Genomic DNA, 72,089 nt, shown 5'->3' with positions numbered 1-72,089 from the left:
TCGAAAAGCGCGTTGATGAACGGGGTTTCTTTAAAACTTTGTTTATTGGCTCATTTATTATACCGCTCCTGCTCCGCTTTTCTAAATCAGCTGTAAGTTCATCGTCCTTGAGAACATCCTTTTCTGTGTTCGGAGTGATTTGTTGCTCTGTAAGTTGGCTGGCACTGGACATCATTAAAGATTCTGCAGTGTTCCTTTTTTCACAAACCAAAATTGTGAAGTTTCTATGAACTAATTTTCTTACCAATCTCAGCTGGAAAACTATTGCAAATCCTGACCAGCTCCAAAGTTATCTGGAAATGTCTGCGTACCTCCTGTTTGGCACCTTCTGCAGATACCCCAGGGATCACCAGGCTCTTTAAATAAAGGAAACAAGGAAATAGTTAACTTTGGCCTAACTTTTATTGGAAGTCTTAAAAATTACTTTTATGGTGTGTCATGCCATTGCTGGTGTGAAACAAAAGCTCACAGAAAATAGTTTTCGAACATTTCACAATTGTTGTAATGAAATGTAAAGAAAAGACACATAACACAAGCGATATCTGTGGCATTTTAAACTGAATTCTTGAGATGTTTATGCATTAAAATTGATCAGATTGCCACAGACATTACTTGATACTACTTTAGAAAAACACAGCACCTCAACTGCTATAGTGGGATGAATTGAATTCTCAACTCCAATAATAAACTTTTAAAATTAATTTCTGTGAAAGCAATCAACCATTTATTTCATATAGTTGTCTCAGAGCAACTATTGTGGCACCTCACTTCATCCTGAATAATTATTAATATTTGTCTTCAGCTACTTGTGAATGGCATAATGATGCCGCTCTTAGATCACTTGTACCTAGTGTCCTATAGGTCAAAATGTATGTATTTTGATATAATCATGTCACTTGAAATCTAACATAGTCTTCTATTGCATATACTAAATGCACAACATTGTAAAGTACATGCTTTGAATATTTTCTCAAATTCTGAGCCAGATTTCAGAAGCAAAGCTCAATTAAAAAAGCTCACTTTGCACGCTGAACACTAGAATTGCTACCCCAGAATTTTACCTGAAAGATCTTTAGTCCTTAACAGAACATGATCTTGAGAGAAGAAGTCAGTGATCTTGAAAAAAGCCTGTTATATTGGATTAGGTTATAATCTTACCCATTCCCTCTTTCTCAATTTTGATCGTCTTGCTACGAATATTACAGGGCACTGGGTTATTCTCCGAAGACCACATGACCTTAAAAGAAAGGTACACGCATTCCTAGAAATGTCATTTTCAAACATTCATGGCTTAGTAGTTGGAGATCATGAAGGAGGTCATCTGTCTACCTGAATACAGCCTAGCAACCACAGTAAAAGCTGGAGGAACACACAATTTGGACAAAGATTGCTAATGAGCATGTTAAATTTTTCATTTATGATACTCCTCACCCCCTCATCACCCTTCCCCCCCCATCAACTCATTCTAACCGAAAATTAAATGTCATTGCACTTTGTATATTAAAGAGTTCCCAAATTTAAAGCAGAAAATTAAAATAAACTCTGGGAGAAAAACTGGAAAGTTGGCACAACACACTCAGCAACAGGTACGTTCAATGACTGCTAAGTATTTCCAGATTTTTTAAATTTCAGGTTTCCAGCATCTGCTGCATTTTAGCCTTTTGATGGGTGATAGCAGACTGACAGCTCCCATGCACCAATTAACTGCAACGGAAAACATAATTGGGCAAGGCTTGCTGGTTGAATGTTACCTACAGTATGTTGTGGACATGCTAAATCGAATTGTCTTTCAAAGCAGTTGACTTTCAAAGCAATCAGAGACTATAATAATCTAAGAAACAGGAGTAGGAGTGAGCCAGTGAAGAAGGGTCTCGACCCGAAACGTCACCCATTCCTTCTCTCCAGAGATGTTGCCTGTACCGCTGAGTTACTCCAGCATCTTGTGTCTACCTTCGATTTAAACTAGCATCTGCAGTTCTTTCTTACACGTAGGAGTGAGCAATGCGGTTTCATGAACCTATTCCACATTCCAAAACGCCATGGCATATCTTTGGCTTCAACCTCCCTTTTCTGCTCAATGCCACTGACCTCAGTTCCAATGGGGTCCAAAACGGCTCCGACAGCCTATATAGTTAATGACTCAGTATCTACTTCTCTCAGTATAGAATCTCAAAGTAGGGAATTCCTGCTCATCTCATTGATAAGGGATTCATCCCTTACCCTACGCCCATGATGACTAGAGTTCCCCCATTTGTCCTACTCAATCAAAAGAACTCTATTTGGAAAAGAAAAAGAACAGTAGATGCTAGAAATCCAAAATAAAAATAGCAAAAAATGCTGGAAGCGCTCAGTAGATCAGACTGCATCTGTGGAAAAGAAAAAAGCATTAACACTTTATCAGAAATAGGAAGGAGCAAAATTAAGTTACCATTCAAGGTTTATTTTTAATATCAACATCAAATGATTCATACCAAAATCAGGATCATATCCCTTGAACAATTGAAGAAATATATTTTGCTGTGATTATATCATACACAAAAAAAAATATTCTTGCACTCTCATCCAATGTAGAATCACAGCATGAAACCAAATGCACTACCTAGCTCGCTCCTTCCTTTACATTCCTTCCCTTAGCTACACAATCATCAATCTGCTAATTTGATAATTCTCAACTCTCTAATCCTTTTGTCTCGCACACTGTGTGCGTTCATCCACAGCCCTTGTCCAACCATCTGTCTATCAAAAACACCCTTCGCTTGTTCTCACCTATTACCTGCCATGATTTGTCCTGCCCCTCCTAGCTTTCTTTCTCACCCCTGCAATCAGTCTGAAGAAGGTACACAAACTAAAACGTCACCTATCCATGCTCTTCAGGGATGCTGCCTGAACCGCTGAGTTACTTTAGCATTTTGTGTTTTTTTTCCCCTCGGTAAACCAGCATCCGCAGATCCTTATTTCTGCGTACACTAAATTGGAAGAAGATGAGTTGCTGCTTCAGTTGGAAAGTGTTTAAGTTGCTGGATGGTGGAGAGGGGACGAGTCCGAGGGCCAGCATCACATTTCCTGCATTTGCTTAATTAGATGCCATGTGTGTGTTGATGGAGGTGGTAGAGGGAACCAAGATATCACCGTCCCTACAAAATGCCGAAAGGGGTGAGAAGATACATTTGGTGATGGGATTTTCTTGAAAATGGAGGATGTTGCAGAGGATGGTCTGTAGAATGTTTTCATGAAAGGGGAATCTAATCATTGGTGAGCAAAGGAAGAGAGAATGAATGCATTGGTGCGGGGAACAAAAAAGCCATAGTTGAGAGTGCTACCAACTAAAGTGAAGGAGAGACCATAGATAAGAAAAATGAAGGACAATTCTGAAACATTGGTGAGGCTGAGACAATGGAAGAATGGAATGGTGTCCTTAAAGAAAGTAGGGGAGGGGTTTTGGGAGATGATGTAATCAGGATAGTTGTGAAAGCCTGGTGCTTGTAATAAATATTTGCTTGCTAACCTACCCACTGAGGAGTCATAAAAAGGATAGTGCCAAGTTTAGACCAGGTGAAAGAGCAAGCAGGGTGGAAACTGGGAGCAAAATTATTTCACTGCATGACTGAGATAAGGCTGACCTGATCTCAGAATAAATACTCAGGTCTGTGATTATTTTTATCAACATTTCCTCACAATTAATTGCAGCAAAGTTAAATTCCACACTGGAGCAGTAAGTAGCAGCGATATTGTGTTCAGTCCTCATGATGTGGTGTCCTCTACATTCGATGATCACTTTGAAAGAGCACCTCCATTCAGTCAAGAAGGATGATGTAACATTAGCAAATTTGCAGATGACACAAAGCTGGGTGGAAGTGTGAACTGCAAGGAGGCTGCTATGAGTATGCAGGGTGACTTGGACAGGTTGGGTGAGTGGGAAGATGCATGGCAGATGCAGTTTAATGAGGATAAATGTGAGGTTATCCACTTTCGTGGCAAAAACAGGAAGGCAGATTATCGGAATGGTGTCAAGTTAGGAAAAGGGGAAGTACAGCGACATCTGGGGGTCATTATTCATCAGTCACTGAAAGAAAGAATGCAGGTACAGCAGGCAGTGAAGAAAGTTAATGGCATGTTGGCCTTCATAACAAGAGGAGTTGAGTATAAGAGCAAAGAGGCCCTTCTGCAGTTGTACAGGGCCCTAGTGAGACCACACCTGGAGTATTGTGTGCAGTTTTGGTCTCCAAATTTGAGGAAGAACATTCTTGCTATTGAGGGAGTGCAGCGTAGGTTTACAAGGTTAATTCCCGAGATGGCGGGACTGTCATAGGTTGATAAAATGGAGCGACTGGGCTTGTATACACTGAAATTTAGAAGGATGGGAGGGGATCTTATTGAAATATATAAGATTATTGAGGGATTGGATACGCTAGAGGCAAGAAACATGTTCCCGATGTTGGGGGAGTCCAGAACCAGGGGCCACAGTTTAAGAATAAGGGGTAGGCCATTTAGAACAGAGATGAGAAAAAGCTTTTTCACCCAGAGAGTTGTGAATCAGTGGAATTCTCTGCCTCAGAAGGCAGAGGAGGCCAATTCTCTGGATGCTTTTAAGAGAGAGTTAGAGAAAGCTATTAAAGATACAGGTGCCAACCTTTTATCCGGTGTTTAGAACGAAGAGCAACTCTACCCCTGGCTGCGAGGGCTCCAAAAGCGCTTTTTCACGCCCCCAAATGTCGGGAGCAGCGTCGCAGCGCTGGGAATCGGGGAGTGGAATGCCTTCGGGGGTCGCCTCGGCAAGCTCCGGAGCGAGGCCAATTCAACATCGCGGAGCGTCGCTGGAATTGGAGCCGCGGAGCCAGGGGTAGAGTTGCCGGGGTTGGAGCTCCAACCGGCGCCGCCCGCGGCCGGACGGAGCCCCCAACTCCGCGGCTCCAAATCCAGCGACGCTCCGCGATGTTGTGTGGGGGCCACAGCGTTCCGGAGCTTGCCGCACGGGACCCGGTAAGGCATTGCCCGTACTGATCCCTGTGCGATTCCCGACATTCCCGGAGCCATGAGCGCCTCGCAGCCAGGGGTAGAGTGCCGGGGTCGGAGCTCCAACCGGCGCCGTGCTGGCTCAGCTCCGCGAAGGGCCGTAATGCCTTTCCCCTGCACCTCCAAATTGTCTATTGCAAAGCTTTCAGTTGCTTGCCTCTTTAATTTCACAACCCAATCTCACTCTTCCATTCTGAAATCCGAAAATGTCCGAAATCCGACAAGTGTCTGGTCCCAAGGCTTTCGGATAAAAGGTTGTGCACCTGTAGCAGAGTCATGGGATATGGGGAGAAAGCAGGAACAGGGTACTGATTGTGGATTATCAGCCATGATCACAGTGAATGGCGGTGCTGGCTCAAAGGGCCGAATGCCTTTCCCCTGCACCTATTGTCTATTGCGAAGCTTCGCAACCCAATCTCACATTTTGGTCTTTAAACTCTTAAGCTCTTCCAAAGAAGTGCACGGTACAGCCAATTCTGATGAAGGGTTAACATATCTTGTAATGTTAACTTACTTTTTCTCTCTTCACAAATGCTGCCTGGAGATCTCCAATAACTCACAAGATTTGGCCACCCTGACTCAGCCAGCACTGTTACCACTGTTTCCCTTGGCCTTCACCAGACCACACTGTTCTTTCCACCACCCCACCCCACCCCCTCGCACTACTTTGCAATTTAAAGCACGGTTTGCAATGGTCATTGACCTGAAATATAAACTCCATCTCCCACTCCTCGTGTGCAGCTTACCTCCTGTATAAATTGTGTTTTACTAAATATGAGCATGGATAAAATTTCAAAAGGAAATGTGTATATATATATATATATATATTCCTGTCTCTACTGCATAACCACAGCACCTACTTTGAGTTAACCTGTGATGTGTAGGAAAGAACTGCAAATGCAGGTTTAAATCGAAAGTACAGTAGACACAAAATGCTGGAGTAACTCAGCGGGACAAGCAGCATCTCTGGAGAGAAGGAATGGGTGACGTTTTGGGTCGAGACCCTTCTTCAGACTGATGAGTGATATTGAGAAGATCTGAAAGAGTGATATTGAGAAGTTCCCCACTGATCATAATTTATTATAATAGCGACATGTAGGATTGTTAAAAACCTTGAAATATTGATTAAAAAATGTCACAGCCCATAGTCGGCCTTGTCTCATCCATGTAGTGAAATAGTTTCATCGCAGTCTCTTCTTAGAATCCCATCTGTCCTATAGAAAATCTTCCTTAAAATTATTTAACTCTTCATCATTCATATCGTTTCTTTGAGAATTTAGAGATCTATGATATTTAAGTAACATTAATTGAATAAAACTTGGGTGTATTTTCTTTACCACATGAACATACATCTATGAAGATTGCCTGTGAGTTGCAGATGTTTCTGACAACTATCTTAGATTTTACAATCAAAATGCAAAATCAGGTTTAAAAGGTTAAGATCAAAAGAGTTGCAGAAGAATATTTATAAAATCACGCATCTTCCAGTCAAACTACAGGATTGCCATGCCAATAGTACTGCAATCGTTAATGGTCAAAAGGTTTTAACATAGTTAGCAAACTAATCATGTGCAAAATGATGCTTCACGTGCTTTAGTCAGTTCATATGCAATGTGATAGACCCAGAATAAAGCCAATAATAATAAGTTCACAGTTCTGTTTTATGAGAACTATGCCTAATTTTCAATCCATCTTACCTGGTGTCAACCAAACTAAACCAGTTACTTACCTAGAACTTGGAATACTTTGAAAAGTTTTCTCCTAACAAATTCATCTTGCCTGTTAAGGCACTCTAATAAGAATAGATTTCTAACTAATTTGTATTTTGATTTTTCTTTTGTGTTCCTGAATTTACCACCACATCAATGTTGGTTTTTAATATTTGCTTAATTGTTAATATAAAAACTGCTCTAATATATGTAGGAAGGAACAGCGGATGCTGGCTTAAACCGAAGATAGACACAAAAAGCTGGAGTAACTCAGGAGAAGGGTCTCGGCCTGAAACGTCACAATCGTTTCGTCCGGCGAAACATCGCGGTGGCGCAGCGGTAGAGTTGCTGCCTTACAGCAAATGCAGCACCAGGAGACCCGGGTTCGATCCCGACCACGGGTGCTGTCTGTACAAAGTTTGAATCTTCTCTCCGTGACCTGCGTGGGTTTTCTCCGAGATCTTCGGTTTCCTCCCACACTCCAAAGACATACACGTATATAGGCTAATTGGCTTGGTAAAATGTAAAAATGGGTGTAGGATAGTGTTAATGTGCAGGGATCGCTGGTTGACGCGGACCCGGTGGGCCGAAGGGCCTGTTTCCGCACTGTATCTCTAAACTAAGCAGAAGCTAAATTTCTTCTCTCCAGAGATGCTGCCTGTCCCACTGAGTTACTCCAGTTTTTCGTGTCTATCATCCACTCTAATATTTTCCACAATTAACAAAAAAATCAGCAGGAACTTTCTAGAGTTTTGTGTAGGAAGGAACTGCAGATGCTGGTTTACACCGAAGATGGACACAAAATGCTGGATTACCTCAGCGGCACAGACAGCATGTCTGGAGAGAAGGAATGGGTGTCGTTTCGGGTCAAGACCCTACTTCCGGTCTTGACCCGAAACGTCACCTATTCCTTCTAACCAGAGATGCTGCCTGTCCTGCTGAGTTACTCCACAATTTGTGTCTATATTCTAGAACTTTGATAATTGCACCTTTACATATTCATATCTTGCTGTTCTATATATTTTTTTAAAATCATAATTTTATTGTGGAGGCATGGTTCAATGCTGATTTAAAAGATTGTTTATTTTCTAGATGCTTAACGGAAATGCCTTAGTTGTCTCATTTGGCAGCTTAGTAAAACATTGCCATAATAACTTTGGATCTCAGCCTGCATAATCATATATTCTTCCATGATAAAGAGAAGGTCAAGCAAAAATTCAACTCCTTGTCGAAAGTATTGGTTGAAGACAGGTTTGGGTGGCCACATACATGCTGCTAACATCTACAATCCAGAAACATACATAAGAAATTGTACAAAAACAATCGATCCACTCTCAGCAGGAGTCATTGGAGCATAAATTCATCCTCAGCCACTTTCATAAATATATGTGGCAATACAGTGGTGTCAGCAATGCATGGCTTCATTTTTCCATTTCGGAAGAAAAGTTCAACTAAAATAATTATCTCAAATGCATGTTTATCTCAAGCAACCTATTGCATTTTCTCCAAAAGATTAAATAAAACCTATCTGCTATCCCCAGTGAAAATGCACACCTCCAGATTCAGCAACAGTTGCTTCCCAGCTATTGCAACAATCAGGCAACTGAACCATCCCACCAACAACTGGAAAGCAGTCCAGAGCTACTATCTACCTCATTGGAGACCGTTGGACTATCTTTGATTGGACTTTATTGGACATTATTCTGTACTAAACAATATTCATGTCATTCCCTTTATCGTGTATATGTACACTGGATGGCTCAATTGTACTTCCATTGACTTTCCACTGACTGTTTAGCACGCAACAAAATTTTCACTGTACCTTGGTGCATATGACAATAAACTAAACTAAACTCATTTAAAACTCCAACAGTAATGTAGATTTCTAGTGTAATAGAGTCATAGACTCATACAGCTTAGAAATGTGCTTCAGCCCACCAAGTCCAGGACAACCTTAAAAATAAATTGGATAGTTATATGGATGGGAAGGGAATGGAGGGTTATGGTCTGAGCGCAGGTATATGGGACTAGGGGAGATTATGTGTTCAGCACGGACTAGAAGGGTCGAGATGGCCTGGTTTCCGTGCTGTAATTGTTATATGGTTATATGGTTATAACCATCAAGAACTAATTAACAGTAATCCCTCTTTATTCACCCTACGTCTATTACAAGTTCAATTAGGTTTCCATAAACATTAGAAACAGGGTTACTGCGCAATATTTAATACTTCTCCAAGAAAAAGGTGTGATAGAATATATTGCTACCGTCTGCATACATTTTTTAAAAATCTAGCTTCGTATGAACATTAGACAAGGAACAAGAGATAGAATCTTCATTTTTTGTTTCATAATAAAACCAATGATCCAGAGGTAGGATCTGAAAAAAAGTGAAGCTAATGAACAATGAATCTCAGAGTTAGGTCATTCATGCCATAACTGAAGGACAAAAACCTATGCAAGTATAAAAAAAATGTTCCATTTACTTTTTGCTTGGGTGCCGTTTTTTCTACATTTTAACAAATTCAAATGATTGAAAAAAATAAACTAAAGGAATATCAGCAAAAATCCTACAATTGGCAAACTTTGAATATTTTAAATGTGGAATATCTGTAAGTAAAATAACTCAGCAAAGGCTTGCAGTTATTATCAAGGTGGTAAAAACTGCATTCATGCAAATTCAGTGGCATTCCAAAACTGATGCTGGAATCATAATACACACCAGCTTTGTAAATTAGCCTGCATTGCATTCCTTAATGAGATATGAATTATAGGTTAAGCAGGTGCCAGCAGACATTTTATCACTAAATGTGGGCTGAGAATTGTTGAATCATTGGGCAACACAGTAAACTCCACGGTTTTTCGATGTTGTACTGGTGGCATTCGTAGAAACAGTGGAAGAGTGGAGAAACAATCAGAATGGATTGAAGGTAGACAAAAATGCTGGAGAAACTCAGAGGGTGAAACTCATCTATGGAGTGAAGGAAATAGGCAACTTTTCGGGCCGAAACCCTTCTTCAGCCTGAAGATGAGTTTTGGCCCGAAACGTTGCCCATTTCCTTCGCTCCATAGATGCTGCCTCACCCGCTGAGTTTCTCCAGCATTTTTGTCTACCTGCGATTTTCCACCATCTGCAGTTCCTTTGTAAACAGATTGGATTGAGTTTAATTTATTATGTATTGTGTTTACCGAGGTACAGTGAAAAACATTTGTTGCATGCTAGAAAAGTGAATAGAATATTACACTAATGAAGAAAGGGTTGAAAGAGGAAATTGGAGCATAAACTCCAGAATGGACAGGTTGGGTTGAATGGTCCGTTTCTGCACTGTATATCTTACATATGATCATACAATTCTATGAATGAAGTCTCACATTTCACAATCATGGCAGCCACATCATCCGGATATATTGTGTGATGCTCAACTACACAAGATTATCTGGGAACATCAGCAGCAAATCAGAGGCGAATAAGCGTCTGCAATTCCTTACTATCGTGGAAGAGATGGTGCCAGCACTTACTGGAATGGTTCCTACTGCAATCATGACATCCTCTTGCCAAATCCTCCTCCTCCTTCTCTGCTACCTGGATGTCTAATCATGTTTGTAATTTGTAAACTGGTCGGTGCAAACATCCCCATTCCCCCATGTTCCTTCTCTTTCAGATACCCAACATCGCCACTGATAACCAAGATGAACCATCATCAGCTTCCGGCACAAATGCTGACAACATGTCTAATTTTGAGACGAGCTGAGGCAAATCTGAAGATGGTGAGCCACTGGACAAGGCGGTTCACAGTCAACAGAGGGGTCAAGAATAGTATGGGTGCCAGAACACTAGAGTTTAGAGTTTGACCCTCTGAATCCATGCTGACCCTCGATCACCCATTGGTTGGTTCCATGTTATTCCATTTTCATATCCACTCCCTATACACCAGTGGCAATGTATACAGGCCAATCAACCTAAAAACACAGATGGATGAGGGAGGAAACTGGAGCACCGGGAGGAAACCCACGCAGTCACAGTGTGAATGTGCAACCTCCACACAGACAACACCCAAGGTCAGGATTGAACCCGGGACTCTGGCGCTGAGGGGAAACAGCCCTACCAGCTGTGCTACTGTGGAAGGTGAAGTTACACATAGTCACAGTGGACTTAGTTGATGAGTTTAATAAGGCAGCCTGTGGAAGGAGGCCGACAGGGAATGTACAATGAAATGCTTACTGCCACAAAATCCATCTTCAATGTCACGAAGCTGGAAGATGCTAGATACCAAGCTGACCCAGGGTTCAGAGTGAGCTTACAGCATTCTCATTAAACTGTGGCAGAGCTAGCCAACTCCATTTGCAATCTCATGAGCCCAACCAGGAAGTAGAGCCTCACGGCTGAAATTCCAACTTTTGTTTCAGTCTTCACCTAATGTCTGAGTGGTGCAGAGAGAGCTGCCAAGTAAGATCATGCTACTGCCATCAAAGCTCTGGTGCAAAGGGACTTATGGGTCTCCAGGCAGTCAAGTGATCTGTATGGTAATAGATTATAGGACTGAAGAGGAACTGCCCAGGGCAGTAACACTGGCTCCCTGAGCCACTATCTTGTCTTAGCAAGACATCATTCATGCTTATATCCTTTGCTGCTCACCCATTGCCCATGCTGCTACTTGTTAGGCCAGATTCCAAGAAGAGGCAATGCAAAGCCGGGCCTTTTAGGTCCAGAGTTGCTCACTGTATTCTTCCATTGCCCTTGCATTCCCCTCGGCTGAAGTCTATACATTGTACAGCAGCTCCTGGTATGACATGGCATAAAAGGAAAAGAACAGACTAAGCTTCTAAGGGTTGGTAAGTTGAAATTACTAAATTTGGTTTGGCACGTTCATTGTGTGGAGCACTTTTCAGTTTTCCACTGCAGCCAAGCAACATTCAAGTTCATAAGTGATAGGAGCAGAATTAGGCCATTTGGCACATCAAGTCTACTCTGCCATTCAATCATGGCTGATCTATCATTTCCTCTCAATTCCATTCTCTTGACTTCTCCCCATAGCCCTCGACACTCATACTAATCAAGGATCTATCAAATCGAGTCAAACATTATAACAAATTATTACTTTTGTCAACACTTTAAAATAAAAACCGGGCATATTTTATGAAACAAAATATGTAATCAAAATTAAATTCAAATTGAATCTAAACATCAAATGGAGTTTCTGCAACAAATGATGAATGGTTTAAACTAAGGTCAAGGTTTTATAAAAAGCCAATTTCCACAGCTTCCTTTGGCACTGTGCAGGGTTTGTTGCTGAAACGGTTGCAGAAAGGCAAGAGGTATCAAAAGCTGAAGATATTTGGGGAGTCACATATGCATATTCTATCATTTATAAACTGAACACATCTTCCATTAAATATGTTGTTTCCTTTCATTCATGTACTCGTAGTCACAGTATCAAAAATACTTCACAATGCTGGTTTAACCGCAATATAATCTCCATTATAAGTCTGCCTACACAGCTTTTTTGATTTCTTACTTCCCTAAAAATACTGATCTTAAGAAAGGCATAAAAGTTATCTCCTGTCATTCAAGACTTCAGGTATTTAGAAATGTATAAAACCTTATTCAGATTTAACAATGAAGGTGGAGAAACATAAGCCCTGAATCATTCAAAAGCATAAGAGGTAGGAACCTCTCTTTTATTTCTAATGCATTATTTATCTGCATGCAGGACAAACCAGGTAGTGGAGGTCAATGCAAGTTGAATAACAGCATACACATACATATATATATATACATATACACACACACATATATACACATATATATACACACATATATATATACACATACACATATATATATACACACACATATATATATATACACACACACACATATATATATATATATATATACACACATATATACACACACACACACATAAATATATACACACACACACACACACACATATATACACACACACATATATATATACACACACACACACATAAATATATACACACACATATATATACACACACATAAATATATACACATATATATATACACACACACACGTACATACATGTGTGTGTACATATAATTCATCTCCTGATATTACAATATAGTTTCAGCTGAATCCAATTTAACTTTTGCTCCTAACATTTGATTTGGAGCACAGTAGCCCACCAAATGTCTCATTTCAGTTGGCCATTATTTGAACATAGCTCTCTAAATGTTAAACTCCCACATTTCCAAAGCACATTCCACAGATCACACTCCCACAGTCATTTAACGTGCACTGGTCTACAGCAGCTATAGTACAATGCAGCTCTCCACAGTTTCTTCAGCAACTAAAAATGATTCATGGATGCACAGATATTTAAAAAAAAATAAAGAGTTTCATCATTATGTCCAACACAATAAACCTAATATTAAAAAGGTAAGGCATGATTTATCTGGCCTGTACAACAAGTGTGCTCATTTGGGTACAATGGGAAACATTCGCACTTTGGAGCCAGAAGTTATAGCCAGTAGATAGAACTCTCTTGAGCAACCCAACCTAATTTTCCTTTTTGTTGCAAACAATGGGAAAAATAGATGGGATGTTCAAGAGACCTTTTACACTCCTTTCTTCTGTACATTAGATGATAGCCAATGTGAGGCAGAACTATTTGAAGGTGTGGAAATTTGAGGTGCAATTACTTTTCACTTTAGATAACAAAATTCATGAAATCCTATCTTCAATTTGTTCTCCTCTCAAGGCAGTTAATCATTTTGAGCTCAGATCATGTGAAATTCAGCTGCCCTCCAAAACCTCATTCAAATATACCTCCTTCATTTGTCACCTAAATAGTGACAGGTCACCCAGCTGATAGGAAGTGGGAGGAGAGTGACCTAAAGGGAAGAATTCACATCCAATATTAGCAATGGTCCAGCAGAATCATGAACCGCGAATCCTGCAATAAGCAGGAAAGGTAACAGCTTTCCTTTCATTCCCTCTGCTACACACACACTACTAATCAGTAGTGGAGGTCAAAAGAAGATGAATCACACCACTGGGAGAAATGCCTGTGCAGTCACAGCATCCGAACAGTATTCAAGGACAGAAATCCAGCAAAAATCACTCACCTGGCATCCACACACGTGCCCTTTGCAAAAGATGTTAAAGTTTTATTATTAGGAATGCAAATGCTACATTTTTGTTTCCAAAAAAATGAAGGTCAGTGATATTACCCTTGTTATTACTTCAGTTAGTAACAGCCAAATAAGCACAAAGCGGCCCTTCAATGGGTTCCATCATAGTCAAGCGACAATCAAACTAACCACCTCTCATACATTGAATGTTTCCAAAATGCTGTACTTTTCAAAAAGTTTATTTATGAGATCTAACACTGTGGACCATCAGTGATACATTTTCAGCATGCTTTTAGTCACAAATATAATATACCTTGATGTGATTAAAATAATCAGTTAAATCTGATGCCCTGATTAATTATCAGGTAACCTATTTAATCATATTACAGACCAAAAGTATGTATTTATATAATGGTGACACTGGATATCAGTTTTGGACAATATTGTTTTGTGGATTATTTCTGTATCCTTTGCCATGTAAAAATAATTAGAAAAATGAATGAATGAATGCACACCTGTATTTTCTACTCTGTTACCTGGCAGCTATCAGTATTTTACCAATCACTGTAACGACTATTCTGAGACATAGGTGATGTCATTCGGGGACTTTAAAAGCCAGAGTCAGAATCCTCCCCCTTCCTAGCCATGTAATAGAATCAAGAACTCTGTGGTACAGCACAATAACCCACAATATCTATATACTCTACTTCCATTTATTCCATACAGTTTGTTTTGGTCTTTCATACTGCTTAACTTCCCATAATCACCACGACTGTAATTTCGGGAATACATTGAATCACACCAAATGGTTGTGCATTAACGTTTTATACAGTCACTAAACAAAACGCTGCTTTGATCCAATGCGCTGTTCCCATTTAGTAAACTGTCGGTTAATATATGTAATCTGTGGCATTGAACCATAACGGCAGTCCAACAATTAAGAAATATTAGTTTTATGGGGAAAGGGGGAGCTCCCCTGGTGAACATGGCTTAGAAAATAAAACACAGATACATAATGTGATAGATAACAACCATAACTTCTTGATTAATGCACGCGGATCGTTTGCATGGAAACCCTGGTTTAACAACAGACGGAGATCACACACAGCTCCCCATAAACTGTAAGGGGCAAAATTGATTTTTTTTTAAAGGAAGTGCAAAAGAAGCAAATGCACGCGATTTGCTTAAAATTTGTAAACATGCTTTGGCCAATTTACGAAGTGCACGAGTTACACGGTTGGCAGCGTGGACTATTTCCGTGATACAAATTCACAGCAAATACTTTTGTGTGTTTCTCTCTTTTTTTTAAATTTGCACCAATGAGCTGAAGCCCGTATGTTAACTGCGACCAACATTGGCAATAATTCACTATCGGCACAAAACCAACTACTTTCCATCCCCACCGGTCATCCAAAAAATTGCAATTTTTTTCTTTGCCTCATCCCCACTACAGCACGTTAAGATTTCGGCATGATAACATCTGCATATTTGCAAACACAGGCCCTTTTTTTCCCCCCGCACCTACCAAAGGCAGATCCAACGGAGGGAGGGATGTGCCTGTCCAGCCAGTATCTACGAGCTGCAGCACTGAGGATCAAACAAACCCAGCCACACAGATCACAATCACACTTCAAAGCGGCCACTACAATCCCGTGCGAAACTGTGCCGCGCGGCAACTGTGTTACAAAAACTCACTGAATAACACAAAGTGAGAGGGCTACAACCTTCCGATTCCTGCAAGCCTTCCTCTACATCCCAGATCGCTCTGGAAGTACATGCAAACACATTTCATAGATTTTTGGAGCGCGCTACAAAAACCGAACTGGATCTAGGTGAAACGATGGCTCAACCTTTTTCAACTAAAAAAAAATATATAACCCCGTGCATCTCCTAATTGCATTTTGCACCGTTCCGGGTTCGCATTACACGACACTCAATTTGCAGCAATGTGGATATGTACAGAAACCACTGCGAGAAGTTTCACAATAAAAGAGCAGATTTTTTTTAATACACACATAGCCCCATAGGGGTGTCTCAATGAAGAAACAGCCTGCATTCTACAGAAGCGCTTGCAATATTTGGAACACGTTAAAACGTGCGAGTTAACGCTCTGGGTAAAAGCATTGGACACTTTATCTGATCCCCCCTTTCAGACTACAGTCCATCTTTTCGGTGTGCTTCTTGGTCTGGCAGACTGCCAAGTGAAGTGTGTGGAAACGACACCGCCAGGGCGGCAGAGATTTTCCTTAATTTCATTTTTCCCCCATCCTGGCTAGCCGGAGACAGGCTGACATTGGTTGGAAAGTGGAGCAGCTCGTCAGGGACAATCAATGAGTATCGATCGGGCTAGAGCTTCTGCAACCAGCAAACAACACATCAACACACAGCCACTGGCTGCTTTAATCTTGCGCCTCGCAGCCGGACTGTCGAAACCTTTCTCCCCCCACATACACACACAGACAGACAGACAGACACGCTCTGCATTCTCGCTTCGGTCTCCATACCCCCCCCCCCCCCCCCCCCCCCCCCCCCCACCACTAACTCCAGTTGCACACAATGTGTGCGTGGTTTATTTAAAAAGAAAACCTCAAGCGCTGCTATATTGAGGTTTGTTAGCTCTGAAATAACCGCACGTTTGGATTTAAGAGAGGAATTAAGCAGACATTTAAAGTCTTGGGTCTCGCACAAATGTGGAAAAAATTATTCAACAAACCTTAAGCATCATGTTTAACGTTCACACTGCTGGCTAAAGCGATAACTAAAGTTTTTTTACTGACTTCCATTTTAGTTCAATAAAAAGTGTCACAACATCGGATTTCTTTTTTGAATTTTGAATTATTTTATTGAATTTTGATAGGTTCAGACTTCGGTATAATATATTGTTTCGCCCTGACTTGATAACTCTCAAATGTTGCTTTCTTGAAGCTAATGCCTAATGTGTCAAAAAAAATTGAGGCCGTTTTCGGCAGCATAACGCTGATTGAATGCTTCGATTCAATTATTTGATCCACACAAGGTCTTTTATTTTTTGACTTAAAATATTACACCCGTGCCTTTCGATATCTATTCTTACCCGTGGAATGTACTCATAGGACTTCGAGGGGAAACGTTCAAGCGGTTCTTTTCATTCCCACAATAATCATTTCAGCAATCGAGTACTTGGTGGGGGCGCGGGACTAATTGTTCTCACATGGACGTTTGAGCGGTATTTTTAGAGATCCAGGTTACCAATATTCACTTTTAGTTGCACTTGATATGGATACATATGATCAAGTATTGCATTGATATACGGGAATTCAACACTTCACAAAGCTGCTACTTTCCTAACTCTTCAGATAAGGATGGAGCTGATAATACGGCAGTAATTGCCAGTAGCAACGCTGTACCGCTGCTCTGGAGTACACGGGCACTTAGTTGTGTTCTGTGTTCCAACAGATTTATGAAAATTCATCATCAAACTATTCTCTGAAAATCTTGTACATACATTGAGCACTTAGCTTTGAGAAATTTGAATCAGAGTTCAGATGCTCTGCAGCCATATAAATGAACAATTAGGTTTAGTTTTGTCAATGTGTGTACAGTGAAAAGCTTTGTTTTACATGGTATCCTCACAGATCTGATATACTATACATACAGTAAATTCAATCAATGTGTAGAAAAGAACCAGATGCTGGTTTAAATCGAAAGTAGACACAAAATGCTGGAGTAACTCAGCGGCACAGGCAGCATCTCTGGAGAGAAGGAACGGGTGACGTTTCGGGTCGAGACCCTTCTTCAGACAGCAAATACAATCAAGTCAAACTTAAATATATATAATAAATAGACCAAAGAGGTTGATACAGAGTGTAGAATATAGTTCTCAGCATACCAGTTCCATAGGCAAATTCCTACGTCCACAATGAGATAGAGGTGAATAGGACAGTACCCTTGTTTATGGAAGAATTTAACAAACCAAGCCTGATAACAGAGTATGGTGGTAAGGTGGTGGTGATGGTGTATGAGTATGGTGGTGTGCGCTTTCAAACTTCTGCTGTACAGGAGCAGGGAGCAGAAGGAATGATCAGGGTGGGAAAACTCTTTGATATGGATAATCATCACCAGAGAAAAGTACAACTTCATTAAACTTAAACACCATTGGAACGCTCTAAGCAACATCAGGAGTTCCAAGCTGTAGTGTAAAGTTGTGCCATTCAGGGAAAGTCAAGTTCAATATGCAGGAGTATTTATGATTTGGGCTGTAGATTTTTCAGCTGATGATTTGGCCATTATTTTTCAGACATGACTATATTCTTTTGCTCATTTCATTAACAGCCTCTGTGGAAGATCATTTTCACACAATTGCAAATATATTTGAACATAAATAAGCATCGTGTTTTAGCCCATTGCACGTGTGAAAATACAAGTGAGTCTTAAGATCAAATTGTGAATATATACCTAATCATACCCAGAGTTTTCGCTATTTGTAGAGTACACAATGACATATCCTATTCAAAATGGGCAGAGCTGGTAGATGGAATCCAATTTTTAATAATTTTACATTTGTTTCTGTAACAAAATGCCTTCACGGGATTGCTTAAATTTACAACTGAAGGCCAGGTGACAACACAGAAGTGATTCAAGGGATCAATCAGTTTTAAAGAAAATTGATACTACATACTCAGCACTCACAGCTGCCTTGCTGCCTGCAAATGAGAAAGGGTCTAGATGATTAAAGAATTTCACATGCAAACTTTCTTAACAATTAAAGAAACAAGTTTCTACCAGAATCTTGATGAAACTGCCCATAGCCATCCTGAAGCAGATTTCTACAATAATCCAGGAATGGACCAGTATAGGTGGATGAAAATATCCAAAATTACATTATTTCCTACTGAGGGATTCAGCAAAGGAAGTGGTGGTTGACTTTAGAATCTTAGCTATGTTACAGGAGGATTGCATATCCTCCCTTTGGCCCAGGAGTGTCCATATACTCCATAATCTCCTGCAGCTTTGTCAGACAATGCAGAATATAGTTGTGAACTCCTCCACAATCATCCTTAAATACGTATCTGTTGCTTGGAAACTCCAAAGTGGCTGGATGAATTGCTGCTGCTGACTCTGACCTATCAACTCATGGGTAGGTCTGGTGACCTAAGCAGCTCTGGGGTCAACATCTGCTGAAGCCCTTAAGCTAATCCTCCGGCCAAAGGATTTCATCTTTTAATTCCAGACATACTTGCACCATGTGCTCCCATCTGCAATACACTTCTCCTCCATTTCCTTCTCCGTGTGCTTTAGCTCTCTGCTGAGACAGAGTGCGATTAAACAGTGTGATGAAGTACTTCATTGATTCTGTACACTTGGCTCATCAACTCGTGTTTGGTGCATGGAGAAGCTGTGAACAAACTTCAGAAAGCTAGCTGTAATCAATCTTTGCAAAATAAACTTTACGCGGTGCATATATACAACCAGGGCTAAATAAGATACCACAACAATTTCAAAATAGGTGTGGGCATTATGATGAAAGGTTAACCTATGGCCATTGCTTGCACGGTGGCATGGCAACTTTATGTGGAGTGCTGACTTCCTAAGAGTTTACTCTTTATTGGCTGCACATTTCAGCAAGGGACCAAGAATCATAACTTTAAGCAGCAGATAGGGCTGGACTGCAACACTTAAAGCTAGCTTGCACCCGTAAAGCAGGTGTTGGCTGTGGTAAAATAAATCAAACTGGAGAAACAGCAAAGTATAGCAGAGTCTGAGTAGGGGGGGTAAGAAGGTTTGTAGGCAATGCAGTGAAGGCTTTGGTGGTGGAGATCCAAATGGTGGTGGTGGTGGTAGTGGAGTGGGATGGTTGATAGGTGACTGTCATTTCCTGCAGTTTTACTCTTATTCAGCAATAAAAGAATAAGAAACATTGTCAGTGTATTATTGAGTTTAAATGAAATATCAAATTTGCATTGCATACTGAATCATGTTAGCAGTGCATGTATGAATATCTTCACTGACGTGATATCTGGTGCAAATATGACCAGCAGTATGTCCCTTGATGTTGGCTGCCCCATGATTTCAAAGGGACACTTAATGGTACACAAACAATGTCTCCCACTGAGTCCAACAGCTTCAGCCGGAGGCCAGGAGACCCTCTGTGCATGAGCTCATGACCCCCGTGTAAGTTTGTCTTCGAAGATCTGCTGACGGAATTTGAGCACCTGCAGAGAGTGCCACAAGAGAGGTAATGACTTCATACTGATGGTCTGGGTGAACAATATCATCGTCAAATGCAATATCCCACCACTCACACCATTGGCCTCAGGCACAACTCATTTCACCGCATCTCATCACTCTCCTGCCAATAAGCTCCATAAATCAGAATTCACAGCTAATATTCACAGCTCACATCACAAGCTCACTTACCTCGTCCTGCTGCAAGTCGCACACCACTTCTCACATCTTGCACATACAACAAGCTATTCAACCACTAAGAGCTACCTGAGGTACGTACGTTGCATTGCACTCATCGCCAGAGTGAACTCCATCTTGCAGTACACAACTAGCGTATCAGTGTGCAGGAGGCAATGGATAATGGAAAGCAGCCACTCAGCCAATACAAAAGCAAATGTGAAGTTGCTGGAAACCTAAAATGAAAGTAGAAAATGCTAGAAATATGCAGTAAGTCAGCTGGCATTTCTGGAGAGAGAAACAGGTTAGTGATCTTTCATTAGCACAAAGGATCATTGTTTCTATCTGTTTGTTATAGTTTCACTGTTCTTATCCCTTCATTATAATTTCACTGTTTGTATGCCTTTGTTATAGTACCACTGTTTGTATCCTTTCAGAATTTCCTCTTCCACAGCCAACAATAGACCATTGTGGGCTCCATCTGTGCTGGCTCTGATTTGTTCTGTACCTTTTCATATCTTTAATAACTTTTCATACCTCAAGTCTAAACCCTATTCCTTTTCTCCGGAGATGCTGCCTGACCCGCATTTTGTGTCTATCTTCTGTGAATGCCATTGACACGTTCACCTCAATAGACACCAGGAACCAATCCGGTACCTTGATGCAGCTCTGTTCTCTCTCCTTCCATTTTCATTACAAACCTACCTGTGGCTGCTGTCCTCAAAAACAATTAAAATTTGATTCAGTTAAAAAAAAATTAAACGGGGCAGCACGATGGTGAAGCAGGTAGAGCTGCTGTGTCACAACAGAAACCTGTTCAAATCTGAACTCGGTTGCTGCCTGTGTGGAGTTTTCACATTCTCCCTGTGACTGCATGGGTTTCCTCCGGTTCCCATGCACATCTCAAAGATATGTGGGTTTATAGGTTAATCAGTCTCTATAAATTGCTCCTTGTATGTAGGGATGTGGCTGGGAAAGTGGGTTCAGCATAGAACCAGTGTGAACAGAAGATTGATGGTCAGTGGGGACTCGCTGGGCCAAAGGACCTATTTCCACACCGTATTTCTAAACTAAACTAAACTAAACCAAACAGGCACGACTACCTTCCTACCTTCTGTTTCTTTCTGGTAGCAGGTGCAAGGAATGTGACTCCTTTGCTGATTACTTTCATATTTCACAGTTAAACCTGTTCTGTACACACCACTAACAGTTCTAACCAGCTGCTCAGCAAAGCAGGAGATCTGGGTGCATGAAAAGGGAGAACATGCCTTGCAAAAAAAAAAAACGGCATCGCTCTGAAAAAACACTCATGATTTGAGAAAGAGTGGCCTTATTGGAATGAAGATGTCGCACATTCTCCCTGAGAATTAGGTTGGAGAACTGCAGCCTGAGCACCCTTGTCAATGTGGTCTGCTGGTGAGAATATTTATCTTTTTCCTCATCTTCCTAGTAATTTGTCCTGCTCTGTACGTCTCTACCCCCTCACTCAATCATGCTGTACGCCAAGGGGACCTTGCACCAATATCCGGGAGCCACAGATTTGTGCAGAAAGTAGGCAATCAGGAGAAACATCCTTCAAGGGCAGCACGGTTGCACAGCGGTAGAGTTGCTGCCTTACAACGCCAGAGACCCTGGTTCGATCCTGGCCATGGGTGCTGTCTGTACGGAGTTTGTACGTTTTCACCTTGACCGCGTGGGTTTTCCCTGGGTTCTCTGGTTTTCTCACACTCCAAAGACGTACAGGTTAATTGGCTTCGGAAAAATTGTAAACTGTTCCCTAGTGCGTAGGATTGTGCTGGTGTATGGGATCACTAGTCGGCACGGACTTGGTGAGCAGAAATGCCTGTTTCCACACTGTATCTTTAAACTTAACTAAACCTGCCATACAATTTTGCAAATTGAAATTACAATCATATGATGAAGGCCCAGATAGAGTGGAGTGGGGAGGATGTTTCCAATAGTGGAAGATCCAAGGGCACAGCATCAGAATAAAAGGACGAACTTTTAGAATGGAGATGTGGAGAAATTTCATTAGCCGTGGAGTGGTGAATCTGTGGAATTCATTGCCAAAGGTGGCAGTGGAGGCCAAGTCATTGGGTATATTTTAAAGCGGAGATTGATAGTTTCTTGATTAGTAAGGGGTATTTAACGGTTACAGAGTGAAGGCAGAAGAATGGGGTTGAGAGGCAAAAATAGATCAGCCATGATGGAATGGCGGAGTAGACGCGATGGGCTGAAGGGCCAAATTCTGCTATTGTGTTATGAACTTAAGGATCAAACAACAGTAAAACCATATGAACAGCCAGAAAAAATAATATCACCCAGCAACTAAACCGTCTGCTCCATCAATTGATAAATGATCCATAAATATTTCAGGAGGTAGTGGAGTGGATTAGGGTGGGATGGCTGATGGGTGACTGTCCTTTCTGCTGTTATACTCTTGTTCAGCAATACAAGATTAAGAAACATTTTCACTTCATTACTGATTTTAAATAAAACATCAAATCAACATTGCACACTGAATCAGGTTAACAGTGCATGTACGGACATCTTCACCAAAGTGATATTTGGAGCAACTATGTCAAGCAGTATGTCCCTAGACATTGGCTGTTCTTTTGATTACAAAGGGACACTTATGATAACCAAACAATGGCTCTCATTGAGGCTAATTTCATGTTCTGTGATCTTGTGCTGCAATAGTGCCATTTATATTTCTACTAGACTGAGTGGAACCCGTTGGGTCCCTTGTTCACACGGGAGGGCTGATCCACCAACGCAATATTCCAACTCTCCACCAATTCCAATATTGGTGGCCAGTGGAGGGGTGGGAGGGGGCGGGCTTTCTGGAGCGCTAGTATTGGTGTTGTGGGCTGAAGGGACAGGTTTCCAGAGGGCTAGTATGAACATTGTGGGCCAAATGGATTATTGGGCTGGCAGCTCAGTCATTCAGGCCTGGTGGGCTGGCAGCTCAGTCACTCAGGCCTGGTGGGCTGGCAGTTCAGTCACTCAGGGCTGGTGGGGTGGCAGTTCAGTCACTCAGGGCTGGTGGGGTGGCAGTTCACTCACTCACGGCTGGTGGGCTGGCAGTTCACTCACTCACTCACGGCTGGTGAACTGGCAGTTGATTGACTCATGGCTGGTGGGCTGACAGTTGATTGACTCACGGCTGGTGGGCTGGAAGTTCACCCACAGCTATTCCTTGAAATACCATTTCAAGCAGAGTGCTGGCCACCAAATTTAAATACAATTTCAAACCTTTTCCAGCAGAGTGCAGGCCACCAAATTCAGATGCAATTTCATACCATTTTAAGCAGTGCAGGCCACCAAATTCAAATGCAATTTCATACCATTTCAAGCAGAGTGCAGGCCACCAAATTCAAATGCAATTTCATACCATTTCAAGCAGAGTGCAGGCCACCAAATTCAAATGCAATTTCATACCATTTCAAGCAGAGTGCAGGCCACCAAATTCAAATGCAGTTTCACACCATTTCAAGCAGAGTGCAGGCCACCAAATTCAAATGCAATTTCATACCATTTCAGAGTGCAGGCCACCAAATTCAAATGCAATTTCATATCATTTCAAGCAGAGTGCAGGCCACCAAATTCAAGTAAGTAAGTAAGTAAGTTTATTGGCCAAGTGTTCACATACAAGGAATTTGCGTTGGTGTTCCGTCCACAAGTAACAACATGACATACAGTGACAATTACGAATGACTCAGAAAACACTAAATATTAATAATAATAATAATAATAATAATAATAATAATAATAATAATAATAATAAAAATAAAACTTGAATGATAAAACACCATTGATCAAGCATGTGAACCATCAAAATCCCATTTCAAAGGGAGGCTACAGATTTTTGGCTGTTGAGTAGAGCAACTACTCATGGATAAAAACTGTTTTTATGTCTGGATGTGGCAGTTTTGACAGTCCATATCCGGTAGGCGGCGCGGCTCTGGCCAGCAGCGGCCTCTGCAGCCTGTCCGTGTTTTTATTATTTTTTGTCTGAGATGATATGTCGTTTTTCGCTTCCTGGCCCTTGTGTGTGGGGGGATCATCAATGGGGGGGGGGGGGGGGCAGCCAATAACCATCTCTCCCTGATGGAACCGATTCTTTTGCAGTCGGGTCTCAGGTGTCATGCTGGGCCGCAACGAGGAGCGGCCTCCAGACCATGATGGAGAAGGTGACTCTGGAACCGACTCTCACCGTTGCCATCGCGGAGCTGGGCCGAGACCGGAGCCTGTGGTGGAGGATTGCTGCTGCTGCAGCTGCCGCTGCTGAAGTACATCCGCTGTTGTGTCTTTTGAGTCGGAGGATCAAATGCAATTTCATACCATTTCAAGCAGACCGGGAGGCCACCAAATTCCCTTTCAATTCCATACCCTTTTCAGGGCTCCTGCAACGGCGAAGGCCGCCAAATTGCAAATGAATTTCATCCCAGCGGGGCCTAACACCACCCCCCCCCCCGCGCGGCCCCCCCCCCCCCGGGACCCCAGAGCGGGTGTTATGGGGCTCATGGTGATTGACCGGTGTGCGACCTCGCCCATCCCTGATGGCTTAAGATCGGGACAACATTCATCGCCACGGGGGCTTTTCACCGACTCGAATGGGGGGGGGCTGCCTCAGTGGAGAGACTATTTTTTTTTTGGCCAAAAATCACAGCTATGTGATGGATGTTTTCTAAAATCAAAATTAAGCGCAGACAGGAAGGGGTCACGATGAGACTTTTAGTTTTATATAGAAATGGCATTTCGTTTGGACCTCCAGGGGTCCAAATGACAATATGTTTGATCTTGACTCTTGACTCTTGACTCTTGACTATTCCTATGTCTACATTCAACAAAATTCTAGAGCACTCTGAGAGTGGTCAGAGATATGATCTGCCTCCATTGTCTTCCTAGGCCCTTGACTGACAATTCATTTTGATCAGGTGGCAGCAGATAAATCTCTGCTGATCAAACGATTCAGTGGCCTCCTGTAGTGCTGAAGCCGAGCCAAAGAGACCATCTATGGAGCCTGGTGAGAAGAGACACTACGATCCCCAGGTAGGATGGACCATATTCGCCTGTCGCAGACTTGTGCTTCTTCAGCTGTCCGTGGGAAGTACATCCTCTGGAAGGTACCATAGGAAAGGAAGGCTTTTTGACATCAATTCATTGGAGCTCTCATTTCAGCAGAGTGCAGGCCACCAAATTCACGACCTCAATCCATACCTTTCAAGCAGAGTGCAGGCCACCAAAAAATACAACTTAAGGCATTTGGGCTTTAACCCCCACGCTCCAAACAGTGGCATCTCATTGACTATGTCATTGTACGAGCCAGGGACCGTCGTGATGTGAACATCACAAGGGCCATGACTGATGCAGATGACAGATCATCGCCACATCCGTTCCATAATGTCCTTCAAACTCAAGAGGAAGAGAATGATTCAAACGATGCAGATCCTGCCAAGGCTGAACCTTGAAAGCCTGGAGGAAACTACCACCTAGCAGCGACTTCAGGCTTCTCTCGGGGAAAGCCTCCAACAGGAAAATCCTGATGAAATTGCAGGGCACTGGAGTGGCTCAATGAGACTTTTAGTTTTCCTTAATACCTGTGAAAAAAAGATCCTACCAAAGAAAACACCCAGGTTGGGATTAAACATTCGAATGACACCCATATAGAATTGTCTACACACCCAAAATAAAGGAAGGCCTCTCAAGGAACCCTGGCAAAATGAGCTGCCTAAATTGTCTTCAGTAGGCATAGACTGAATCTGGTTTTGATCACTTGGCAGCAGATAAAATATCAGTGTCATTAAGTGGCTACTTTAGACTCTGAAGAGGAAGCAAAAGAGTCCTTCTATGCCTGCTTGGACGAGACACTAAAATCCCCAGGGAGGATAAGATTATTCTTCTAGGAGACTTCAACGCCAGGGTCAGCCGGGACCAACACCTCTGGAAAGGTACCATAGGAAAGGAAGGCATCGGGAACATCAACTTCATTGGAGCTCTGCTTCACAGCAAATGTGCTCAGCACGACCTCATCATCACTAACACCCTCTTTCGTCAGAAAAACAAACTTACGGCATCTGTGAGACCCCCACGCTCCAAACAGTGGCATCTCATTGACTATGTCATTGTACGAGCCAGGGACCGTCGTGATGTGAACATCACAAGGGATCTTTAAAGGACTGTGGAGATGACAGCTCCTCGCCACATCCGTTCCATAAACTCCTCAAACTGGGGAGGAAAGAGAATGATTCAAACTCAGGGATGCTCTAATCGTGACCATTGAAAGCCTGGGGGAAACAAGGCTGAATGTGGAAACTACTCAGGCATCTCACAAAGGGAAACTACGGGGGCAACAGGCATAGTCCTGATGCCCGTGAAGGGCAACCAACTGGCTCAAATCCACCACCGTTTTTAAGAAAAACTGCCAAGTGCTGGAGACCAGGAAGGTTTGACGCGAATGAACAGAGATAGAATAGCTCATCTCCAAGAAAAGGAAAGCATTTTGTGCCTGGCAAAATGATGCAACCTGCAAGGCCAAAACCCTTCTTCAGACTGATCGAACGTCCAGGGCCAGGTGAGGGACAAGAACTCTTGGTGGAAAGGAGGAGGAGCCTGAAGGCACTGGCATGGGAGGAGACAGCAGGGGGGCTTCTTCAGGCTACTAAGAGACGTCTATGGTCCTAATACCGTGGGCTTGAATTCGATGTTCGCCCCCGGGACGGCAGTACTGCTGAAGGACAATGAATCCATTAACGTCAGCACTCTTTCTGGTCAGAAGAAGCACTTCCAAGAACTCTGTCCCAACCTCTCTGTCCTGGGTCTCCTGAACCAGACATTACCCACAGCGAGCCCCCACGGAAATTGAGAGGAACAGAACCTCATCCCACGTTTGGGGAGGTTCTGCATGCCGGGGGCCTGAAGAACGAATTCTCCCCATTTAGTCTAGTCCTTGAATCCCTCCTGAGATCTTAAAGGAAGGTGGCTGAGCTCCTGTATCACATCCCCCAGCCTTCGGCTCCTCCTCAAGGTCTGTCCCCGCCCAGCTTCCCCGTCCCCGATCTAATAGTGACCATTTTAAAGAAGGGGGACAAGGCTGAATGTGGAAACTACTGGGGCATCTCACAAAGTGGAAACTACAGGGGCAACAGGCATAGTCCTTGCCCGTGTCCTGTGTAACCAACTTCTACCACTGTCTGGGGAGGTACTCCCAGAATCACGATGTGGCTTCAACCCATCCAGAGGTACAGCAGACATGATATTCACAGCACGCCAACTCCAGGAATAATGTAGTGAACAAAGGCAGCCTTTGTACATGGCCTTGATAGACCTGACAAAGGCTTTTGACTTGGTAGACCGCCAGGCTCTTTGGAGCATACTATCAAGGTACGGTTGCCACGACAAGTACATCAGAATATTGAGGCTTCTACATGATGGCATGCCGGTCACAGTGCTCAGCAACTGCGGCTCTGAGTCCAAGCCCTTCACTGTGGAAACGGGGGTCAAACAGGGATGCATCATCACACCCACCCTGTTTGTCATCTTCATTGCTGCCATACTTCACCTCATTGGTGAAGAGCTGCCACAGGGGATCCCAATCCTCTACAGAACTGACGGTGGGCTCTTCAACATTAATAGGTTGAAGGCCAAGAGCAAAGTGAGTAACACCGTCATCATGGAGCTCCAGTACGCGGATGACTGCGCCATTGCAGCACACTCTGCTGAAGACCTCCAGGGCATCCTGATTGGCTTTGCCAAGGCACCCAGTGATGGGCCTAGCGTTAAATATCAAGAAGACCCAAGTCCTACATCAACCTCCACCCAACCAGCCGTCTACCCAGCCCACTATAAAAGTGGAGGACACCATTCTTGAAACATTGACCACTTCCCTGACCTTGGCAGCATTCTTTCCTCAAAAGCTGACATCGACTCTGAGGTCAACCATCGCCTGAGTTGTGCCAGCGGAGCCCACACCAGACTCAGGAAAAGAGTCTTTGTTTGAGCCCTAAAGGCTCAAAGAAAACTGCTGGTCTACAGAGCCGTTGTCCTCTCCATCCTGTTATATGGAGCCGAGTCATGGACCACCTACAGTAGGCACCTGAGAGCCCTGGAACAATAGCGTCAAAGATCCTTAGGAAAGATTCTGAGGATCAGCTGGGAGGACAAACGCACCAAGATCCGCGTTTTGGAGGAAGCCAACATGACCAGCATCACCACCACTATAATGCAGCACCAACTTCGATGGACTGGCCATGTCATCCGCATGTCCAACACACATCTCCCTAAACAAATCCTGTACTCTCAATTGAAGGAAGGTCGGCGAGCCCCCAGTGGGCCAAAGAAATGCTTCAAGGACAACATCAAGAACAGTCTGAAGAAATTCCACATCACATCGAGCAACTGGGAGCATATTGCACCGGACAGGCGCTCCTGGAGGAAATCCGTACAGGAAGGAGCTGCATGTCACAAAATAGAACTTTGCCGTGTCGCAGAGACAAAACGACAGTACTATAAGGAGAGAGAAAAGGGGGCTCGATGACTACCAACCACAGCCAGTCTCCACTGCCCGCATTGCACCAAGGTGTGTGGATCGCGGATCGGCCTCTACAGACATCTGCAGACCCACAAGTAGACGACCCTGCGGAGAGGAGAGAACAGTCATACTTGTTGCGAGTGACCGCCGATGATGATGAATGACGACTGGGCACATGACCACTCAGGATAGCTAGTTTAGTTTAATTTATTGTCACATGTACGGAGGGACAGTGAAAAGCTTTTGTTGTGTGCCGACCGGTCAGCGGAATGCAATACATGATTATAATCGAGCCATCAATAGTGAACAGATACATGATAAACGGAATAACGGAAATAACATTTAGTGCAAGATGAAGACAGAAAAGTCTGATCAAAGATAGTCTGAGGGCCTCCACTGAGATATGTAGTAGTTCCAGGCTGCTCTCTAGTTGTGGTAAGATAGATCAGTTGCCTGATAACAAATGGGAAGAAACTGTCCCTGGATCTGGAGGTGTGCATTTTCATACTACTATACCGGGGAGAAGAGGGAGTGGCCAGGGTTTGGCCCATCCTTGATTTTGATGGCGGCCTTGTGGAGGCAGCGTGAGGTATAAATGGAGTTAATGAAAGGGAGGTTGGTTTGTGTAATGGTCAAGGGGGGGAACAAGAGACATTCAGGAAGGTATTGAGAACAATGACGCCATGTAGCCCTTTGTGAATGGCAGATAGAGTGCACCACCTCACAAACCACTCACATGGTCCTTGTCAGTCATCTCGTCCCCATGTGGGGAAGTGTTTGTGGTTTTCACGTTGGCCTCATTGCCACTTTCGAACCCAAAGAACAGAGAGGAAGTAAGTCACCCATCCCAAGGAATGTTTAAGAAAAGTAAAAGGTTAGTATTTAATGGAAGTGTGGATATGTAGTATTCAGTAACTGTGCTTGGGTATCATTATTTCAAGGACCTCACATGTAATCAGAGGCTGTTGATTGGAATTTTTCAAGTGTGATTTTTAATTTATACTGACTAAAGAGTGGTGTAGATTGGTAAGAGCTTTGTCAACTCTGCTCATTCCATTGCAAGGCAAGTATGGTATCATTTGCATGAATATATAAAGGCCTGATATACGTAAACATTCACCATTGACAACCTTTCTTTAGGTAATGAATAGAGTCATTAAGCACGGAAACAGGCCCTTTGGCCCAAGTCATCCATGATGGCCAAGATACCCCTTGTAACATGGTCCTATGGTATTTGTCTATGTTTGGACTATCTATATTACTAAAAGTCTCATCTTGACCACTTCCTGTTGTTCTGTATATTGATTTTAGAAAAAACGCTGCCACTTACGGCTGTGATTTTTGGCCATCTTACTCCCCCTCCGCTGCACAGGACAAGAGGAGTTTTCCCATCGATGAAAAATAAAAGAGTTATTAGTGTTTAGAAAATGTTGAGATTCTCTCTCCTGAAGGCCACGCCCCTTCCAGAGGGACTATAAAACCCAGAAGTGTGGAGGTGCCTCAGTTCTCTGCAAGATGGGGGAGCGAGACGTCACAATTCTCACTCTGAGTTGTGAATAACACTATAGACACATGTCTACTAAACTGTGAGTGGTTTTACTTTCAAATGTAGTTTGAAAGTGCTAAAGCTGTGTTGCCTTTGGTTTGATAGTGTTCATGTAAGGGGTGATCGCTGGTCAGCATGGACTCGAGAAGCCAAAGAGCCAGTTGCCACGCCGTGTCTTTAAAGTCCAAAGTCTAAAGTATTACAGTCTTGTTTTTGATTCCCTTATCCTACCTTGTGCATTCACCCAATCTATTCCCCTCGTAAATTTATACACCCCAACAAAATCACCCTTCAGCCTCCTCTTCCTTCCAGGTAATAGTTTTCAAAAACTCACCGTATAGTTCAGACTCACGAATCTTGGTAACACCTTCATAAATCATCTCTGCACTCTTTCAGCTTCATGGCATCTTTTCTGTAGCACAATGGCCAAAACTGAACGCAATACTCCAGGTGGGGCCTCACCAATGTCTTGTACAACTGTGACATACGTCCCAACTTCGAAACTTGATCTCCTGACTGATGAGGACAAAATGCCAAAAAAACTGTTTACCACCCTATCTCTCTGCGATGCCATTTTCAGGGAAGTATGTGTTTGTACTTTGAGGTCCCTCTGCTCCATAACACTTTCTATGACCCTACTGTTCACTGTGAAGGCCCTATGAAGCTCTTATCTGAATTAAACTCCGTTCACTATTCTTTGGCTCACTTGCCCAGCTGACCAAAGATCTGCTGAAATTCTTGACAGCCGTCATCACTGTCTACGATACCACCTATTTTAGTGTATGTCTTAGGTGAAAGTTGACTTGTGGCATAATGAGAATGTGAACAGAATGGTTCATTCCTACTGCTCCATTTCTCTTACTGGAGGTTGAATTAGAAGTGCACTTCTCTGAAGCCCTACAGGGCAAAGACAGGCCTTGCAGGGTAATGGTACAGCCAGGTGTGGCAGGACAGATTAGGACGTCTCATATTTCACCCTTTGATCTCAATCAAGGCAGTAACTGGAGTGTTACAACTGACCTCTGTGGACCTTGACTAAGAAGGGATAAATCAGGTTGTGATAGAAAGTGATAGAAAATGCATGTGTGTCAAGATCCGATGAGAATCGAAGCTTCTAAGGAACACGTTCCATCAGCTAATCAGCTGCTGACCCTTATTATCTGCTACTTATTGAACGACTATTAGAAAAAGTTCTCAATAGCTTCCAGACACCAATTAAATATGGTCCAGGAAGACTAAATGCCTTCTGGGGAAAACACGAGGGAAAGAACATTCTTCTTGAGTTTGATTTTTATTGGAATCATTCAACTCAATTCCTTCAAGGGACACATTTTTTTGCAAGGCACGTTTCCAAACGCCTATATTTCTGGCTTTTATCGTGCAACTTGTTAGAATTGCCAATGACATGCACAAAAGTGGCACAACTGTAAATACGTAAGCCACCGGTAAAAGGAATGTCATTCTTTGCTGCTGCTGCCAGAGGGAAATGGAATGCATTTGTATCTGGTGTGAAGGCAGCAGCTACAGGTGACTGTGTAATTGAAGTGGAAAGGGAGAGTTTCTTTAAGGTTCCGCAGTGCTCCAGCATTCTGTACCTTCTGGTTTTGCCTGACATGACAGGTAGGGAAGGTGATGAGTTTGAGATTTAAACCATGTGTGTTTTGGAAATCTGAAGATAATTATTTGCATTTCACTCCATTGGTTCATCTGAATTTTAACAATGGATGACGAATGGGAGAAATGATCATTTGTGAGGTTTGTTACCAATTGTGAGGTTACTATACAATATAGTTGGACTATAAGTGCAACACGGAAGTGCAGTGGTAGAGTTACTGAGTTACAGCATCAGAGACCTGGGTTCAATCCTGACTATGGGTGTTGCCTATACGGGATTTGTATGTTCTCCCCGTGACTGTATGTTCTCTCTGTGACTCCGAGTGCTCCCGTTTCCTCCCACACTTTAAAGATGGACAGATTTGTAGGTTAATTGGCATTGATAAAGACTGTAAATTGTCCCTAATGTGTGTAGGTAAGAGCTAATGTACACAAATCATTGGTCGGTGTGGACTCGGTGGGCCGAAGGGCCTGTTTCCGCTCTGTATTTCTAAACTAAACAAAACTATATGGTATAACTAGACTAAGTGGGACCCGTTGGGTCCCATGTTCACACGGGAGGGCTGGTTCCCCCAACGCAATATTCCACCTCTCCACCAATTCCAATATTGGTGGCCAGTGGTGGGGGAGGGGGTGCTTTCTGGAGCGCTAGTATGGGTGTTGTGGGCTGAAGGGACTAGTTTCCAGAGGGCTAGCATGGACAATGTGGGCCGAATGGATTCTTGGGCCTGGTGGGCTGGCAGCTCATTCAGGCCTGGTAGGCTGGCAGTTCACCCATGGCTATTCCTTGAAATTCCATTTCAAGCAGAGTGCAAGCCACCACATTCTGTGGAATTCCCTGCCAGAGGGTGGTGGAGGCCGGTTCTCTGGATGCTTTCAAGAGAGAGCTAGATAGGGCTCTTAAAAATAGCAGTCAGGGGATATGGGGAGAAGGCAGGAACGGGGTACTGATTGGGGATGATCAGCCCTGATCACATTGAATGGTGGTGCTGGCTCCAAGGGCCAAATGGCCTACTCCTGCACCTATTGTCTATTGTCTATTGTAAATGCAATTTCATACCATTTCAAGCAGAGTGCAGGCCACCAAATTCAAATGCAATTTTATACCATTTTGGCTTTATACTTCTGGCCCCCAGGAAGGGACGTTACCTTCATCGTGGTGATTGACAGGTGAGAGGACCAATCAGCTGACCTCAAGATTTTTTAAACATTCATAACTTTTTTTTCATCAATCGGAAAAATCCTTGGGGCTGCCTCAGCAAAAGAGGACTGTGAGTAAGATGGCCAAAAATCATAGCGATATATGGTAGCGTTTTTTTCTAAAATCGATATACAGCGCAGACAGGAAGTGGTTAAGATGAGACTTTTTGTTATATGTAGATTGGACTATCCAATTCTGTGCCCATTGGTCAAGATGGAGACAGGATAAGCGCAAAATTATCTAATTGCAGGAATATTGATTTTGAGCAGGTCACATATAGCTGGGATATAAATGGTGAAGAGGCAGGTGTGTATGTGAAACACTAGGGTAGATATGAAATAACATTATAATCAAAAACAAGATCATTTGTGTGGCTATGTTACATCAATGATGGTAAGGGGGAAAAGCGATAGTAGTGAAGAGGTGAAATTTTTTAAATCACTGTTAAATAGTTAAAATTATGTGATTGTTTTCAAAAATGTCATATACCAGTTGAACCAGCAAAACAACAAAAGATGGGCACAGACCAAAGGCACCAGAAGGATTTATATTTTCATTAATTAAAATAAGCTGATATATATTTTGATTATTTTAATGGAACTGCAATCTTGTTTATACAATGTCGGGCATTCGCAAATTGTGACTACGAGAACAGTAAGGTAATAACTTTGATGTAATATTTATCATTATTTATTTATGGAGTAGCTACTGAACTTCGTCGTCTTGTGTATGGCATGCACAGCCTAAAGTTGTAGGAAAACTTGTTCTATTTGATCTTACTTGATTGTGCACGCCAGGTTGATTGCATTTGTCGAAACGTGAAGGTTGCAATTTTCCACCCCAGCTACTGAACAATTTGATGTCTTATAATATTGAAAGGTTTGAGTGTTTAACTATGGAATATTTAGCCTTAATATAATGGCTTCATCCTCAATTTGTAGGAAGGAACTGCAGATACTAGTTTAAACTGAAAACAGACACAAAAAGCTGTAGTAAGTGGGACAGGCATCATCTCTGGAGAGAAGGAATAGGTGACGTTTCGGGTCAAGACTCTTGACCTGAAATGTCATCTATTCCTTTTCTCCAGAAATGCTATCCGACCCACTGAGTTACTCCAGCTTTTTTTGTGTCTATCTTCAGCTTCATTCTCAACCCTGCTTTTCTCTAATAAAGGAACAACTCGTTGAATTGATATATTTCCCAGGATGTGTTAGTTTAAGTGCTTAAGATGATATGTATATTGGAGATTAAATGGCGCAGTGTGTGACAGAAGGATGATTGCTGAATCCAATATTTTCCTTATCCTTATCTGATATCCATGTGTCAATATTTTAAGCAAAAGTCATTTGAAAACAAAGAAGAATGGGAGCACCAGGTGATTTTCTGCTCCCCAACCCAAAGATATTGAGACCAATTGTACCAATGTTCTTGGAATTCAAAGACATATTAAAATTCACAGAAATCATAAGTATCACTGAAGGCTGATCTGAGACTTTTTTGATGAATGCTTTGGTATTCGTCAAATCTGAAGGAGGTCAAGGAACTGAATTCAGTGTTATCTGGATCTATTGCAATGTAATGATAGTTATATATACTGTAGACTCTTTATGTTTTGAATCATTTGAATCCAAACTGTTTTATTGGTAACCAGTCGAATAAACAATTATACATTTGTAAATCTTTTGAAAATTGGACCTCGGATCACGTTCAGATTTCCTCAACACCAAAAAGTATCCTTTAGAAGTAGTATGTGCAGGAACAGGTTTTGATGATGATTTTCACTTCAGGTTGATTACATGATTGAACAAATCATTCTTTGGGAAGCCTGATCGATTTTGGTGATGTCCCCTGTAATAAAATTGGCAATTTGCTGATATTAAGCTTGCAGATTAGGTCTTTGTAGAAAATCTGTTAGTTACTTGCAGAGCTGAGACAACAGAGACAAGGTAGCATGTGGGTGCTGGCTGTGAGAGTATGGTTGGGGACAGAACACAATAGTGAGTTAAAGCTGCAGCAGTAAAGGCACTTCAGTGGGCATTTATTGTCATTTAAACTGAACCACAAATACTTTTCAAAATCTCCTCTTTAGGACTGTTAGTTTGCTGCTCTGTTTCAATTCAACTGGGGTGTGTATGCAGAACTAAAGAAGTAAAAAATGTAATATTGAATATATTCAGGTTTAGTTTAGTTTAATTTAGTCTCAACGGGAACATCTATTTTTAAACTTTCATTTCACTACTATGAAATCCACTGAACAAATGGCAGAACAAGAAGGAAATTGCCTGTTTCCAAATAATATATTAGATGATATATTCAGTTTAAAAATCTCTATGAATTGAAAAAAGCATACTTACCACTTCAAGTTACTCTTGCCAACTTCTCCAAAATATTATAGCAAAACCATGCATTTTGGGGCATATATTAAAATAGTTAAAATGCTCTGGGAATCTTATTGTAATTCAGAACTTAACAGGAAACCTTAATTTAGAGTCTTAAACAGTTTCTGCCAAATTTATGCCATTAGTTCTGGAGACCAAACAGGAGAATCTCCAAAGGAACAACCATGCAATTGTATGGCTTCTGATGAGGTACAAGTGATGGTAATACATGGAAGGTGCACAAACATCTGCGATCAGATCTGCCTCTGCACTTTTCTGCTGTGCTTAGGTTGTCGTGGGCTCCAGAATAAGCCGTAAATAGTCAAAGTAATTTCCTCTTGCACATTTTTCATTGGAAAACCAACAAAGCCCCAACCAGGGGCATTGTAGGAAAGACACAGGAGGCCTGTATGAGAGGTTGGGTCTTCAGGTGGGGGGGGGGGGGGGGGGGGGTGGAAACAGGTCAGTTGTTGGGGGTGTTTTTGTGGTGATGGAAGAACAGGAGATCAGTCAGTCTGAAGTTCCTTGAGGAATGGGATTTGGTCCAAAGGACAAAGGTTGACAGTGGTTGTTCCAGAGATTGGGACAAGAATTGGATGAGCAATCATGGTGAAGAGGGTTAATGAGATGCAGAAAGAGAAGTGGGGGCAGTGAACTTAGAGGAATGCCGTCGCTAAAGGCATGGGGTTGCGAGTGTGCATAGATTTACCAAAGGCACAGACCCCAGAGACAGACCTCGTAGCCTGAGATCTTCTATCACAATTTTAAAAGAATGATCAAACAGATCTCATGGTCTTTTTCCACCTACATGGTCCTCGCTTTCTGTGGGTATGGATATAGCGACCAAAACAACTCGAGTGACACCCAGGCAGGTCATCCCACCCAACCACCTGCATTTTAGTTATCATGTCTCATGCTAAAGACCCGGAGGGAAAATCGCAACTACCCCCCAGGAAGTCTATGATTTTCTTTTACAGTTGGCTTTTTATTGAAATTGAATCATGTGTTGGAAAAAAAACTTGTGCAGTCCAGACTCTTGGCACTAGGGCATGTGTTTATCATTAGCTCAGGAAAACAAAACTGTCAATTCATGCCAGTCCTGCTTCAGACCCAACTTTAAGCCACAATTTGAGTGGATTTAATTTAAAAATTGGTTTGACGAGGATTTTTTTTTTAACTTCACTGTAACATACTTTGTTTATCACATCTTGTTCTTTCTTTAAAAATCAATGCAAACTGCCCGTGGTTAGTTAATAGCAATCTTGGCGAAATGATGGCGCAGCGGTAGATTTCTGCCTCACAGCGCCAGAGACCCGGGGTCGATCCTGACCAAGGGTACTGTCTGTACGGAGTTTGCACGTTCTCCCCGTGACCACGTGGGTTTTCCTCGGGTGCTCCGGTTTCCCCCCACTGCCAGTGGTTTATTAATAACAATCTTGCTATTAACAAACTGGCATGGTTTTATCAACAGAGCGGCATGGTGGTGCAGCGGTAGCGTTACTACCTTACAGCGAATGCAGCGTCGGAGACTGGGTTCAATCCCGACTACCGGTGCTGTCTGTATGGAATTTGTATATTCTCCCCGTGACTTGCATGGGTTTTCTCCGAGTGCTACAGTTTCCTCCCACACTCCAAAGATGTACAGGTTTGTAGGTTCATTGGCTTGATAAATGTAAAAATTGTCCCTAGTCGGTGTGGGATAGTGTTAATGTGTAGAGATCGCCGGTCGGCGTGGATCCGGTGGGCCGAAGGGCCTGTTTCTGTGCTGTATCTTTAAACTAAACTAAACATGTAGGTTTGTAGTTTAATTGGCCTTGTTAAAGAATGTAAATTGTCCCTGGTGTGTAGGGTAGTGCTAGTGTATGATCTCTGGTCCGCGCAGTCTCGATGGGCCGAAGGACCTGTTTCCGCGCTGTATCTCAAACTAATCTAAAACTAAAGTAAGCTTCTCATATGTTGCTATCAAGACTAGATCCACAATTTCTTGAATGGATGTTTAAATCAAATATATTCCTGTACAGTATAGCATATCTTATTGTTATGAGGATGTGCACACTGTTCTTCTGCTGAGCAGGTGATCAGGTTAACTGGCTCTGGTTCTGCATGAATGCTTCTCGGTATTAATGAGCAAGGGCTGAACACGAGCAATCCGACTTAACTTTCTCATTTTTCCATGTTTTTTATAGAAAATACCTGACGTCGCCTCAGCGATTCCTCACAGACTAATTGAGATCAGGCATCTGCCGTGAGGAAAATCAGGGTTCAAAGTGAAATCTTACCTCTCTGTGAAAGAGCTTATCTTCACACTAAAATACAGCATACCTATTTATCAATATTTATTGTGCAGTCTCTTTACTGGAATTATTTGTTTAAGGAAAATAGCACTTTGTTCAAACCATTCATTTTATAGTAACTTTTCCTCTTTCTATACAACCTGTTGGACAGACCCTAACTAACGTTATCAGTGATTTCACAGCCACATTGGCAAAATCAGTCGTTATAAATCAAAATCAATAGGCTTTCAGTATCCCACCTATATATAATTCAGTCCCAAATATGAGAGCTCAGTATACACAGTGGTGTTCATTCACCATGCAGAAATAGATTCTAATCAGTGTGCCTGAGTTTAGAGATAACCTCTCTTCCCATCAGATCCACTGTGCCGCCTCCACACCAACATTCCCACTTTCCTGATAATGGTTTTGTGCAGCAGACACTGAAAGCATGTTTGTATTCTTGATGCTTTGCTGCATTTTGAATTTCACTAGATTTTGAAACAACATTTTTAAACCAGAAATTCTTATTCTTGTAATTCTCTGCGATATTGGAATAGATGTTATACTTTCCCCATCCTGGTGTTTATTCTCTTAGTTACCTTCTTCCTCATGCAGATCAATACCATTTTCCTTTATCACAATACAGCCTGCCAACTGTAATGGGCATATACCTAAGTTATCCCGGTTTTATCTGTCTCTTTCACATCTGTTAACCATCACCTCAGACCATTTAATAAAATGCCTGCAATCCTGCTCTCCACTGTCAAACCTATAATGCTCTGTGGATCAAGCATGTTACTGCTTTCAGGCAGTCTGCTGAAATACTGGTGTGGAGCTAATAGTGCAGGAAATATATTAAAGGACCATTGGCATTAAAATGCGATGGGATACCTAATGCTCACATTTTGACCCTGAGTGAATAGACTCTGAATTTAAATTGTCACCACCAGCAGCCTGATATAATGGATCTGGGGAGTGAATATAGTGGGAGTTGTGCAGTATTGTGCAGAAAACCGAGAATTACCTGGAGGATGTTGCAAGGACTTACAGGGCTGAGCTAATGGGAGAGATAACACAGGCTAAGAGTTTATTGTGTGCAATAGGCTGAGGGATGATTTTATAATGGTATATAAAATTATGAGGAGAATAGATAGGGCACAAAGCCTAGTTCCCAGGGTAGGGAAATCTAAAACTAGAGGACATAGATTTAAGTTGAGAGGGGCAAGGTTTATAGGAACCTGAGGGGCAGCGGTTTCAGTCTGTATATGGAACAAACTGCTAGAGGAGGTAGTTGAGGCAGGTCCTATAACACTATTGAAAGGGCACTTAGACAGGTAAATGGATAGGAAAGGTTTAGAATAAAGGCCACACGTGGGCAGGCGGGATAAGCATTGATGGGCATCTTGGTCGGCATGGACGAGAGGGCCGAAGGGCCTGCTTCAGTGCTGTACGATTCTACGGCTCTGCTGGTGTGTTTTTAACCCAGCCACTGTTTTAACAATTAATTTACCTGAGTGAGTGCGAATTGATTTCAACTCTAGTATTTAAAGGACTCTCCAAATATTTAAATTGCAGCAATTGGAGTTGTCATGGAGAGATAGCACACGAGTAGAATTGAATAAAAATAGGTAATGGCAGCACCTCATGTGATGGCACTACCATAGATCGTAGAACAGCACAGGAACAGGACTGTGACCCACAATGTCCGTGCCAAACATGTTGCCAAGTTAAACTAATCTCACCTGCCTGCATGTGATCCATATCCTTCCATTCCCTGTCTATTCACGTTCCTATTTAGAAAAATACTATTTTATCTGTTTATTCACTATTTTATTACTATTTTATCTGCCTGTTCCAGGCACCCACTGTAAAATATATGCCGTGCACATCTTCATTAAGCCACTTGAATATATCGCACACACCAGAGGTCCCAGAACAGATCCCTACAAAATACTATCTGTCAACCTCCAAACAGAAAAATGTCCTTTCAACATTATCTTCTGTCTTCCATGGATAAGCTAGTTCTGAATCCAAACAACTAAGTCACCATTGATCGCATTTTTCTTAATCTTCTGGATCAAAAGGGACAGAGTTAATATTTCAAACAGTGACCTGTTCGTCAAATGTTTACCAAATGGCTTACTAAAATCCAAGTAACATTCTCTGCTTTACCCTTATCGATCATCTTTGTCACCACCTCAAGAACTCAATTAACTTTGTATTTTAGTTTAGTTTAGTTTGTTTTAATTTAGAGGTACAGCGTGGAAACAGGCCCACCAGCGATTCCCATACGCTAGTACTATCCTACACACGGGACAATTTACAAGTTTTACCGAAGCCAATTAACCTACAAACCGGAACGTCTTTGGAATGTGGGAGGAAACTAGAGCACCCGGAGAAAACCCGCATGGTCAAAGGGAGAACGTACAAACTCTGTACTGACAGCTCTCCGTTGCGGCACTGTGCCACTCAATTTATATTACGATAAAGCCATGCTGACTACCCTAATCAGCCCATTTTCTTCCAAATGCAACTAAATCCTATTCCCTACAACCCTCTCTCTAGAATTTAAGCCGGGAGCTTTTAGAGCCCACTGGGAGATCCCAGCATAGAAATTGTCCTGGATCATTTGCAGCAAACATATTATAGAAACATAGAAAATAGGTGCAGGAGGAGGCCATTTGACCCTTCGAGCCTGCACCGCCATTCATTGTGATCATGGCTGATCATCCACAATAACCCGTGCCTGCCTTCTCCCCATATCCGCTAGCCCCAAGAGCTCCATCTAACTCTCTTTTAAATTCATCCAGTGAATTGGCCTCTACTGCCTTCTTTGGCAGAGAATTCCATAAATTCACAACTCTCTGGGTGAAAAGGTTTTTCCTCATCTCAGTTTTAAATGGCCTCCCTTTTATTCTTAGACTGGCCCCTGGTTCTGGACTCCCCCAACATTGAGAACATTTTTCCCGCTTCTAGCTTGTCCAGTCCTTTTAGAATTTTATATGTTTCTATAAGATATCCTCTCATCCTTCTAAATTCCAGTGAGTACAAGCCCAGTCTTTCCAATCTTTCCTCATATGACAGTACCGCCATCCCGGGTATTAACCTCGTGAACCTACGCTGCACTGCCTGAATAGCAAGGATGTCCTTCCTCAAATTAGGAGACCAAAAGTGTACACAATACTCCAGATGTGGTCTCACCAGGGTCCTGTACAACTGCAGAAGGACCTCCTTACTCAAATCCTCTCATTATGAAAGCCAACATGCCATTAGCTTTCTTCACTGCCTGCTCTACCTGGATGTTTACTTTCAGTGACTGGTGTTCAAGGACACCCAGGTCTCGTTTCACTTCCCTTTTTCCTAATCTGACACCATTGAGATAATAATCTGCCTCCTTGTTCTTGCCACCAAAGTTGATAACCTCTCATTCATCTACATTATACTGCATCTGCCATGCATCTGCCCACCCACTCAACCTGTCCAAATCACCCTGCAACCACCTCGCATCCTCTTCGCAGTTCTCACTGCCACCCAGCTTTGTGTCATCTGCAAATTTGTTAGTGTTACTTTTAATCCCATCATCTAAATCATTAATATATATTGTAAATAGATGCGGCCCCAGCACCGAGCCTTGCGGCACTCCATTTGCCACTGCCTGCCATTCTGCAGGGACCCGTTTATTCCTACTCTTTGTTTCCTATCTGCCAACCAATTCTCTATCCATGTCAATACCCTACCCCCAATACCATGTGCTCTAATTTTGCCCACTAATCTCCTGTGTGGGACCTTATCAAAGGCTTTCTGAAAGTCCAGATACACTACATCCACTGGCTCTCCTTCATCCATTTTACTTGTCACATCCTCAAAAGATTCCAGATTTCCCCTTCATAAATCCATGCTGACTTAGACCAATCCTTTTACTGCTATCCAAATGCACCTTACTTCTTTAATGCATGCAGGTACAGCAGGCAGTGAATAAGCATGCAGGTACAGCAGGCAGTGAAGAAAGTGAATGGCATGTTGGCCTTTATAACAAGAGAAGTCGAGTATAGGAGCAAAGAGGTCCTAACTGGTATATAATTCCCTGTTTTCTCTCTCAATCCTTTCTTGAAAAATTGTGTAAAAGTGGTGTAAATTAAAAGAAAAAATAAACTGTAGATGATAGCATTTGAAATGAAAGAACACGCTGGAGGAACTCTGCTAGTCTGACTGCACCTGTTGGAAATGAAACAGGTGACTCACCCACATTCTCAAGCTAGCATTATTTCAAACAGCGACCTATTAGAAAACATCAGTCAAAAGCAAAAAAAAACATATGTTTTCTAATAGGTCGCTGTTTGAAATATTAGCTCTATCCCTCCCCACTGATACTGCGGAATATCTCCAGAATTTTCTGTTTTTATTACATAGTGGTTTAGTTGAACTCCACTTTTGAAACTTGGTTCCAGTAACGACGTTCAAGGAGACTAATTAACTGAGTTCCATGATGCTGCAGGCCTTTGCAATGACATCTTCATGAAAAGAACTGCAAGGAGCAACAAATGACTACTTTCAACCCTTCATTAATCAGTTATATGCCACGAATGCTCCTTAAGCAGGATACATGATATCCTAGTACAGACCATTCCATTGACCCAGTCGACTGCAGTAAAATGGTCACCAGCTTCATGCTAGCTTGAGAATGTGGGTGAGTCACAAGAAGGGTGAAAGGTAACATAGAAATGGGGACTCAGCTCAAACTGCATCCACTTGTCTACTGTTGCTCCTCGTCTACTCCTTTGGTGGTTAACATACTTGGTGCATTGACTTCAGATGCACTTGCAGAGGTGTAGGAGGATAAATCCACGTTTGGAACACAGGGGAATAAAAACTTAGAGGATATTAACAAACAACATCTCAACTTTCGGTTCCTCCTGTTGCTGTTCCGCCTGGTGCTGTCCCTGCTGTTGCTGCTCCTGTTGGTATCATCCCTGCTGGTTCTATCCTGCTGGTGTTGTTCCTAATACACTGCTCCAACTGGTGCTGTCCCTGCTGGTGCTGTATCTGCTGGTGCTGTCCCTGCTGGTGCTGTCTCTGCCTGGTGCTTTCCCTGCTGGTGTTGTCCCTGCTGGTGCTGTCCCTGCTGGTGCTGTCCCTGCTGGTGCTGTCCCTGCTGGTGCTGTCTCTGCTGGTGCTGTCCCTGCTGGTGCTGTGCCTGCTGGTTCTCTCTGCTGGTGCTGTCCCTACTGGTGTTGTTCCTGCTGGAGCTATCACTGCTGGTGCTGTTTCTACTGGTGCTGTCTCTGCTGGTGTTGTGCCTGCTGGTGCTGTCTCTGCTGGTGTTGTCCCTGCTGGTGTTGTCCCTGCTGGTTCTGCTGGTTCTGTCTCTGCTGGTGCTGGTGTTGTCTCTGCCGGTGCTGTCCCTGTTGGTGCTGTCCCTGCTGGTGCAGGGACAGCACCAGCGCCATCACAGGCAAACAGGATGCTTTCTCCAACCACCCCCATTTGAAGACCACTATCTTCCACCGCTTCTACCCAGTGCTTGGTACCTTCTTCCAGCAGCCCCAGGTTGTCCTCCAGGTTGCACCGTGCCGCAGCCTGGTCCATGATGGTCACCAGGGTGAATTTGGCACAGAGACTCAAATGGCCATGGCGCAATGCTTCCGACGCCTCCGACGGCTCGGGACTCTTGCACTGAGACTGCTCCATGGCTGGAGCTGCAGCGAGCGACTTGCCAGCCTGGCAAACACTCGCCAGCCCCAGCTCCCAATCCGCATCTGCCCCCGCCGCTGCTTCTGCTTCCATCTCTCCCTCCGCTCCAGCTCTCCAACACCCACGACCAGGTTGCTCAGCGCACAGCAGCGCCTCGTCCAAAGCCGGCGATATTGAAACATGTCTAGCCAAAAAAGTGGGGGGGCTGCAGTTCCCCCGGTTCCGCGGCCCATGTGCCTCTCTCCTGCTGCTCGCCGGCCTCGCTCATGTCAGTCGTTTCCCGCAAATCCTTAAATTCCAACTGCCGTCGGGAGCAGGACTTAGTTATTGCACTGAGTAACACTCATTCACTGCCTGATCCATGTCTTTCAATGTAAATTTGCATGGGGACATGCTTTGGAGGTTGTGACGGTTCAGTCAAGTGAGAATAACAACGAGAATAAGAATGCTGCTGTCTTGTCAACAGACGCGCACACAAGCAGTTGATGTTAGTTTTGAAATTCTAGTTTTGAAATTCAGCCTGAGAATTGGGCGAAAGCGTGAGTCTCACGCTCAATGCGTGAGAGTTGGCAGCTCTGTGTCCCGAAATGCGTGAGTCCTGTCTCTGCTGGTGCTGTCTCTGCTGGTGCTGTCTCTGCTGGTGCTGTCTCTGCTGGTGCTGTCTCTGCTGGTCCTGTCTCTGCTGGTCCTGTCTCTGCTGGTCCTGTCTCTGCTGGTCCTGTCTCTGCTGGTCCTGTCTCTGCTGGTCCTGTCTCTGCTGGTGCTGTCTCTGCTGGTCCTGTCTTTGCTGGTCCTGTCTCTGCTGGTCCTGTCTCTGCTGGTGCTACTCTTCATTGTGCTCTTCTACTCATCCAAAGTTGTCAGAATTATCTCAAATTTGTGTCAGTGCATCCTTAGCACACACCCTGGTCCATTCTCTACATGAGAAATATATTCTATAGCTTTCTTTGCAGTTGATCAGAGTAGGCTGCTGCTGTGTGTAACTCTAACCCTAATGGAAACTTATTCCCCATTTCACTCTCTTCATACCCGTGTCAGGTGCACAAACATAAGGTGTTTATGCAGACCCTGTGAACAAAGCCCTTGTGTGTGTAGTCAACAAAGCAGCTGGTCAACTTCATAACTTGTTTATACGTATCTCTATCAAGACCTCAACCTCTCAATTGCTGTTGTGTCCTCACTTGAGTTCATTGCTGACTTCCAGCAAACCAGTGGGGAAAAAACCCAATATTAATCTCAATCTAAGTGAGTTGTTTTCATATTGGGATTGACAATTCATCTCTCTTGAGGGGGTTGTTTGCATGTAACCTAATCCCTGGAATTAAACATGGAAGTCAATGATTTGGAACTGCTTCAAATTGGCTTTCCCTCATCAGTAAGTATAAAGTAACACAACTGCTTTCTGGACTTTGCACGTAAGCAGCTTTGTTCACAAGCCATGCTCAATTCAATTCAATTCAACTTTAATGTCATCGCACAAATACAAGTATCAGTACAACGAAATGCAGTTTTGCGTCAGACCGTAGTAGTTGTACATAAAGAGAAAAGACAAGAAAAAAATAGAAAGAGAGAAGATACAGAATAATCAGGAAATACAGAATGATTAAACAAAAGGGGGATGGAGGGACCAGAGAAGTCTATCGTCGGGACTCAAAGTGCACCTTACACAAATATGAGTTTACATTAGAGGAGAGGACAGCAGGATCAACTATGACAGTTTTCTATCGCGTCATTTTATTATTAAGGCCTGGGTGCAGAGCTCAGTTTAGAAAATCTCAAGAAGTAGCAGAGAAATAAATGAACATTAAAAAATAGTCTGAAGAAAGGTCTCGACCCGAAACATCACCCATTCCTTCTCTACAGAGATGCTGCCTGGCATGCTGAGTCACTCCAACATTTTGTATCCATCTTCAGTGTAAACCAGCAGCTGCAATTCCTTCCTACACATTAAAAAATATATGTTGGAAGGAAGTGAAGAAGCTGGTTTATACACCAAAGGTAGACACAAAATGCTCAAGTAACTCAATGGGTCAGGCAGCATCTCTGGAGAGAAGGAATAGGTAACGTTTCAGGTCAGGTCTGGACTGAAGAAGAATCTCGACCTGAAATGTCATCTATTCTTTTTCTCCAGAGATGCTGCCTGAACCACTGTATTAAAAATAAAATCTTTATTTTTATGAAGTTGTGTATTGAATAAAATTGCAATTATATGACACAAATAAATTGCAAAGAATCAACTCCAAAAAATTGCAGGTTAAAAAAACTTCTAAATGAGAAATATCTTCGACAGCTTTCTTTTTTTTAAATTTTATTTTTATTAGCAGTACAGTAAATCACATTAATACATCGCATATATCTTATTACATTATGTTGTACCACTTCATTTTTTGAGCTTTCAAAAAGATAGAAATAAAAGAAGTAAGGAAAGTAAGCAAGAATCGTGAAGGTGCAGGAAAGTGTTGGGAAAAGAGAACCCCTTAGGGAAGGAATTAGAGAAGGAAGCAAAGAAAATAAATAAGACCCTAGAAAGAAAAGAAAAAAAAAAGAAGAAAGAAAAATCAATCGCGCTATTGTAACACAAAACTCCGCAAAAAAGGATATACCAACCGTATTTTTATTAAAAATTTATTTTATACCCCCCGTTTCCAGGTCTTGGTAGCCTTTATGTTATAACTTATTATTGCACCTTATGCTTGTAATAGTTCCATAAATGCAGACCACGTCTTTTGGAAGTGATCTGCTTTGCCTGCTAGGAGGAGTCTCATCTCTTCCAAGTGTAATGTTTTGAACATGTTTGAAATCCACATTTTTGTTGTAGGTATTGGAGCATTTTTCCAAAATTTAAGTATAAGCTTTTTTCCGATTATTAGCCCATAATTAAGTAAATTCTTTTGAAACATATTTAATTCTGGGTTACCTTCCGATATTCCAAAAATGATCCATTCTACTTTAGGTAGTAGTTTTGTTTTAAATAATTTTGTGAAGATTTCAAATATTTAGTTCCAGAATTTTTGGATTTTAATACAGAAAACAAAAGAGTGCGCTATGTTTTGACAGCTTTCTTTGCAGTTGTTCAGAGTAGGCTAATGTTTTGTGTGAAACTCTGACCCTAATCCCTATTTTATTCTCAGGTATAGAATATTATATGCTCTAATATATAATATATTTTTATGCAATATCACTTAGTAATTCTTATGACAGAGCAGTAATAAATAAGTGTACAGGTATTTAAGTTCTTCTTAAACAGTCACAAAATGCTGGAATAACTCAGGCAGCATCTCTGGAAGAAAGGAATAGGTGATGTTTCGGATCACGACCTTCTTAATGCTTGCTGTAATTGGAGTGGAATACTTTATTGTCACATGTGACTAGGCTCAGTGAAATTATTTGCTTGCCTACCCAATGTATACAAATACTGTAGCAGCCACCCATGGCGCTGACAACGTTACAAAACACGCCAGCTCCTCCTTTTGTTCTCACACCCCCAGCGGTTCCCCCACGCTGTGTCTCCATTGTCCTTTGTTCCACCCCCCCTCCCCCCCCCCCCCCCCCTCCTAATGACAGTTTCTGAACAGGTGTAGATATAATTTCAGGTCGTACAGGTCAAAGTCTAGTCTGAAGAAGGGTTTCGGCCCGAAACGTTGCCTATCTCCTTCGCTCCAAAGATGCTGCTGCACCCGCTGAGTTTCTCCAGCATTTTTGTGTACCTTCGATTTTTCAACATCTGCAGTTTCTTCTTAAACAAAGTATATTAATTGTTTGAATGGAAATAACATCCCAAAAATCTTATTATTGATGAAGAACACCATTGACATTTAGTATGCAGTATCAGCTTAATATATATTTTTATCTACACCAATAAAAGACAAATAAATGCATAATAGTTGAAAGCCTGATGTTATCACATAAAGTCATAAGGAATAGGAGTAGAATTAGGACATTCGGCCCATCAAGTCTACTTTGCCATTCAATCATGGCTGATCTATCTCTCCCTCCTAACCCCATTCTCCTGCCTTCTCCCCATAACCTTTGACATCTGTACTAATTAAGAATCTATCTCTGCCTTAAAAATATCCACTGACGGCCTCCACAGCCTTCTGTGGCAAATAATTCCACAGATTCACCACCCTCTGACTAAATAAATTTCTCCTCATCTTCTTCCTAAAAGAACGTTCTTTAATTCTGAGGCTATGACTAGTCCTCGACTCTCCTAGTGGAAACATCCTCTCCACATCCACTCTATCCAAGACTCGCTGTTGTTCATGAAGTTACAATGAAATTAGAAATCTTAGAAATGAGGGTTATTTTTCACGAAAGGAAATATTTGAAAGGATTTTAGATATGATATCTCCATTAGAAAGTACCCAAAACTCCCACATTTCCACAATAGAAAAGAAAGAATAGAAAATGTGAAAATAATAACATTAAAAAAATCAGAAAGACCCTGGGCATTGGGAATGCTGCATTTCTGACCCCATCCATTTGGGCAAAGTGTTCCTGGCAACTGGAATTGTGTTTACTGTGGTGCACACTCAAGGTATCATGGGCATAGTTTTCCAACTTATTAACTGAATTCAAACTTCACAATTATCATCTTGTAATTTGAGCTCAGGTTTAGTTTAGTTTAGAGATAGAGCGTGGGAACAGGCCCTTCAGCCCAACAAGTCCATGCCAAACAGCAATACCCGCACACTAACGCTATCCTACACACACTAGGGATAATTTACAATTTTACCAGGCCAATTAGCCTAATCGGAGATCCTGGAGAAATACCTACGCAGGTCACGGGGAGAACATACAAACTCCGTACAAACAAGCACCCGTAGTCAGGATCAAACCTGGCACTGTAAGGCAGAAATTTTACCGCAGCACCACCTCTCTTGTCCAAGTTATGAGATTATTGGTCCAGCAATTTCACCACACTATCAACATCATACCCATTCCTCATTCAGCTAAGATTAGGTTGCCAAAGTTACAAATTAAACTATTTTCCACACATACCTTGGAGTGAGACAAATCTCCTTTAATATGGTAACGTGTGATGTAATCGTGCCTCTCTCAAAACATCAGTTCACATTTTGTTGTAAAATAGACCTTTGGAACTTTTACACCAATTGATGAATTCTATTCCCAAGTTACTAATGTGAAGAATATAATCAGACTTTTATAAGATGTGTTCATTGTTGATTCATCATGGCAGATATTAGCATTTACTGTCCATTTCAAATTGCTTTCAAAGAGAGGAGATATTTAAGTCAAAAACGTTGGTGGGTTTAGAGTAATTTACCAGCCAGATCAAGTAAGGATGGCAGATTTCAACCCCACAGGGCACCGATGAAGCATGGATGTTTTATAACCGACCAGCATTTTTATCAATTCCAAATATATTTAACTATTTGAATTTAAATCCCCAATTTGATGATGAATTTGAATTCAAATTATAATAAGCTCTTAAAAGATCAATATTTACCAGTTTCACATTTTCAAGTTCAAGTTCACATTTATTGTCACATGCACCAATTAAGGTACAGTAGAATTTGACATACCATGCAGCCATACAGACAAAAGAGCACAATACACAATAGAATATAACATGAACATCCACAACAGTGGAATCAACATTCTTCACTGTGGTGGAAGTCAATAACTTTGTCAGTCCTCCCCCTTTGTTCATCCATGGTCAGTGCCATGAACCCTCCGCACTCATCGCTATGGATGGCCTGATGTACAGGCACTCTCGTCGGGATGCTGGAAACTCCGACGTCGGGACAGACGGACACTCCGGGGCTTGGAGGTCCGGAATCAGCCGCTTCCTGCCGGAGACTGGGGCTTCATGATGTTATAGGCTGCAGGCCGGCGGTCGGAGCTCTAAAAGTCCACACCACGCCCGCGGCTAGAAGCTCCGCAGACCGCGGCTTCAGTATGTTATAGGCCGCAGGCCGGCGGTCGGAACACTTCTTCTGGCGAACCTCGGCAAGGGCTCACCCGCTCTGCGATGGAAAGTCCACGCCGTGCCTGCGGTTAGAAGGGGAAATCCTTTAAAACCCAGATGAAGAACTTTTTTCACGCAGAGAGTGGTGAATCTCTGGAACTCTCTGCCACAGAGGGTAGTTGAGGCCAGTTCATTGGCTATATTTAAGAGGGAGTTAGATGTGGCCCTTGTGGCTAAGGGGATCAGGGGGTATGGAGAGAAGGCAGGTACGGGAAAATGAGTTGGATGATCAGCCATGATCATATTGAATGGCGGTGCAGGCTAGGGCCGAATGGCCTACTCCTGCACCTATTGTCTATTCACCAGCGATCGGAGTTCTGGCGACTCCGGCAAGGGAAACCCTGTTCCGCGATGGAATTTCCGCCCCCACCCGCTGCTGAACACTAAAACACACTTTTAAAAACGGCCGCATTCAATCCAAGCTGTTAGGCCGCGGGGGAGGGCAAAATGCAACTAGGAAAAAAGTTGCATTCCACCGAGGTAAGTGACTAAAAACTGTTTCCCCCAATTTCCGCCCCCCCCCCCCCACACTAAAACACACTTTTAAAAATATATATATTCATTTTATTAGAAGCAATTGTCCAAGGAGAAAGTAATCGACAGCAATGACACAATTTTCGTACAGCTTCAGTATTAACTTTTTTATAAACTAATAAGTAAATTGGAAAAAAGAAAAAAGGAAAGAAGGGAAAGGAAGAAGAAAGGAAAAAGAAAAGAAAGAATTTTGAAAAAGATACGAAAAAGAAAAAAGAAAAATCCCTGAACTAACGAAGAAGTGAAAAAAAAGCGGAGATATATCCCATTCCCCTTCCCTACGCTCGCTCACCCAACCCTAGCGTCAGCTTTGAATTTGTGTTCAACCATTATGTTGTTGAAGAAATTCAATGAAAGGAGACCATATTTTGGAAAATTTATCTGATTTGTCATATAAAACAAGCCTTATTTTTTCTAAATGTAGTGCCTCAGTCACTAAAACACACTTTTAGACATACTAAAAACAAAAAAAAGTGGAAAGGACGAACAGCTGCTGGCGAGGCTGCCGGCTTGCGGCGTCACCCGTCGGAGAGGGATGCCAGTATTAAATAATATCATCAAATGTTAACAAAACATTAATTTTATTAAGATTACACAAAAAAGCTGGAGAAACTCAGCGGGTGCAGCAGCATCTATGGAGCGAAGGAAATAGGCAAAGTTTCGGGCCGAAACCCTTCTTCAGACTAATTCTTCATTAATTTTATTAATATCTGCCATATTTATTTACAGTATTTACTTAAATGTTATTTATTTTAATTTTAAAACATCTGTCAAATTTTTGACAGACCAAGAAGTGATCACTTGAAACTTAATATTTGTTACAACATATCACATTTGAGTGAATGTGAAGATATATCAACAAACTCTTTGGCTAGTTCTCACTTAAAAGATTTATTATTTTTACATATTCACCCTTCAGTGTAGAAAACCTAATTTAACACCGATTGTAATCATATTGATTATGTAAACAAAGGTTGATTATGCATTATGTGGCCAAACCATGACTGCTGGTTAGATGTGATGATGATGGCAATTAAAAAGCCAGATTCTCTTAGAAATGTGGATGTAGAGATGTATTAGTGGGACATAAAAGATGGATTAAATGTTTACTGCAGATTTTAACCTCCAGGGACTGATGGATCATGGGGTTCGGGCTAAAGTGTGTAATGGGTGGGTACTAAAAGTTATCAAAATTCCAAGCCGGACTATATATCACCTTCAACCTGGCTGTTTCATGGGTTTAACTGTGTGCTTGACTTCATGCAGGTATCCAGCTCACCAGAGGCGAGTTGATCATTAGCTCAGCCACGTCAATTATTAGCACATGGTAATAGTTTCAACAGGGTCTTTAAATAGTTTTGCATTACATGAGAAAGATGCTTGTAAAATGAAAATTAGATGGTGATGCTCTGCCATGGAGATGCTTGGAATGCAGATTGTCCATTATCGATAAAGACTCAAAGGCATAAAGTTGCTTTCTCAGTCACTTCGGTAAAGTTTTGAAAGGAGTTCTTGTGAATATTGTGGTTTTCAATAAAACTTGGAGAATTTCAACAAATAAAGGGACAATCAAAGGGGGTTCCTTTGTCTTTCTTGAGTTGTAGGTGTTCTGCACAGGCTGGCATTAATTATTATTTACAAGCATTAATTGGTGATCCTTAATTACCTTTGAAACAGTAGCTTGTTAGGCTATTTCATTAGGTAGTTCAGCATCACATTTAGGTCAGTTTGGGCAAGGGAGAGTTTACCTTCCCGCATCAGTGAAACAGCTAGTATTTTAGTGTCAATCTGCTAGCTCGTGATCACTTTTACTAGTTTAGTATCCAGAGTCATTTATTTAACTGAACTTAAATTTCATATTTGCCATTCAACCATCAAGCTCTGGAACACCACATTGCACTTACCTCAACAATGGACTGTCTCTGGTTGCACGAAGAACTACAGGCTTTTTGCATGAGTAATGTGATGATTATTTTATTGATTTATTTCCATTTATTATGTAATATCTGTGTGCATTGCATTTACAGGCTTGTTATGCTGCTGCAAGTAAGGATTTCATTGTTCTGCTGTCGGTACATATGACAATTAAACACTCTTGACTCTTGCTTTGTGAGTTTTAAACTCGGGTGTTCTGCCAAGATGCCAGCACTAATGCCAGGATTCAGCTTGTTATCCCCATAGAGGCCCGGGTAACTGTCACTGGCATCAGCTTAAGCCATGCGTAGCATTTTATTTCCCACTGCTGCTTGTTGGAATTGGCCCTCTGGTGTTCCAGTGGATCTTTCATGGAGCCCAGTGAGATAGTATGATTTTCTGCGAGCTTTAAGGCTGGGGACACTGCTACTAAACCTGTACTGGATTAAACCAAGAGCAAACACCACAGTCATCATTCAAATGAATGGGAAAAATCTGCTGCTGGTAGAAAGTAAATTGATTTTTACAATCATTTAATTAAATTAGTTTCTATAACTTAAGTTGAGCTTTAGTGTGAGTGCTCCCACAACATTTGTATTTGTATTTTACAGTTTTAATGCCTATAAAATATTGTAAATTAAAAATTTGTTAAACAATAATTTTATTTTTTGATTGTCCCAAATGTTGCAAAATGCTTGTGAATGCTAGAGGCTTTCCATAAACATTCAATTGTGCCAGGCACACTGACACATTTCCCAGGCTTGAAGTCTATGGGCAAAGCTGTTAGAGTCAGAGTCATACTGCATGGAAACATGCCCTTCAGCCCAACTTGTCTATGCTGAGCAAAATGCCCCACCTAGGCTAGTCCCACTTGTCCATGTTTGGCACATATCATTCTAGTCTAAACTTTTCCTCTCCAAATGTATTTTAAATGTTGTTATAGTACCTGCCTCAACAACCTGCTCTGGGAGATCGCTCTGTATACCCCATGTGAAAAAGTTGACTTTAGGCTCTTATTTAATCTTTCCCCTCTCACAAACTTATGTCCTCTGGTTTCTTGGTTCCCATATTCTAGGTGAAACACTAAGTGCATTCACACGAAGCTAGGCACAAAAAGCTGGAGTAACTCAGTGGGACAGGCAGAATTTCCGGAGAGAAGGAATGGGTGATGTTTCGAGTCGAGGCCCTTCTTCAGACACAACTGTCCTAGTCTGCACAACCTCTCCCTGTAGCTCAGTCCCTCGAGTCCTGGCAACATCCTCGTAAATCTTCTCTGCACTCTTTCTTAACAACATCCTTCCTCTAGCAGAATGGCCAGAACTGGATACAATATACCAAATGTGGCCTCACCAACATCTTGTACAACTGTAACATAACATCTGAACTTCTATACTCAATACCCTCACTGATGAAGGCTACTGTGCCAAAAGCCTTCTTGACAACCCTATCTACATGTGACACCACTTTCAGGGAACTATATTCCTGCACTCCTAGATCCCTCTGCTCTGCAACACACCCCTGAGCCTTGCCATTCACTGTGATGGTGCTGCCCTGGTTTGACTGCCCAAATTGCAACACCTATTTGGAAAAAAACTCCATTAGCCATTCATCAGCTTTAAACCTACAGTATGTCCTCTGGTTCTTGATTTCCCTATTCTGGGTTTAGGGTCGCACAGTGGCGCAGCGGTAAAGTTGCTGCCTTACAGCGCCAGATACAGGTATTCGATCCTGACTATGGGTGCTGTTTATACAGAGTTTGTACATTCTCCCTGTGACCTTGTGTGTTTTCATAAGTGATAGGAGTAGAATTAGGCCATTTGGCCCTTCATGTCCACTCTGCCATTCAATCATGGCTGATCTATCTCTCCCTCTAACCACATTCTCCTGCCATTTCCCTATAACCCGTGACACTCATTTTCTCTGGGTGCTCTGGTTTTCTCCCACATCCCTCCTGTGCAGCTTTGTAGGTTAATTGGCTTCTGTAAATTGTCCCTAGTGTGTAGGGTAGAACTTTAGTGTACGGGTGATCATTGGCTGGCACAGACTCGGTGAGCCAAAGGGCCTGTTTCCACATTGTATCTTTAAAAAAAGTTTTAAAAATCAGTCTACTTGCACCGCTGATCAGGATCCTGCTGTAATTTTGGATAACTATCTTCACTATCTACGATACCACCCACTTAAAGGTCATCTGCAGACTTATTAATCATGCCTTGTGCATTCTCTTCCAAAATGTTGGTGTAAACCACAAACAGCAATGGGCCCCATCACTAGTCATAGGCCTGTCCTGAGGATCTGGTGGAATCTCAGTGGGAGTTTGCAAAGGCTAAGGTTACAACAAACAGCATTACACAGGGGCAGGCAGAGGCGGATGTTGGAGCAACAGTCGTTAATTTCCATTAATCTCAGTCTTTTTTATTACAAGATACGTAATCAGACCACAATGTTAAAAAAGGATCAAAGTTGAGATTAATCATTGTCCGTAATAATAGCAGTGTGCTGTGATGAGATCTTGTGAGTGTTAAAGGGAAAGGTTGAGTGGAGGTAGATGCACAAGGGATCTGGAGAATCCAGGTCGGAATGAGCAAGTGGAAAACAATACCAAGAGTAGCAACAGTTGAGTCAAGATCACAGGAGGGATACCACCTACACAAGAGGAAGAAAAAAAAATTCACAGGTTCCGCTTCCTTGACTGATCTAAACATGCCACTCCCAAGACAGACATGGCAGCTGATGAGGGACATCTGTAGCATTATTCAAGAAGATACACAGGGTCTCTAACCCAGAGTAGGTGAACCGAGAACCAGAGGACAGATTTTAAGCTAAACGGAGAAAGATTTAATAGGAATCGCAGGGGTAACCTTTTCCACACAAGTTACAAGGTGGGAGTATGGAATAGAGCTGCCAGAGGAGATTGTTGAGACAGGGAAACAATTAGACAGGTACATGGATAGGACAGGTTTGGAGGGCTATGGACCAAATGCAGGCAGGTGGGACTAGTGTAGATGGGACTTGTTGGTCATGTGGGCAAGTTGGGCTGAAGGGCCTGTTTCCATGCTGTATGACTATCACTCTATCACTATGACTATCACTCTATGACTCTAAGATTTCTTCCCTGCTGGACCATTGGCAACATCTTGCTACTCGTCATGGAAGCCGTCATTCTTGTTGTTTCTTTGCTTCTGGCTCCTTCCAATTTGCCACGAGAGGCGTATAAGGATTCTCTCAGCTGGGTGCATATAACCGTGCAAAGAAGTTTGGAAATAGAATGTTGCCACGGCAACCACTTAGGTCGGAAGGAATACTTTAAGTCACTTCTCCGGCTGGGTTCCCACAGGTACAGAATGCCATTTATTGTGCATGTATAGCTGTAGAGGACCACCACTGCAACTGGGAGATCTGATCAATATATGTTACTTAATTAATCAATGGGATTCTATTAATATGCAGTTGGTGTGTAACCATAGAAAAGGTTTGTAATGAAAAATGAAAAATGTGTGTGTGATTTCCTGGGAGGTGTCCTGATGTCTTTATAGTGTGACACTCCAAAATTACTAAATTCTTATACTTAATCACACAGCATGGAACTAGGCCCTTCGGCCCAACTTGCCCATACTGACCCAGATGCCCCACCTACAATAATCCCACCTGCCTGCATTTGGCCCATATCCCTCTGAACCTTTCTTATCCATGTACCTGAGCAAATATTATTATTGAGTCAGGAACAACAGACTTATGAGGAACAGACTTCCAGATTTCAACAACCCTTTGTGGGGGTGTATAAACCAAATTAATGCAAGCAAACTTCACAGTTTAACCTTATTCAACTTCTGCATTCCATTCTCACTGTTGCATTGCAAACTCTTTTGAAAAATGTGTTACATTTAATGGGCACTTATGTTTTTTGTATATGGAAAAGCAAAGGCTTTGCTCCTCCACAGTCCACAATCTCTAACCTTTGCAAATATTCTGATTTGTTTTTCTCACGCTCAGTGCTGATGCTCACACACTACCCATAGTGGCCTTCATCAGTTGCCATTTTCTCGCCATCTGCACCCATCAATTCAGACTAATTTGCTTCCAGACTTAGATCTCTGAGATATAACTCTTCATTTCTTCCTCCGAGTCGCTTTATTGGACAATGAAGTAAGTAAGTAAGTAAGTAAGTAAGTAAGTAAGTAAGTAAGTAAGTAAGTAAGTAATTTTGTTGGCCAAGTATTCACATACAAGGAATTTACCTTGGTGCTCCGCCCACAAGTAACAACATGACATACAGTGATAGTTACGAATGACTCAGAATACACTAAACATTAATAATAATAAGACATTAATGATAAAACATCATTGATCAAGCATGTGAACCAACAAAATACTAACTTTTAAGTAAATACCTGAGGAAAACTACTTTCTATAGTTTCTTGGGTCGGAAGGAACTGCAGATGTTGGTTTACACCAAAGCCAGACACAAAATTCTGGAGTAACTCAGTAGGACAGGCAGCTTCTCTGGAGAAAAGGAATGGGTGACCAGTCTGAAGAAGGGTCTCGACCCGAAACGTCACCCATTCCTTCTTGCCAGAGATGCTGCCTGTCCCGCTGAGTTACTCCAGCATTTTGTGTCTATCTTCTATAGTTTCTTCCCAGCTGTTATCAAGCAACTGAATAGTCCTCTCATCAGCCAGATTGATAGAGTCCTAACCTCCCATCTGGCTAATTTAAAACTTTTGAACAATCTTTAATTAGACTTTATCGGACTTTATCCTGCACTAACTGTTATACCCTTTATCCGTTATCTGTGGGTTTTAGACGGCTTGATTGTAAGCATGTACAGTATTTTCTTTGATTGCAAACTCTTCACTGTACCTCGATACACAATACAATAATAAACTAAGCTAAACTAAAATAGTTCACCCAGCCATTATATTGCCTTTGTCCTTATTTCCTAATTCCACCAATTACCGAACAATGTCACAAAAGTACTTCCAATTCTCGTGTCAATTTTGCTGAATAGAGGCAATATAGAACATAACTCTACAAGGTGCTTTTTTTGTTAACTAAAAGATGTATGATTAATAAACATGGCGCCATAAGGCCGGAAAACAAAATAATGGTGTTTCTATTTAAAGGTGCCAGTACAGCACACTGTCATAAAAATGCAATGACTATATCACCATACTTTAAAATAAAGTTCAAAATAAAACATAGCTGGATTTGTTAAATATCTTTGGACTTTACAGCTCCTTATGAACTCTTTCTATAAACTCACACTTGTTCACCTATTCAATCACTACTACCTCTGATTATAGATTCCAGTAACTGGTCCACATTGAAGAATGGTTATTTTTAGATGAAATTTGAAGACAAGGCAAAGTTAGTTTAGTTTAATTTAGAGATACCGCACAGAGACAGCCCTTTGGCCCACCGAGACCATGTGGGATTCCGTACACTAACACTATCCTCCACACTGGGGACAATTTACAATTTTCACTGAAGCCAATTAAGCTACAAACCTGTACATCTTTGGAGTGTGGGAGGAAACCGGAGCACCCAGAGAAAACCCACGCTGTCACGAGGGGAACGTACAGAGACAGCACCCGTAAGTAAAAAGATTGCGAAATCTTGACCAAAATTCTCAGTCTTTGGCTTCATTTGAAACCACCATGGCTTGGTTGGAAGTGATTTGAAGCTATGAGTGAAGAGATACTCATACAATTTCTGAAAAGAGCACCACGCCATCGAATATTTGGAGGAGCACCTGTTACACAGCATAAAAATCATGTGTTTGAAGATTGGAGAGAAGCAAGCAAAGAAATCAACATTCCAAAGCAAAGAGAAGTGGCCTGACAAATAAATTTTGACACTGATGATTAAGCGCTGCCTGTGGAGCGATCGGCAGGGAGTTAAAAAGTATTGGTAGCAGGGAGTGTGGGTGTTGCAGTCACTGTCGTTGATAGTAACAGGGCAAAATTCTTGAGAGCATATGCAGTCTCTTGTGTCTCCAACATTCTTGAGAAGCGGTTTAATCCTATTTTAACTTCTTGCACAGATTGCACTCCATCTGCTTATTAAATCCAAATCTACAGGAGCAGCATGTGGCTGCCAAGTGAGTACAAACTTGCTGTCTGGAAACCCTTTGGGATTGTGTTCTCCAGAGGTTTCTGTACGTTGAAAATAGGATGCTATTTCCCATTCTAGATTAGCACACCATTTTAATAAATTTTATGCACTATTGCACCATCAGAAATGTGTTGATATTAATGTCACAGCACACTTTGCTAAATTTACTTTTGAAACTGAAAAACAAGTTTAAAGCAAGTAATGCACACTCTGCAGATAGACACAAAAAGCTGGAGTAACTCAGCGGGACAGACGCATCTCTGGAGAGAAGGAATGGGTGATGTTTCGGGTTGAGACCATACTCTGCCTTGCTCAGGTACAACTGATCTTGAGTACTTAAGAAATTTAATGCAATCCAAATGGAAGAGCACAAATTACTGGGTTAGATCTTCTGTGGTCCCCAAACCAACTGGCTGTTTGCCATTGAACTACATGGTTCCTTCCAGCACAATTCTTGGTTTAATCTCCCTTTCAACCCCCAGCTCCTGGCTTTATGGTATGGCCCAATGCTGCTCACTGTAGAGCACAGGACCATTCCCAGTACTAGGCAATGGTCAAATTCACAGAATATCTTTGAGAACTAATGAGGCCTCAACTCCATCATCAACAGCTTTCAAAGAATTTGATTGTTTATGGCATTCATCAATATTTATTGTCATATAAACATTTTTATTTTTTTTATTTTTTTAAGTACCCTAGAACACTACACACTTACAAACAATTAAAAAAATTAAACTAACTAAAACAAATCAGAAATTTCAGTTTACCTTTCTCCTGGAAGCTAACTTCCCCCATTGAGTTCACTTTGTCTGCTGTGCTGGGTGCAGGATCAGAGGTGAGAAACCTGCAGAGGTTTTCATATCTCCACTGTAATCAATGAAGAAACAACTCGCACAGTACAAGTGTACCAGGAACAACATCTTGTGGAGCAGAAGGCCATACTTTAGCCTTCAATGGGCAATGGCCCGGTTTTGAATTAATTTTGAGGTAGATCCAAAAGAATCGCTGCAGAAGCTCTGCCTTAATTTTAAGGAAGGTAAATATTCCTGTACAGATATGGATTGATTGCCTGTTTTTTGTTAACCTGAATATATGAATTAAATTCTCCATCTCTGGATCAGCGATTAATTTTCACAGCAAGATGAAGTGTGGTTACAACCAAATTCGAGTTGTAATCCAATAATCTTGTACCTTTGATGATGTATACGCCAGAGTAAGTTCATGTGATAGGAGCAGAATTAGGCCATTTGGCCCATCGAGCCTACTCCGCCATTCAATCATGACTGGCCTATCTTTCCCATTCAACCCCATTCTCCTGCCTTCTCCCCATATCCCTTGACAGCCGTACAAATCAAGAATATAAATCTTGATTAGTACTTAAGTACTGTATTAAATATAAAGGGGCAAAGTTCCAGAGAATCACAGAATCATAGAAAGATTACAGCAGGGAATGAGGCCAGTTAGTCCATCAAGTAGTGATGTCTTTATGCAAGAACAATCCGCTAAAGCCCCACTCTCCTGCTCCCTCCCCTCTGCCCTGCGGATTCATTTTTTTCACTTGTCCTTTTCAATCCTATTGAATATACCTACACCACCCCATTTCCAGCAATGCATACTTGATCTCAACCACTCATTGTTTACAAAAGTTTTTCTTGTTTTTTTCTTCAGTGAATCACCTTCATTATCCTTGTCACTAAAGAAAGGTCCTGACCCAAAACGTAATGTAATCTTGTCCTCCAGAAATGCTGTCTGATCCATTGAGTTACTCCAGCACTTTGTGTTCTACACCAATTTCCAGTGTTAGCTGTTTTGTGTGTCTTCATTGTCCATTCTATGTCATCTGGTTCTTGACCCTTATGCCGATGGGAGAATTGTCTCCATCTATTCTGCTTATACCCTTCATGCTATTAAATATCACATCCCCTTTCAACCTCCTCTAGCCTGAAGCCAACAACTCACAGCTTCTCCAGTCTACTCATGTATCCAGAGTTATACATCCAGTAGATCTCTTCTGCCGTCTCTCAAAGATCTCTTCAACTTTTAAAGAATGAGATGCCCAAAATAAAAATAAAACTCTGTGATAGGGCAATATACTACAGTTTCATACCTCATTTGTTGTAAATTGTCTTTATTAATTGCTAACTAACTTCTCAATCTGCCCTGCTACTTTAAAAGCTCCACCTCTCTTCTCATCTGAACCCTAAGGTATAGCTCCTGAAGTAGTTCTGAACATTTGCATGGACAGATGACCAGAGATGCTCGGTTGGAATTGGTGTATGTCTTCTAAGTGAACTGAAGTAACCTCAGCCAAGGCCTAGATAAGGCAACCGTCCCATAACCTTGTAGTGGTACAAACAACATTACATAAGCAAATGAGGGTATGGGCTGCTTGCACGATATAGCATGAATGATTGTCCATATACGGCAAAGATGGTTACACATGGTGCATGTAGTAGGTGACCTGATAATAGCGCTAAATATAAATTTAATCTTCTATTTAGCCCGACATATTCAGTTATTTACACTTACCACAGACAAGGAAGCCTATTAAAAAGGTTTGTATGCAATTCAGAGACCATTTTATCCTTCGATGGATGACTTCTCTGGTAGCTACCCAGTAATAAAGTTTACTAAAGACAATACGGGGCCTCCTTCAATTGGTGCTGTGATGTTGGACAGAAATTGGGTCATTAGGTTAACAGGACTATACCATCAGGAATTCCTTTTCTCTTTTGGTACCAGTTATTTTGAATTTTTTTCCTTTGCTCCTCTTATTTCCCTTCTCATTCATGTTTGAACTATTATCATCCTTATCTATTTTGGTCTCTCTTTGACTGTAACTAACCCCCCCCCCCCCCCCCCCCCCCCCCCCCCCCCCCCCCCCCCCCCAGTTAAAAGTTGTACTATTCAATTGCTGTTGTGCCAACTTTAACTACTAAGGGCCGATTAATTCTTGCCCTTTTCAAATTGCTCTTCTTCAAATGGCTATTTCTACTTCTGGGTGGTTTATATCTTATTGTGTTGTTCCTATATATTATAATTCTGTAATCAGTTACACACTGTTACTATTTGGTGCATTTCAATTCCCCCAAACAGTTTCAGCAACACCCCCGTACCCCGTAAGACAGGAACATACCGAATGAAGAAGTTCACTTCCACATGTTTCAAGCATTCCTTCTCTTTTTTACCCTTATGTTATTACCAACCTACTCTACGCACAAACAGTTAAACTCTCTTGTTATCACTACACTGACTTGATTGCATCTTTGCAATTTTGTAAATGTATGCGTCTATAGCCTTCTTATTCATTTCAGCTTTTTGATTCCTATTGTTTATAATGCTGACAAAATAAATTCCATCCTTGACCATTCCAGGTCATCATTTTCCTCCAATACTGCGATATTCATATTAATCAGAACTAACAACACACCAGACCCCTTCTCTTTTCTTCCCTCCCTATCTTTCCAGGGATATTTGGCAATCAATCATGCTCTTTCTTTTAGCCAGGTTTTCATTTCTGCCACAACATGACAATTCCATGTGGCCAATTGTACCCCAGAACTCTCCAGCTTCATTTATATTCCATGTACTTACAAGCATATATACCAATCCAATCTCAGACCGAATTGTACTGTCTCTGGTGCTGTTTAAAACCATATTAATTCTTACCCTGAAACTATTTATCTCTCCCAATTCTTTCCTCACCTTTTCAATGCTACATCCTGGAGCTCGTTGAGACTGAGAATTGTACAGTGTATATACAGGCCCTTCTGCCCACTATCAGTTCAGTTTAGTCTATTGTCACATGTACTGAGATACAGTGAAAATCTTTTGTTGCATGCTCCCCAGTCAGCAGAAAGACAATACATGATTACAATTGAGCAATAACAGTGGATAAGGGAATAGCGTTTAGTGCAAGGTTAAGCCAGCAAAGTCCGATCAAGGATAGTCCGAGGTTCACCATTAAGGTAAATAGTAGTTCAACACTGCTCTTTGGTTGTGGTGGCATGTTTCAGTTGCCTGATAACAGCTGGGGAGAAATTGTCTCAGAATCTGGAGGTGTGTGTTTTCACACTACTATACCTGTTGCCTGATGGTAGAGGGAAGAAGATGGAGAGGCCATCATGTGACTTGTCCTTGATTATGCTGCTGGCCTTGCCGTGGCAACATGAGGTATAAATGGAGTCAATACGGAGGTTGGTTTGTGTGATGGTCTGGGCTGCATCCACAATTTGCTGATGGGGCTGTTCCCAAACCAAGCTGTGATGCATTCCGATAAAATGTTTTCTATGGTGCATCTGTAGAAGTTGGTGAGAGTTGTAGGCAAACTTCCTAAGCCTTTTTATGGTGTAGAGGCATTAGTGTGCTTCCACGCAACAAAAGCTTTTCATTGTACATCGGTACACGTCACAATTATATAAACAAAATATGAAGCTGTGAAAAGGAAATACTCAGTGGTGTAATAGGATCAGCCTACTCAGTATAACGTTTTGCATTATCACCTCAAATTTTCCAACTTAGAGTCATAGGGCCATAGAGTAATAGGGTGTGGAAACAGGTCCATCGGCCCAATTCGCCCATACCGGCCAACACTGTCCCAGCTACCCCAGCCCCACTTGCCTGCGCTTGGTCCATAACCCTCCAAACTTGTCCTATCCATGTACCTGTTCAACTGTTTCTTAAACAATGGGATAGTCCCAGCCTCAACTACCTCCTCTGGCAGCTTGTTCCATACACCCACCACCCTCTGTGTGAAAATGTTACCCCTCTGATTCCTATTGATTCTTTTCCCCTTCACCTTGAACATATGTCCTCTGGTCCTCGATTCCCCTACTCTGGGTAAAAGACTGTGCACCTACCCGATCTATTAATCTCATGATTTTGTATACTTCTATAAGATCGCCCCTCATCCTCCAATGCTCCATGGAATAAAGACCCAGCCTACTCAACCCCTCCCTATAGCTCACACCCTATAGTTCTGGCAACATCCTCATAAATCATTTCTGAACCTTTTCAAGCTTGGCAATATCTTTCCTATAATATGGTACCCAGAAATGAACACAATGTTCTAAATGCAGTCTCACCTATGTCATACAACTGCAACATGACCTCCCAACTTCTATACTCAATACTCTGACTGAAGAAGGCCAAAGTGCCAAAAGCCTTTTTGACCACATTATCTACCTGCAACTCGACCTTCATGGAACCATGCACTTGTACTCCTAGATCCCTCTGCTCTCCAACATTATCCAGAGGCCTACCATTTGCTGTGTAGGTCCTGCCCTTGTTCGATGTCCCAAAATGCAACACCTCACACTTCTCTGTATTAAATTCCATCAACCATTCCCCTGTCCAACTGGCCATTTGATCCAGATCCTGCTGCAATCGTTCACAACCATCTTCACTGTCTGCAAAACCACTAACTTTTGTATCATCAGCAAACTTGCTAATCTTGCCTTGTGTGTTCTCATCCAAATCATTGATGCAGATGTCAAACAGTAACGGGCCCAGCACCGAATCCTGTGGCACACCACTAGTCACAGGCCTCCATTCTGAGAAGCAACCTTCCATCATCACCCTCTGCTTCCTTCCATGGAGCAAATTTGCTATCCATTCAGCTATTTCTCCTTGGATCCCATGAGATCTAACCTTCCAGAGCAGCCTAACATGCAGCACCTTGTCGAACCTTGCTCTATTAAAGTCCATGTAATCAACATCTACAGCTCTGCCTTCATCAACCTTTTGTAAGGTAGTTGATGATGCAAAGTAAAACTGCCATATACGTGGTTCAATACTACTTAAAAGAAAGATTATGATCTCGAAGATACAATCTTCTTCGGACTGAATCAAGCTGCAACTCAAGCTGGGGTATTGTGTACAATCTCACTGCAAACGAAGCACAAGGAGCACATTTCCAGCATTCCAGATGGACACATTTTTTAAATTCCAGTAGCTCTTGGAGCACACATTTTCCCCCAGCCACTGTATCTTTGACTACCTCCTGCAAAGTCAATGAATTTTAAAGAGCAGAGCCGATTCAGTCTTTGCAGATAGACATGATTCTATTCATTAACACCAGCGTATACCTGAAACTTGAGGTTTTCTGTTCAGCAACATAAAATTATTGCTGAATGAATGATAATGAATTATTTAAATACTCTCCCAACAAATAATTAAGTTGACAAAAAATTTCAGTGGTATTCTAAAGCAGTTAGCCTGTGAGATGTTCTCTAATTACTGGGACTAACCTACTCTCACCAAAAAACTAAATGTAAACTAGTAAATGTTTTGTTTCCCAAATCCATTGGTTCAGATAACGTGAAGATGTTCTGAAACTTGCAATGTGAAATTTTGGATCTCCTACTTTGCCCACAAATGATTTCTATCTATGAATCATCACCAAGGAATGACATTGAAAGCATCTCTAACATAGTCCAACATCAACTTTTGTGTAAGAAAGAACTGCAGATGCTGGTTTAAATTGAAGGTAGACACAAAATGTTGGGGTAACTCAGCGGGACGGGCAGCATCTCTGGAGGAGCGAAGGAATGGGTGACGTTTCAGGTCGACACCCTTCTTCAGACTGATGTCAGGGGAGTGGGCGGGACAAAAATAGAATGTAGTCGGAGACAGTAAGACTGGTGGGAGAACTGGGAAGAGAGAGGGGATAGAGAGGGAAAGCAAGGGCTATTGAAGTTAGAGAAGTCAATGTTCATACCACTGGGGTGTAAACTACCCAAGCGAAATATGAGGTGCTGTTTCTCCAATTTGTGCTAGGCCTCACTCGGACAATGGGGGAGGCCCAGGACAGAAAGGTCAGATTGGGAATGGGAGGGGGGGTGGTTCTGCTGAGCAACCGAGAGATCAGATAAGTTAAGACGGACTGAGCGGAAGTGTTCAGCGAGACCAAGCACAGGCTCGGCGAGGCAAGTAAGCAAGGCAAACAAGTATATGCTGCTCCTGTGGGCAAATGGCAATTTCTGTGCCCTGTACTCTTTCTCTGCTTTCTGACTCGTTCTCTGCTTTCCCGCTCTCTCTCTAGCACCCAGAGAAAACAAACATGATCACAGGGAGAACATACAAACTCCGTAGACAGCACTCATGGTCAGGGTCGAACCTGGGTCTCTGGAGCTGTAAGGCAGCAACTCTACCATTGCGTCACTTTGCCGCGCTTGTATTGACAAATAGACTCACGAGTTGCCTCAATCCTTTTATTGCTCTGTGTTAACATGTGTGTAATCTGCCATCCAATTGATGCACTTGTCAATTACATCAGATTTTAATGCATCTTTTTTTGTTGTACCAGTACAGGGAAGATGTGGCATTTGGCTTTCTCATGTCAGGAGTCTCCTGGAACCCTGTTGATCAACATTTTAACCGCTATTGTCATTATTGCTGATCCAAAAGAGGAATACTCCTTTGACTTTACATCCTACAATGTGCCTGACTTGTTTCTATTCTTTCCTCAAGACCTTGATGAGAATTTACTCGAGAGATTTTCTGCGCGTGAGAAAATCTTCTCCTGGTGATACCTGTCAGCTTCCTACTTCTTGCATTACTTTTCCACATCCAATTACTACTTTCTGTCCCTTTCAGGCATATACCTGACAGGCAAGACACAGATGAGCTCATGGTACAAGCTCAGAATGCATCTTGTCTTTGTCTCATCCACACCCACACGCAAGTAGGTGAGGGCAAATTTCAACCCCAATGTGTTTCAGAATTAACATTTTATCATTGCAACAAGAGAAGCAGAACCATGAAACCTCAACTATGATTTGTTTAATGATTTACAGAAGCTGCCGAACTAGTCCAGTCATTATTTTAAATATATATTCCTTTCACCCCATTGAAACTAGTGGGCTGTAGAACACTGGTACCACCCCATGGTGACATAAAATATTACAGTTTGAAGCATCAATCATCATCCACATGGTGGTGCTGTAAGCAATAATATTTCAATTGCTATAAAAAGGGTAATCATGAATATGAAATCAGCATTTAATGAAACTATATGTCCCTGTGGAGAAAGATAAATGCTCCATCAATTACTTAAAAATTATACCTGAAGTATCAAAATATTGCAAAAAGTGGTGCTTCATTTCGTGCCAGCTTAGATTTCCAATGTAATTAATTTTGAAATATAGTTACCCTGCACATCTGTAAATTATGGGCTGTTATAAAGTAAAACATTGACTATATATCCACTAAACTAACAGAACCAGTTAGCTCGTAAAAAAACGTTGTTAATTTAACACATACAGGTAATGTGCATGTATAAAATGTATGAGCATGCAAAATAAATATGTGAATAGTTATTTTACAGAAAATAACATAGAGCATTATTTCCTTGCAGGTTAACGTGATATTAGTTATTCATCTAATTGCAGTATTTTGTGAAACAAAATGGACATGCCGTGACTCACTTAACAATCGCTGTGTTTCAGTTTAATTCTTCGATAAATTAATGGAAATGGTTTCTTAAGGATGTTATACGAGCAGAAAACTGAAATATGCTGGAGAAACTCAGCAGGCAGTATTTATCTTAATGTTTTTTGTGTTTGGGATCCTTCTTCAGAACAGACCCTCCATGGAAGCCAACTGACCTGAAATTTTCTAACATTTTTGGCTTTTAATTCAGATTTCCAGTCACTGCAGATTTTAAAATTTCATTTTAATTAGAACCATTCATCCCTCACTGACAGTCCAAACTAATATTATTTTATAATCACAGAGAATCCACACAGGAAAATTAAAGCTTTTATTTTGTATATTTATGAGAAATTGAAATTTATTCTGCATTAATTTTAACATTTGACTATGCTATATTTCCCTATGAAATATTAGAGGAATTAGTTAGAATTCTCTCTAAGCAACAAACTATTTACAGTTGAAAAAAAGCTAATTGAAAGTGGATCTTTCAGTAATATTAACTTGTAACATATGAATCTTAATTTTGTATGGTTTCTATTTGAAGCAATTTGTTGAGATGTGAATGAGATACATCTACATCCTAGCTGCCTACCTAGCCAAATGATCTCACTGTAATTGCAGCTCCAGTACCTAACAATAACGTAGAAATGTCTGAAGAACGGTGCCGACCTGAAACGTCAACCAGCATTTTTCTCCAGAGAGCTGCCTGACCCGCTGAGTTACTCCAGCATTTTGTGTCTATCTTCAGATATACCAGCAACTGCGGATCCTTTCTACACAACGTGGAAAATTGGCCAGGTACATCCTTGCAAAAGAGAGAAGCACAGAATCTAGCCCATTGCCAGGCATTCTGCCTCTCCCTTATCAAGAGCAAAATTGCAAAAGGAGTCAGCTGTAAATTCATCACCTGCTTAATGGCCTTCATGCAGTTTGCTGGATTAATACAAATGATTTAAAAAAATGTTTATTAAAATGATAAGCATAGAATGCACATCACTTAAAGAAAATAGACCAGGTTGGCACAGGAACAGGCCATTCGGTCCACAGTGTCTGTGCTGAACATGATGCCAAGATAAACTAATCTCATCAGTCTGCACATGATCCATATGCCTCCATGTTCTGTGTATCCATGTGCCTGGAGGTTCAATAGAGCTAAAAAATATCCCTATGAGTCAAAGCAATTATCACAATGATGACTAATGAATATATGTCCTGTGGAGACACAAGCAACAGCTGAAGCTGGGTAACAAAAAAGCCACAAAGTGTTGGAGTAACTCAGCAGGTGGGGCAGCATCTCTGGAGAATGTGGATATAGGCCCTGACCCGAAACATCACCTATTCATGCTGAGTTACTCCAGTAATTTGTGTCTTAAGATACGTCTTGTCTTTTGTTGCGGTTTGTGTTGGAGCTGCCCTTGAAATGGGGATAGTGCTCATTACTTTTCCAGTCTGTGATTCGGATTTACTGATGCTGTTCATCAACCATCACTGTACTGTATACCAAGCAGAACTGCCCACCTGTGGCACGTCTCAGACATAATCCTAAAGACTTATTTTAAGCACAGTTACATATAATGCAGTGGCATAGTATCCTAAGGGATCTTCCATTTGCGCCCTGTAGGCAATTCACAGTGCAGATTTAAATACCCAATCAGGACACTGCAATAAAGTATAACAAGTTCCTGTTATTCGTCTTCACAGATATGAATATTTTCCAACAAAAAGGTTCTGATCTAGCTACAATAGATGTACTGTACAAGGCATATAGATTTATAAGGTATGTATATTTTAATCATGTTGCATTTTTTTCAGCAGCTTACCTGCAATGAGCTGTCCAACTGCCCTTAAAAGTGCATATTTTAATGCTAGGAGCATTGTAAGAAAGGTGGATGAGCTTAGAGTCTGGATAGACACCTGGAAGTATGATGTTGTGGCGATCAGTGAAACGTGGTTGCAGGAGGGCTGTGATTGGAAACTAAATATTCCAGGATTTCGTTGCTTCAGGTGTGATAGAATTGGAGGGGCAAGAGGTGGAGGTGTTGCATTGCTAGTCAGGGAAGATATTACAGCAGTGCTTTGGCAGGATAGATTGGAGGGCTCATCTAGGGAGGCTATTTGGGTGGAATTGAGAAGTGGGAAAGGTGTAGCAACACTTATAGGGGTGTATTATAGACCGCCAAACGGGGAACGAGAACTGGAAGAGCAAATATGTAAGGAGATAGCAGAGATTAGGAGTAAGCACAAGGTAGTGATTGTGGGAGATTTCAACTTTCCACACATAGACTGGGAAACACATTCTGTAAATGGGCTGGATGGGTTGGAGTTTGTAAAATGTGTGCAGGATAGTTTTTTGCAGCAATACATAGAGGTACCTACTAGAGGAGGGGCAGTGCTGGACCTCCTGTTAGGAAATGAGACTGGACAGGTGGCGGAGGTATGCGTTGGGGAGCACTTCGGGTCCAGTGATCACAATACCATTAGTTTCAATATAACTATGGAGAGGGTCAGAACTGGACCTAGGGTTGAGATTTTTTGATTGGAGAAAGGCTAACTTTGATGCGATGCGAGACGATTTAAAAGGAGTGAACTGGGACATTTTGTTTTATGGGAAAGATGTAGAAGAGAAATGGAGGACATTTAAAGGGGAAATTTTGAGAGTATAGAATCTTTATTTTCCTGTTCGGTTGAAAGGAAACAGTACAAATTGGAGAGAGCCCTGGTTTTCAAGGGAAATTGGACATCTTGTTCGGAAAAAGAGGGAGATCTACAATAATTATAGGCAGCATGAAGTAAATGAGGTGCTTGAGGAGTATAAGGAATGTAAAAAGAATCTTAAGAAAGAAATTAGAAAAGCTAAAAGAAGATATGAGGTTGCTTTGGCAAGTAAGGTGAAAGTCAATCCAAAGGGTTTCTACAGCTATATTAATAGCAAAAGGATAAGGAGGGATAAAATTGGTCCATTGGAGAGACAGAGTGGACAGCTATCTGCAGAGCCAAAAGAGATGGGGGAGATATTGAACAATTTTTTTCTTCGGTATTCACCAAGGAGAAGGATATTGAATTATGTGAGGTAAGGGAAACTAGTAGAGTAGCTATGGATACTATGAGGTTCAAAGTAAAAGAAGTACTGACACTTTTGAAAAATATAAAAGTGGATAAGTCTCCAGGTCCTGACAGGATATTCCCTAGGACATTGAGGGAAGTTAGTGTAGAAATAGCCGGGGCTATGACAGAAATATTTCAAATGTCATTAGAAACGGGAATAGTCCCCGAGGATTGGCGTACTGCGCATGTTGTTCCATTGTTTAAAAAGGGTTCTAAGAGTAAACCTAGCAATTATAGACCTGTTAGTTTGACTTCAGTGGTGGGCAAATTAATGGAAAAGATACTTAGAGACAATATATATAAGCATCTAGATAAACAGGGTCTGATTAGGAACAGTCAACATGGATTTGTGCCTGGAAGGTCATGTTTGACTAATCTTCTTGATTTTTTGAAGAGGTTACTAGGGAAATTGACGAGGGTAAAGCAGTGGATGTTGTCTATATGGACTTTAGTAAGGCCTTTGACAAGGTTCCTCATGGAAGGTTGGTTAAGAAGGTTCAACTGTTGGGTATAAATGCAGGAATAGCAAGATGGATTCAACAGTGGCTGAATGGGAGAAGCCAGAGGGTAATGGTGGATGGCTGTTTATCGGGTTGGAGGCAGGTGACTAGTGGGGTGCCTCAGGGATCTGTGTTGGGTCCTTTGTTGTTTGTCATGTACATCAATGATCTGGATGAAGGTGTGGTAAATTGGATTAGTAAGTATGCAGATGATACAAAGATAGGGGGTGTTGTGGATAATGAAGAGGATTTCCAAAGTCTACAGAGTGATTTAGGCCATTTGGAGAAATGGGCTGAAAGATGGCAGATGGAGTTTAATGCTGATAAATGTGAGGTGCTACACCTTGGCAGGACAAATCAAAATAGGACGCACATGGTAAATGGTAGGGAATTGAAGAATACAGTTGAACAGAGGGATCTGGGTATAACCGTGTATAGTTCCTTGAAGGTGGAATCTCATATAGATAGGGTGGTAAAGAAAGCTTTTGGTATGCTAGCCTTTATAAATCAGAGCATTGAGTATAGAAGCTGGGATGTAATGTTAAAATTGTACAAGGCATTGGTGAGGCCAAATCTGGAGTATGGTGTACAATTTTGGTCGCCAAATTATAGGAAGGATGTCAACAAAATAGAGAGAGTACAGAGGAGATTTACTAGAATGTTGCCTGGGTTTCAGCAACTAAGTTACAGAGAAAGGTTGAACAAGTTAGGGCTTTATTCTTTGGAGCGCAGAAGGTTAAGGGGGGGGACCTGATAGAGGTCTTTTAAAATGATGAGAGGGATAGACAGAGTTGATGTGGACAAGCTTTTCCCTTTGAGAATAGGGAAGATTCAAACAAGAGGACATGACTTCAGAATTAAGGGACAGAAGTTTAGGGGGTAATATGAGGGGGAGCTTCTTTACGCAGAGAGTGGTGGCGGTGTGGAATGAGCTCCCAGTGGAAGTGGTGGAGGCAGGTTCATTGGTATCATTTAAAAATAAATTGGATAGGCATATGGATGAGAAGGGAATGGAGGGTTATGGTACGAGTGCAGGCAGGTGGGACTAAGGGGAAAAAAATTTGTTCGGCATGGACTTGTAGGGCCGAGATGGCCTGTTTCCGTGCTGTAATTGTTATATGGTTATATGGTTAAAAGGGATTTCCTTGACTTTCTGATTAATCATACATCAAGGGCAGAAATATGTTATGTAAACTTGTTTATGCAAGTCTTATCTCCAAGATTTCTGGGACATATTGTCAGAACTGATAATGTTACAATTCCTTCAACTTTCAATGCCGAGTGCCCAGTCCAAAGTTGATTAGTGTTAATCGAGTTCCAATGTTATAGCGTAGGGAACAACTGCAGATGCTGGTTTAAATCAAAGATAAGACCCAAAAAGCTGGAGTAACTCAGTGGGTCAGACAGCGTCCCTGGAGAAAGAAATAGGTGACAATGTTGTAGTGCAGTGAGACGGAAGTTTGATGGGTTGGTACTGCAGTATCACACATGCACTTGTTAGTGGATTCTGGGGGACCAGTGGACCATACCGAGAACAGGCTGTAATTGTGCAACAGCACTGAAATGTCTTCATATTGCAGAAACTGAAATTCACTGAAAGTGCCCTGGTTCCTAGTTGCTGCTTACAATGTAATTAACACTGCAAATGAATGACCCGATGAAGCTGACATGACCCCAAATGTTACTTTGAAAAAACTTTATTATTATTATGTAAGGAAAGATTAATCAATGAACTTAATTATATTCTTTAGTTTATTTTTTTTTAGTTTAGAGATACAGCCTGGAAACAGGTCGTTCAGCCCACCGAATCCACACTGACCAGCGATTCCCGCACATTAACACTAGGGACAGGGGTACAGTGCTGCCGGAGCTCACTAAAGCGTTGCTCCGGCACCTCCGTAAAAAAAAAGAGAAAGAAAAACCAGCGGGAATTTTAGCTGGTGGGTGTGTGATCGGGGTAACCCAATTGAAAAAAGTGGGAAGGGGAAGACACATGACTAATGAGATTCCCTGTCGGAGGTGGGGGGGAAGGAGCAAT

General features: G+C 41.9%; 2 protein-coding genes and 1 long non-coding RNA gene across 3 annotated transcripts in view; 1 reads left to right on the top strand and 2 right to left on the bottom strand.

Annotated features, from left to right (window-relative positions):
* The window catches only part of cxxc5a (CXXC finger protein 5a), a 23,514-nt gene extending 7,195 nt beyond the window's left edge, over positions 1 to 16,319 (bottom strand). Inside the window, 2 exon segments of the mRNA XM_055643093.1 lie at positions 1 to 356; positions 15,538 to 16,319. The exon segment at positions 1 to 356 is cut by the window's left edge and continues 527 nt beyond it. Of these exon segments, the coding sequence (XP_055499068.1) occupies positions 1 to 175 (175 nt within the window). The 5' untranslated portion in view covers positions 176 to 356; positions 15,538 to 16,319.
* A 26,451-nt stretch (positions 16,320 to 42,770) lies between these two features.
* On the bottom strand, positions 42,771 to 51,943 carry LOC129701376 (probable elastin-binding protein EbpS). Its single transcript, XM_055642513.1, has 3 exons — positions 51,893 to 51,943; positions 44,022 to 44,305; positions 42,771 to 43,191 (listed from the first exon to the last, which is right to left on the bottom strand). Exons 1-3 carry the CDS (start codon positions 51,941 to 51,943, stop codon positions 42,771 to 42,773), a joined length of 756 nt encoding a protein of 251 aa, XP_055498488.1.
* A 15,047-nt stretch (positions 51,944 to 66,990) lies between these two features.
* Positions 66,991 to 70,298, top strand: LOC129701358 (uncharacterized). Its single transcript, XR_008724190.1, has 2 exons — positions 66,991 to 67,244; positions 68,148 to 70,298. It is a non-coding gene; the product is annotated as an uncharacterized LOC129701358 (long non-coding RNA).
* Positions 70,299 to 72,089: the final 1,791 nt, after the last annotated feature.

The sequence above is a fragment of the Leucoraja erinacea genome, chromosome 11, assembly GCF_028641065.1.
Source record: "Leucoraja erinacea ecotype New England chromosome 11, Leri_hhj_1, whole genome shotgun sequence".
Lineage (NCBI taxonomy): Eukaryota > Metazoa > Chordata > Chondrichthyes > Rajiformes > Rajidae > Leucoraja > Leucoraja erinaceus.
Note: the sequence above shows the minus strand (reverse complement) of the source record. Positions and strands in the feature narration are given on the sequence as shown.

Excerpts from the sequence above, each read along its gene's own strand:
- LOC129701376 (XM_055642513.1), bottom strand. The coding sequence starts at position 51,943 with ATGCAAAAAGCCTGTAGTTCTTCGTGCAACCAGAGACAGTCCATTGTT. Across the intron at positions 44,306-51,892 it reads AGAGACAGTCCATTGTTGAG|AAGAGCACAATGAAGAGTAG; the intron begins GTAAGTGCAATG and ends TTGGATGAGTAG. Across the intron at positions 43,192-44,021 it reads ACAGAGCTGCCAACTCTCAC|CAGGGACAGCACCAACAGGG; the intron begins GCATTGAGCGTG and ends TCCCTGCACCAG.